Source organism: Malus domestica, chromosome 03 (assembly GCF_042453785.1).
Source record: "Malus domestica chromosome 03, GDT2T_hap1".
Taxonomy (NCBI): Eukaryota; Viridiplantae; Streptophyta; class Magnoliopsida; order Rosales; family Rosaceae; genus Malus; species Malus domestica.
In genome coordinates this window covers 21,046,794-21,118,882 of record NC_091663.1, presented here as the reverse complement: position 1 = coordinate 21,118,882, position 72,089 = coordinate 21,046,794, and the positions used below count along the sequence as shown (strand labels likewise).

The 72,089-nt window shown below is 36.4% G+C and overlaps 4 protein-coding genes across 14 annotated transcripts in view; 2 read left to right on the top strand and 2 right to left on the bottom strand.

Moving 5' to 3' along the window:
* The first annotated feature begins 22,085 nt into the window (after positions 1-22,085).
* LOC114823966 (hydroxyproline O-arabinosyltransferase NOD3-like) lies at positions 22,086-26,334 on the top strand. Of its 5 annotated transcripts, XM_070819141.1 has the most exons (11): positions 22,227-22,427; positions 22,529-22,569; positions 22,657-22,758; positions 22,943-23,411; positions 24,037-24,104; positions 24,200-24,401; positions 24,863-24,960; positions 25,049-25,118; positions 25,198-25,269; positions 25,432-25,545; positions 25,974-26,334. In XM_070819141.1, exons 4-11 carry the CDS (start codon positions 23,016-23,018, stop codon positions 26,031-26,033), a joined length of 1,080 nt encoding a protein of 359 aa, XP_070675242.1. In that variant the 5' UTR covers positions 22,227-22,427; positions 22,529-22,569; positions 22,657-22,758; positions 22,943-23,015; the 3' UTR covers positions 26,034-26,334. The 5 variants fall into 5 exon arrangements, with proteins under 5 accessions (XP_028955833.2, XP_028955831.2, XP_028955832.2 ...); XM_029100000.2 differs by lacking the exon at positions 22,657-22,758 and having other exon boundaries at positions 22,086-22,427; XM_029099998.2 differs by having other exon boundaries at positions 22,143-22,427; positions 22,657-23,411.
* A 323-nt stretch (positions 26,335-26,657) lies between these two features.
* Positions 26,658-34,626, bottom strand: LOC103418026 (non-specific phospholipase C2). The gene is made up of 4 exons (XM_029099997.2): positions 33,960-34,626; positions 31,847-32,451; positions 27,232-27,411; positions 26,658-27,109 (listed from the first exon to the last, which is right to left on the bottom strand). The coding sequence occupies exons 1-4, from the start codon at positions 34,430-34,432 to the stop codon at positions 26,799-26,801; spliced, it is 1,569 nt and encodes a 522-aa protein (XP_028955830.2). The 5' UTR covers positions 34,433-34,626; the 3' UTR covers positions 26,658-26,798.
* Positions 34,627-48,769: 14,143 nt separating this feature from the next.
* Positions 48,770-50,672, top strand: LOC103409511 (uncharacterized). Its single transcript, XM_070819619.1, has 3 exons — positions 48,770-49,844; positions 50,071-50,388; positions 50,470-50,672. Exons 1-3 carry the CDS (start codon positions 48,770-48,772, stop codon positions 50,670-50,672), a joined length of 1,596 nt encoding a protein of 531 aa, XP_070675720.1.
* Positions 50,673-65,477: 14,805 nt separating this feature from the next.
* LOC103427093 (nonsense-mediated mRNA decay factor SMG7-like) overlaps positions 65,478-72,089 on the bottom strand; it is a 7,029-nt gene continuing 417 nt past the window's right edge. Inside the window, exons 2-9 of one of the 7 annotated variants that reach the window (XR_011579338.1) lie at positions 72,007-72,061; positions 71,377-71,435; positions 71,016-71,126; positions 70,216-70,803; positions 70,006-70,128; positions 69,468-69,700; positions 67,029-69,269; positions 65,478-66,068 (exon numbers count right to left, since the gene is read on the bottom strand). Coding sequence is in view for 1 of the 7 variants with exons in the window: in XM_070819140.1 (XP_070675241.1) it covers positions 67,262-69,269; positions 69,468-69,700; positions 70,006-70,128; positions 70,216-70,803; positions 71,016-71,084 (3,021 nt within the window). In the remaining 6 variants the exon portion in view is untranslated. Of the gene's footprint in view, positions 66,069-67,028; positions 69,270-69,467; positions 69,701-70,005; positions 70,129-70,215; positions 70,804-71,015; positions 71,127-71,376; positions 71,436-72,006; positions 72,062-72,089 lie in introns of those variants that run through there. The other 6 variants (XR_011579334.1, XR_011579337.1, XR_011579336.1 and 3 more) reach the window with 6 other exon arrangements.

Sequence of the window (72,089 nt, the reverse complement as noted above, 5' to 3'; positions counted from 1 at the left end):
TGCTCTCTAATGATGGTGAGGGAGTCCCTTTTATAGAATAAGGACTCGCTCCTCAGTACATGAATAATGGGTTAGGAGTGATGCTCGTGATGAGGCGGTTGCTCAGCTGGCGGCAATGCTCTCTAATGATGGTGAGGCAGTCCCTTTTATAAAATAAGGGTTCGCTCCTCAGTACATGAATAATGGGTGCTCTCTAATGAAAGTGAGGGAGTCCCTTTTTATAGAATAAGGGCTCGCTCCTCAGTACATGAATAATGGGTGCTTCTAATGAAAGTGAGGGAGTTCCTTTTATAGAATAAGGGCTCGCTCCTCAGTACATGAATAATGGGTGCTCTCTAATGAAAGTGAAGGAGTCCCTTTTATAGAATAAGGGCTCGCTCCTCAATACATAAATAATGGGCTGAATCCCCCAAGTATTTTTCATGAGGCCCAGTTGAGGCCTAATATATGGTACCTAATGTAGTCCCCCAAGTCTTCGGTCAATAGAGTCTGTTGGCTGGAGACTTCAAATTGAATCCATGTATGGGCCGAAGTGACGGTTGTTCGGAGGCGGTATTTGTATACCCTGCACTGAAACTTTGTAGGTGAAGCTTTGCAAGTGAAGCTTTTAAAGCTGGAGCTTTGTAAATGAAGCTTTTGAAACTGGAGCTTTTGTAAATGAAGCTTTTGAAACTGGAGCTTTTGTAAATGAAGCTTTTTGAAGCTAGAGCTCTATAAATGAAGCTTTCGAAGCTAGAGCTCTGTAAATGAAGCTTTTGAAGCTAGAGCTCTGTAAATAAAGCTTTTGAAGCTAGAGTTTTTGTAAATGAAGCTTTTGAAGCTGATTGACATGAGTGATGCTCATGAATGTTTATGTTGATTGACATGAGTAATGCTAATGGATGTTAACATGAGTGATGCTCATGAATGTTGACATGAATGATGGTCATGAATGTTTATGTATGATTGACATGAGCGATGCTTATGAATGTTTATGTATGATTGATATGAGTAATGCTTATTTGTAATTTTGAAGTGCTGGACGTACTTTTGATCACCTAGTTGGTGATAATAGCGGCAGGTTACCGAATAATTTTAGAGTATTGGGCGTACTTTTGATCACCTGGTTGGTGGTAATAGAGGCAGGTTGCCGAATAATTTTGGAGTACTGGGCGTACTTTTAATCACCTGGTTGGTGGTAATAACGGCAGGTTGCCGAATAATTTTGGGGCCATAAGGCCTGGCTCTTTTGGGTATATGGGCCTTGGTCCTCCACATAACATTCCAGCCCATTATTTTGGGCTTGCTGTCTGTTTTTTTTTTTTTTAATTATTATTACCCTCTGATGGGGTTTATACAGATGTCTCCAAAAGATAAGAAAAATAAATTACATCACTTTAAAGTAAAGAACCCTTATCTTCCTCCTAGGTCTTCCCGTAGCTTTCTCAGAAAATAGGAACATGCATGATGAAAGTGTGGGCATCTTCTTTGGCTATAGTAAGATCTCCCTTTTTCTTTTTCTTTTGTGTTGTCCCCATGTGCTCTCGAGGAAAGCCTTCCTTTTTCTTTTCCTTTTTCTTTTTTCTGCTACACCTCTCTTTGTCTCTTTTCCACCTTTAAACCTACTTTTTCTTTTTATCTTCTTCCTTTAATGCTCTTTCTGAAATATTCTCTCAATCACATCATTCTTCAACCCACATTTAGCCCATCCTCCGGCCCGCCATTAACGAGATCGAGCGACACGGGGTCCACCACGGAGAGCACGGCATCAACGGCCATCAGCACGAGTAGAGTCGGGTACTGGCTCACCACCTTGCTATTAAGCGCTGTGCTTGCAGACTTTAGGGTTTAGGGATAACATTGCACTACGTTTAGCCCATCACCGCAATATGCATCCATCTCCCAATTTTCAAGTGCATTCGTTGCGGCAGAAACGGCAAGGATAAAACTCAAGGGGAATTTCTCAAGACACCTTACTCCCCCTGCACATGAAAGCCATGGCGAACAGAGACGGTGGTCAGGTCGAAGCGGAGAGCAGAGATGTTGAGGTTAAGGCATCGAGTGAGAAGTGTGTTTTAGCATGCTCCTGACGTTCCATGGGGGGGTTTGAGTCATCGCCTAGTTGCTACCGACCTTCTGGGATCTGTTGCATACGCTGAGGAGGGAGTTCCTGGAGTAACACGTGACGACAGAAGCGGAAGTCGTGAAGACACAATCAAAGGACTCTGCCTGATCTGAGTCGGAAGAGTTAACAACCGTTTCCTGGTTGTAGGGGCTTATCTGACCAATTCCCAAATACATCCCAGCACAATTTGTATCTACCATGGCTTCTTCATATGATTTGTCATCATTAGTATAAAAATTACTGCTTCTGATTGTGTCTTCTAGGAAGGGCAATACCATGTATTGCTCAGACACATAAAAAATTACTGCATCCGATGGTGGCGCGTTGCTGGCGATGGTGAGCAGCTGGAGTCATAGCACTTAGCGCGGATAGCGAAGCAGGTGCAGAAGCTGACGGGGGTGAAGAATGTGAGGATCAAGACGAAGATTGATCCGAGCCTGGTGGCGGGGTTCACGGTGAGGTGTGGGCAGTCAGGGTCGAAGCTTACTGACTTGAGCGTGAAAAAACAGTTGGAGGAGATTATGGCGGAGCTTGATTTGGGTGACATTAATCTTAATTTATAAGCTTCAGCAGAAATGAACCCAGATCCGGGTTGTCGAGCGAGGTCTCGTCAATGGGTAGCTTCTCTGAAGCTGAGATAGAGAAATGGGAAGATAATCCCATGGATACTAGAGGCATGAAGGCCAGCGACGCCGGCGGTGGCCACAGAGCCGACGTAGAGGGAAGCAACATCGAAGGCCTTGAAAGGCATGGTAAAGGAGTTGTCGATGCAGCCTTTCCGGGACGACATAAGGGCCCAACCCAGCTAAGCCGCACTGGCCCCGGCCCATCACAAGTGGGTGTGTGACCCACCTCTATCGCCGCTTCCATTCTCCAGAGTCTCCTCCTCCTGCATCTGTGTCTCTCTGGTCGATGACAATAAAACATCTTGTTTTGCTTCGTTCTGCAGAATTCGGTGTGTGTTGCGGTGTTGGACTGAAATGTTTAAGTGGGCTTGTTTTGGGTTTTTAGAGAAAAAGTCTTAGGATTTTTAGAGAGAGAGAGTGGTGTTCTTGGTTTTTGTGATTTTGCAAATTCACAGCAGAGGTGAAAAAATGAAAGAGAACCGATACAAGTCTTAGGATTTTTAGAGAGAGAGTGTGGTGTTCTTGGTTTTTGTGATTTTGCAGATTCACGGCGGAGGTGAAAAAATGAAAGAGAACCGATACAACTTTTTGTATCGTTTCCCACAGACAGCGCCAAATGTTGATGCACGAAACTAGAGGGGTCTTGGAACAACGTAAATCCGACCGTGAATCTGCAAGAAAGTAAATAACACAAAATGTATCGTGGTTCACCGCAATGTTTGGGCTATGTCCACACTGATATTGTATTTCTCTGGGATGTTGAAGAGGGAAAGAGAGAGAGCTTCTCTGTGAGGATGAGAGCTCTGTGAGGGTGAGGGTATGGCCTAAGAATTGGCCTCCCTTAATGAGGAGAGTGAGGAGTCCTTTTATAGAATAAGGGCTCCTCACTTATTACATATTTGCCCCTTCTTTTATTACATAATTACATTTGAGTCCCCCGAGTATTTATACAAGATCTAAATACCGAGGCCCTAAGTATGATACAAACTAAACTCATTATTTTAGTGTTGTTTACGTGTCGTGTTAACAGATCGTGTAAGAAATTGCCAGGTCTAGTTGCCATAACCGTTAACCCATAGCAAAAAAGGCATTCCACTTCTCAGATAGCCAAAACAATTCCCAACACATATATGTCCAAGTTCATACATGAAATTGAGGGTTTTAACGCTGAGTTCTACGCGTGGTACAACATGGAACCTCCTCCACTTCAAGGGTCACCCAAGACAAATCCTACGTTATCGTTTAGCTCTGTCAACTTGGAGACGCTGCTGAAAAATATAGATCAGGTTCATGGGAGACTTGTTTATAAGATGGACGTCGCCGAGTATTGGAACCACAAGCTAATGAAGGCAAAACTCATTCAATTTCTATTTGTTAGTAGTGAAGATAAATTGGAAAATGTGTTGGTAAATGTTGTAGGCGTTGAACAACTCACTTTGGACATCAAAGACATCTATGCACCATCCTGAGAGAAAGTGACACTGTGAGTTGCCCATTTTGTAATTAATTGTGATTAGTGAAATTTGTTTCCTATTAGGATTTAGTTCCTACTGTAGAAAGTTATGCTTTATCACCTCTATTTCTCTTTTGGTGTTTGAACACTATATATTGTCCCTCGGACGGAGAAGAATATATATAAGAAAGTTTCCACAAACTTAATTAGAATAGTCTCTAACTGGTTCCACAAACTTAATTAGAAAAGTCTCTAACTTTTCCTATTAAAAAAAAAAAAACTAATGAAAAAAACTTGAAAATTTTAAGTTTTAATGATAATGACAAAATAAAGATTACAATAAATAGTATCAGAATTGACTTTTTAGTGTAAAAATATAATTTTTCGTTAAAGTGCACAGTACGAAAGCTTTTCGTTAAAGTTCCCACAAAAAAATGCTTAATCACATCTATGTCCCTCAATTTTAACTCCAATCTCACTTAATCCTCTAAAACTAAAATTTTAACACTTAATCTCATGAAACTAAACTTGTGCCTCACTTCGTCCTTGCCGTCAAAATTCGGTAATAATTTTATCAAAACTATTTATATAAAAAATGGGACTCACTACTGTTTAGATGTTTGTCGCACGACTGTGGTTGAAAAAATAATTAAAAAACAGACTTTTTAATAAAACCTCTCTTTTCAAAATAAGAATAGACAAATCCATAAAAAAAAAAAATAAGAATAGACAAATTCATAAAAATAAAAAAAAATAGAATAAACAAAAAGTCAAAAGAAAAATTTTACACTGGAATGTATCAGAGTAACAATAGGTCATATTTGTTGCAGTCCTATTTAGAATAGGAATGTGATTGTGTAAATCCTAGGAAATATGGGAATGTATCTTATATTCTTATTAGGATTAGATTATCTATTAAATGTTGTAATCCTAAAGGGAAATATTTTACCCTTCCTACTACTATAAATAAAGGCACAATGGGGTGAGATAACACACACCTCACAATTACACATCTCTCTCTTTCTCTCTATCCATGCCGCACCCCTCTCTCTCTATGTCCTCCATAATTGTTCAGTAAATTATGTCTACAACACGTTATCAGCACGCTTTTGACGCTGCGCTAACAAGAGAGTTTGATTTTCAATCTGGGGAGTATTATGTCTTTAATCATTCTTTTCATGATTAATTTAATTATTTTATTGAATTGATCTACATGCTATTGATTCAATTTAATTTTTCTATGTTGAACGTGATACAACGAATTGGAGATGCAATTTCGACTTTCGGAGAAGGATCTTCTACAAATTCAAAGGCTTTTTCATTTTCTACTACTCAGGTACGCTTAAAATAAAGGAAGATATTTGAAGTGACCCATGAAGCATGAAAACATTCCCCATGATGCATGAACCCCCTACATTTATATTTACCTTCCGATATATATATTGTATATGTTTCATATATTTTTCCATGTTCTTGGATTCAAGTTTGGTGTATGTTTTACTTATGGATAATCTTATTGATATTGTCCTCAAATATGAGTTAATTGAATCATGTTTCTTGAATACATGTGACCAATTCAATTGACCACGTGATTAGGTGGGAATGTGGGAAAGTTAGTTGTCTGGATGAATGCGTACTACGCACACTAACTTTACACCTAAATCACATTTCTAACAACGACTTCAGGTCTATCCAACCTGATTAAGAGCATTGGCACGCTCCTCATTGTATGAATGATATTGAATTATCATTTAAGGGACCTTAAATTCTTCCTGACGTTGAGTTTTTAAGGATATTCGAGATGACAATGATCATAAATGAAACCACTGAAGAAAATAGAGTGAAATATCTTTGCACCACCTCTAAAAATGAGCCTGAAGCTTTGATTTGGGGCCACATGTGGCCGACCTATAGCTTGGTGATTGAGTAGTTTACTTGCTTTAGCACGACCTTTTGGGACACTTAGGTCGAACAATGATGGTACAACGCATCTCTTTATTTGAAGTAAGGATTTTGTGCCTACAAGCACACTTTGCCAATCCTGCTCATTAGGGAAATTGATTTTCTATATCATTTCTTGCAAAGATACGACACGACTCCATTTTTGCAGTGGATTCAAGGGAATATATATGGACTAATCCAACCAAAACGCGAACCATATAAATACTTATGGTTTTGGTTGATGAATCGACAAACTGGTCACATGTTTGTCCACACACATTGCTGCTAAACCTCCTGGCTGATTATGGGTTAACCACCCTACTTATCCCTTAAGGTCCCAGAGACTGGATAATGCCGGAGTGTTTACATCGACGGTTTTCGATAAAGTATTGCATGTATTTTGGGTTTCTAATTGAACATCGAATTCCCATGTTCACCCCAAATAGCCTCGCCTAGCGATCATAAAGCGCAATTTAAATGATCGCCCGAATTTTGGTAAACGTACCAAGTTTTCGGTCTTTGCCTAGGGCTATGCAATCTTGCACGCATCTATGTTGGTCCGCCTTGAGACCCATTGCCACCCAACCTATATGACGTTACAGTTGGTTACTGGGTACGAACCTAACGACTTTCGTATTTACGCATTTGGGTGCGCATTCCATGTGCCAAGTTGCGCCGCTGCAACGTACCACCATGGGTCCTCAAAGAAGGATGTGTATCTTTTGTCGATCATGATTCTCCTTCACACTAGCTCTCTTCGAGCCTTTGCACACGATCTCTTTACCGTTTATTTACGGGTTGTCACTTTAATGAGACCGTCTTCCCGCCATTAAGGGGAGATAAGAACATCAACGTTCCTGTAGAACGGCATAAATTTGCATGGACGTTGCCCACTATGTCTCATCTCGATCCCCATACCACACAAGTGTGATAAGCAAGTGCGACGAATTCTAGATTGGAGAATGTTGCTTCAGACGCATTCCTCTGATCTAGCTAAAGTGACGAGATTATATACCAGCTGCAAACATGCCTGCAAGGATAGATGTACTTAACGGACGTCGAGTCAACATACCTGGAGGGTGTGCTGCCCATGTTGGGCGGTTTGGACACCCCTGTTGGACGGTCCGGTACACCGGCGGATAGCCAATCAATATGTCTTGGCCTGGAGCACGACATATCATTCGATTCATAGGATTCACTTCCCTGGAAGAGGAAGACACAATACAACAATGAATTTAAACTCGATCGCTGTCTCAAATCATTTCCATCTCATGAGATTAATTCGGATTACTCCCGAGACTTGAAGTTCTTGGTCCAGTATACTAGTTTGGATGAGAAAATGGAATTGAAATGAGATTATCATCGATGATGTTTTCACTTTTATGGTAACTACCGACATAAATGAAAAGCGATAATATTGAATCGTGTTCCGTTGATTAAGTGACAACGTAGAACTGATTGGACAACTAAAGTTACAATCCAATTCAAATTCCTTACCAAAGTGTGTATTGGACCTGTCGTTCCTACACTGCCCAAGGTAACCCTGTTGAGGTACAAGTGGGAAAGGAAACGTTATGAGATGAATGAAATAGTGCGATATGATGCACGCCTTACGGGGCAAGGTTTCTCTCAAAACGTCCTGTGATTGATAGCAGCATTATGAAATGTGGTTAGTATTTCTCCATGGGGATATAAGTATGGAGATTTACGTGTAAGTTCCCAAAGAATTACATGGACCAGTTCAAATAGTTCCAAACCACGGAATACCCTCTTAACTCGTTTTGAGGCGTTCACTTATGGATTGAAAAATCCGACGGATGTGGTATACCCGTCTAAGTGATTATTTGATCAGTCAAGGATATGAATTATGACCTTGCGTGTTAAACTATGAAGTCTTATTCCAAATTGCTAGAGTTACAGTTTATGTCATTAACACGAATCTCACTAAGACTCTAGAAGAGCTTGAGAAAACTACCTCGCACCTGAAGATGGAATTTGAGATGAAGGATCTTGGGAAAACTCACTTATGCCTTGACCTGAAGTTAAAGCATTGTTCTGACGGTATTTTGGTCTACCAGTCGAACTACACCCCGAATGTGTCACTTTTGAGTATACCTTTGATCGTCCACACGTTATATGCAAATGAGACCCTTGAAGAGGTTATGGAATCTGAAATTCCTTATCTAAGTTCAACTTTGCGCTTCGTTGTACTTAGCTCATTGTATTTAGGCAGGACATCTCCTTCACTGTTGATCTTGGTAAAGATGCAACACCGCACCTACACACAACCACTGAATTGGTATTAAAGACATACCCTGAAGGTATTACATGGGCAAATCCCAACGCATCTCAGCGGATCCAAACCCCCTAATCCTCAGAATGATGCTTGCCTTGTTTGTTATGCTGACGCTGGTTATGTCTTTACCGTTAGGGATATCGCAATACCTTGGAGGTCCACGATATAACCCTAGTTGCGAAATCTTCAAATCATTCCAAGACTCACCTTACTTCACTATGTCACAAGTGAGACATGGTTAGGAGTTCTTGTTGAGCATATTCGAAGTACTTGCTATATTTTCATCCATCGTTAAGTCCCAACAACGATCCATGAAGATTATGCCACATGTATCAACCCAACCAAGCCATGATACATCAACAAAGTCAACACCAAGACATATTGCGTCTACATCTATATCAGCAAAGCATCAGGAGATTGAAGTCATGCAAATCGATCCCAGACAACCTTGCCGACCTCTACACGATGTCACTGCCGAAGTTAACCTTCCAGAAGCTTGTCCGAGGAATTGGTATGCCTAACTACTCATATGCAATGCTTGTAGTTCTCATTTGGAAGTTATGTCAAACTCAGGGGGAGTATCCAGAAGTATACTCACTTGATCTTAATGTACTCTTTTTCCCTACGATTAGGAGCATTTTTCCCATTGGGTTTTTGCTACCTAACTAGGTTTTAACGAGGCACCCATCCTGGGCTGATCATACCCTTGAGAGCTCTTCTACTTGCGTCCAAAAGACGTATAGTTTTGACTTAATGCAACTTCTCACTTTTCTCCTTAGACTATGGGTTTTTCTCCCATCTTAGGTTTTACCATAGCGAGGTTTTGTGAGTTTTACTTTTTATGCATTCTTCCGTTGATTTGAGACTCGCATTTGCCCATTGTGCTGACAACTTTATCAACTGTACTTACTTCATCAATGAAGACTTGATGCGCCATTTACTTGAGTATTTACACACTCAAGGGGGAGTGTTGCAGTCCTATTTAGAATAGGAATGTGATTGTATAAATCCTAGGAAATATGGGAATGTATCTTATATTCCTATTAGGATTAGATTACCTATTAAATGTTGTAATCCTAAAGGGAAAGGTTTTACCCTTCCTACTACTATAAATAAAGGCACAATGGGGTGAGATAACACACACCTCACAATTACACATCTCCCTTTTTCTCTCTATCCATGCCGCACCCTTCTCTCTCTATGACCTCCATAATTGTTCAGTAAATTATGCCTACAACAATATTTACGTAAAGTACAAAATTTTAGCGGATTTATAATGGAGTTTAACGATTATGGGCAAAATGTGACATGAATTGGATTTGGGTAATTTATTTAAATGCATTTAATTTTTCTTTACATCCATTTAATTTTTAATTGAACTATCAATATCTATTTAAATTCAAATTTATTATCTAAATTATCCTCACAGACTCAATTCGCATTTGTCGAGACTTGATAGTACTGGTCAATTTTCTCATTAGATTTGTTGAGAGGGAGTCTTTTGAATTGCTGCTTAATCATTCGTACACTGTAAGAGCCAGTTTTTAATCTGATTGCAGCACAATGCAAGTTCTTATTTGACTTATCCTGGGTAGAATTCAAAGACTTAAGTTGTTTAAGATGTTTTTGAAATTAGGCTCACGTGCATCATATGTGTTGCATACAAGTTTATGTTCCCATGTTTACAATTTGAGCTTGCATTAACTTTATTGCGATTTTTATTTGTTTCTTCCCTCAAATTTGTCCAATTTTTAAGGGGTTGAGTATGATGGGTTTGCATGCACACCACATCCCTCCACTCTTGCTCTGTACCAAAAAGGAAGAGAAAACTCCTTCCCTTTTCCGTCCACTCCACGCGTTTCCATCTCAGCCGAGTATAGGAGAAGGGGCAATTGCCTCAGTATAGATTGTCGATAGTTCAAAATTACTATCCATCCGTCAAAAAGAGCTTGTTTTTCTCCATGAGAGCGTTTTATGATTTTTTTTTCATAATAGAACGTCGGAGAATGATACGTGATGGTGATGGTTAGGTTTAATTATTGGGTGTGGGTTTATAATCTTTTTTTTATTATTAGTTTCATCTTGTACTTTATGGTAGTTACACAATAAGGTAATAAGGACATTTCACATTTACAATTTAAGTTGGGTGTAGAGAGAGGTTACATACCCTCAAATAAAATTTTCCATTAGATTTTATTACGCTTGGGCTATTTTGGAACTGTGATACTTTTAATTATTGAGTGATACTATTTGAGCCACTTAGACCATCTCCAACTTTTAGAGTAAAACTAAAACTTTTAGCCCAGAAAATTTAGGTTTTAATCCAAAAATAAATTTTCTGCTCCAACCTTTCTAGCCTAAATTTTTTAGCCCAAGGTTATTAAAGAATAAGTCTGGGCTTTTTTTATTTTTTTATTTTTTTTTATAAATTATGTACACTATCCTAATTTGATTTTATGACCTAAAAATATTTAAAATATGATAAATATTGAAAAATCACTAAATTTGGGTGAATTTTGAGTTAAATATTTTTTTTAATTATTTTAGCCGTTAGAATAAAATTTGGGTTGTTAGATCTTTTTTTTTATACCATTGGATTTGATCATATTAGATATCAGTTGTTGGATTCAATAAAATTATACATATAAAACAAAAATATTAACTAAATTAAATGTGAACCATTGGATAACCAATGGCCCGTTTGAATTTCAGTCATTGATCACCCAAAAGAGTCGTTGGCTCACTTTTCTTGGCCGACATTTACTCGACACACCCACGTGGGTGGGGCTGCCCTTTATAACAATGACAAATGCTGGAGCAATGCTGGAGCGCATCCTTCATGTGGTGCGAGTGGTTTTAGGCGCTAGCCATCCAACTCCCTCTCTTCCACTCTCACATGTGGGCTCCATCACTAACCTTGGCATAATCTTGGCCTAAATCTGACTCTTTTTTTTTTTAGTTTTAAGTCTTAACCCCATTTTAGAACAAGGGTTGGAATGACATTGGGGTGGGGGGAATAGAAGGGAAAATTTAGAACTTGGGAATATAAGGGAAAATTTAAAACTTACTCTAAGGGTTGGAGTTGGTCTTAGGGCTAGTTTGGAATTGCTGTGCTTTTTAAAAATGCATCTTAATTACTAAAAAAAATATGGAACATCAAATGTGTTTGATAAAACAAAAAAGTAGTTTTTTTAAAGACTGCTGTCATTGACAATAGAAAAGCGTAGAAAAGCAGAAGCAGTTCTGTCATGATTAAAATTTAAAAAAATGCTTTTTTTCTTTCAAAGTATAGTAATCAGTGCCATGGAATGAAATTTTCAAATAGCAAGTATACCCCCACATATTTTACAAAATTACAATCATTGCCCCTACATTATTCTCTTTGACAATTACTGTATCACATTATATACCATGTTCTTTTTAATCATTTAACATATTCACAACCACTTATATAAAAGTTTACCAAACACTTAGACACTATTTTTTTTTTTTTTTGTTAAAAGCACTTTTACAAAAAATTTAAAAAAAAATTATTTACCAAACACTCAACTGTTGGAAATGTGCCCTAAAACCAATCATATGATGATACTTTACGGACATTTCACATGTTAAACTAATATAGTTTAATTTAAAAGGCAAAGATTATTGTTTGAAGCCGTCTCATATAAATGTTATACGCTTAAACGATAAGTCCAAGGAATATGTAATTGGGAGAAAGCGATCTAAAGAAGTTAGATTCATGAGACCATTCTCTTTTATATACATATCCTAAACGTTCCTGATCATAGGATTGCTAATTGGGCATTAACAGTCCGTTAAGATCAGTACGTGCTATGTCTTCTCTTAGGGAGAGTGACTAGTCTCGAGTCATTAGTGTGACTGACACCAAGACAAGTACATAGGTGCTCAATAGAGAATGAGTTCACTGAACGCGATCAATAAAGAGTTCTCATACTCATGTCACATGAGAACTCATGGTTGGGATAATGCAAAGTAGTCCTTTGACCTGAGGCATCATAGTTGTCTTGTGGTTAGGTCCTTGATCTTTGACTATGTCAAAGTCACTCCATCCGAAGGTGTCCACGACATAGTTGGGGTTAAGCCACTTAGCCATAGAGGCAAGTGAATGCGCAACAAGGGATCTCTAACCTTCAAACTGTTTGAGGGAAAATACTCTATGATATGATTAAGAATCTCTGGCCAGAGTATGAATGAGATTTAGGAAGTCGTTCTAAATCACATTCAAGGTAATCATATAAATAAATGAATCACATTGGATAGTAAACATGAATAAACTATCAATCCAAACAATGTGGTCAAGAGTATTGTATTAGAGAAAGACTGTATTGCATTGTTATCCTAAACTGAATAGGTTATCCACCTCTTCTGATTAGCTTGGGTAACCATGACATACTGCTAAGTGTCACTCATGGTTTGTGGAAGCCCTAAACGTGTATAATCACTAAAGGGAGAATTGAAAGTAAGTTTCAATTCACAATTGATTTGAAAGTAAGTTTCAATTCACAATTGATTTGAAAGAGTTCTAATCGCCCACTGCCTCGCTAAAAGGAACCTAATGGATCGTACACCATGTAAGGTAGAGATTGAAGAAACAACGGAGATGAGTAAGGAAAATTAAATGGTTTAATTGTTTATTGCAAGAATTGATTAATATGTTAATTAATCAAATGAATAAGTTCGTTTTAAACTTTGAGTTAGTTTTGGGCCTTAGAGCCCAAATTTGGCTTCGAAACGTCAAGCCCATTAGCTTAAGTTGTATGACAACTTAACAAACAAAATTCAAGAAGCCCAAAATAGCCCAAAGGCTTGGGAAAACAAGCCATATAGAGAGGGGTAGTGAACTTGGCTTAATTGCAAGTTTGCCACTCCATTATGAGGTGGTATAAAGGCAACTTTATAGCCATTTCATCCTTAGGGTTTCTTTTGGAGAAAAGATGAGAACACAAGCTCCCTTTTCTCTCTAAGAGGCCGGCCACCCTAGAGGATTTTAGCTAGCAATCTTACTTCCTCTAGTTCACTCATCTCTTCTTCAAGTCCTTCCTTGGTGTAGAGACTTAGAGGTTCTCAACTTTGGGAACTTGGAGAATCCTTTCAACCATCTTCATCCAAGAAATCCATGGAGCTAAGAAGCATGGAATGAAGGTCCTCTCCTTGGGTGATTAGCCTTTGCTTATGCAAAGAGGAATCAACCAAGGTATAAAATTTCTCAACTCACTTTGTTTTTGAGTTGAGTCTTGGTTCACATAACTACTAGGCTTTGAATTTCATGGGTAATGTTTTGTTTTGAGTGCATACAAGCATGATTCCGCCTTTAATTGTTAATTGCATGCCATAGATGGTTCTCAAATGAACATGTTTCTCACAAAATTTCCTTCAAGTGGTATCAAGAGCCTAGGTCTAGTAGTTGGTGAATCCTTTTGGGTTTTGTATTTTCATAGTTTATGATTTGAATGTTGTAATTGTTACAAGCTTTATTCTTGCTTCTTTGAATGTAAATTTTGTTAGAAAATTTGCCATCTCAAATTTTGTAGATGTAGTTCATATGAGCATGAATTTTGGAGCTAAAATTTGGTGTCATATTTTTGGGGAAATTCGGCCAAACCCAAAGGGTGGATTTTTGGGTTCATGTTTGTCTTGTTAAAAGTGTTTTAAAGTGACATTAGGAACCCCTAAGTACCCTAGTATGGTAATATGTTTTTTCCCTTAAGTTTGAGAGTTTTTGGGGTGTCTTTGGGTGAAAAATGTTCATGGAGCTGTTATGGGTTTTCATGGATGTTCTTCATTGTTCTTGTTATGTTCTAACCAAGAACAAAAATGTTTAGTGTTTTGATTCAAAGTGTTTGATGTTTTTCATAAAGTTTTGTTTATGGTGGTTGGTGTGACTTTATTGTAATAAATGGTATGACATGATTTGTCCTTTTTCAATCAACATCATACCAATCACTTACACATTTTCCTTATTTCAATGAACTATGTTTTATGGAAATTACTTTTTCAAACTTACCCATCACCTTTCACTTTTGTTGAAAAATTCAAAAGTTTTATGACACCATCTCTCATCCAAAACCGGCCACCCTATTAAATAGGGTACTTTTGGAGCTTTTATGCAATTACATAAAGTTTTGATACTTTTGTGTATTTGTACTTTGACCCGAAAGTTTACGTTTTTACGTAAAAGCCCAAAATCACTAAAGGACAATTTGTTTTGCTCCTTTAATGAAGTTTTTGCATTTGTTGAAATTTTTGGGTTCTAGTTGTAATTACATGAAGTAGTAGACTTTTGTGTTTTTACAAAGGGACCTCAAAAGTTTATGTTTTGCAATATAGCCCAATGGTTGAGGTTATTGCTATTCGGGCCAAATTAGTTGAGAACAAAATAGTTTTGTATCTTTAAATGAGAATTGGATTTTCATTTCATTTAGCTTCATTTAAATCAATTCTATGGAAACAAAAACCAAATGAAAATGTTGCATTCAAGTTTAATTAGTTAAAGTGTTAATTAATTAAAGAATGGGTGATTATGAACCTAGGCCTACGATAATTGAGCTATGTGAAAGGCCGTCTCAAATTTGTTTGAACCATGGGAATGTGTAGATTAGATTTTGGTTGTAATTTGATATGATCAAATATTGTAAAATAGCATAAGCTCTTCTTTACTTTAAAGTAATTTGTTTTGATCAAATGTTGTAAAAGAGCGTAAGCTCTTCTTTACTTTGAAGTACTTTTTTCTTGCTTTATTTGATATGCATGAAAATGAAGTAGAGGGTCCAATTCCCAATAAGGAAACACGCCTTAATGTGATTAAACGCGTAACTAAAATCAATCACCATCCCTAGACCGAGATTCAACACTAGGCTTGTGTTGGATCGAATCAAAGGTTCATAGTTATCCTAAGGCCCTAAGGCAACTATATAGTCCATCAATGAATGCAAACCTTATGTTAGTAGTACCATACACTCTTGCTTTAAAAACCGTTTTACAAGCATAATGGGAGTATCATATACAACTAAATCAATCACATGGACCAATAGTTGTAATAGGACCAATTTGTTTTAATAAGATTAAAATGCATGCTTATATGTGATGAGACCTAAAAACCCTCAACTAAACCATTATTAAGTTGATAAGCGTGAGAGTGTTTTGAACACTCTTTCGTTGCCTTCCACCGTGGTAGGCTCCGATCGTTTGTGACTCATACACCGACTTCACCCTATCATGGGGGAGTACAAAGTGCGTGCTTACACTCAGGAGGAGTTCTATATGCATACATATGTTGTGAAGGTAGGCAACGAGAATGATCAACATCATATGATTGTGAGGTTGTTCTTGAACCCCTACTTGAACTTGCATGGTGGGAATGACTTAACTAAGTGCAATGGAGCCAACATCATATCATTGTGAGGCTTCATTCTCTAGAGGCCAAATAAGATGGGTACTTGCAAGAGATGCAAATGAGTAAGCGTACTCTCTCATTATTATTGATGCTAGCCAACATCATATCATTATGAGGTGGGCTTGGTAATGATGAGTCTCTCATACCCTACTAAGAGTTTCCTCCAAAACTCTTGAATTCCGATGAGGGATATGGAATTTGCCAAAAATAGTGGGTGGTGCTATTTGATTTAAAGACCCGGATTAAATGGCTTAAAATCAATCAATTTATATTCGTTATATATTTATTTACCAATATATTTGCAAACGCTATCCAAAACTTGATAAAGAAAAAGCCGAAAGCTTTAGTTTCGGGACTTGGTACTACAATCCCATAGATTGTCTTTAATGGCTTGTATATGTACCTAAGTAGTCTCATCCTCGCAATCTTCCTATTGATAATGGATCATTAGAAGAACATGTTAGATAAGTCTATCATAAAGAGGACAACACTTTTAATGTCATAATTCTTCAATTACAAATTGTTGTATGAAGAAGTAAGAGTTGCTTTGAACAACCCTTAGTTAACGCAAACATTAGTGCTCGTTTCTTTGTTACATGAATAAGGAACTTGAGAAGTAAGCACAAGGGCATGGACACTTTATGTGCCATGATTCTTCACTTACAAATTGTTGTATGAAGAAATGAGAGTTGCCTTGAACAACTCTTGAAAGTTTGCAATTGTGTTTAGAACATAATGGTTGGTTGACAAAAATAGTCCATCAACATGGACTTATGATGATTTTGAATCATTGAGTGTTGAAGTGTTAAACCACTTCTAGAGATGGAAACTAGGGAATGACTTCACTTTCATGTCCCTATCCAAATGGTTCACTAAGTTTATTGTAAACTATATAGTGAACAATAACCACACGCTCTCCAAATTGTTTAATGTATATAACACAATTGAAATCAGTTTCAAGAGAGATAGTGGGAGTTTAGGGACCATGACTATTGTAGTCAAAGGAGAAGTCAAATGAAGAAGGCGAAATAACTCCAAGGGAACAAACTTTCTTTATAAAAGGATGGACATTGGAAGGGGTATTTACAAGAAATGTCTTGCAAGTGTCAAGAACACATCTTTCGAAGGTGTTGTAAATTGTTCTTGAATAGTTCAAAACAGTTGGTTCTTCTACTTGAATGCTTGAATCCGTATTAGTAACTATGTTTTACAATCGTTGTAAAAGTGCGGCTAATAAGAAGAAGAAGATTAATGAGAGAAAAGAAAGTACTTCACATTCGGAACGTGAATCAAATGTAGATCTCTACGAAAGCAGGTAGTACTTACTTCCTCATATGAACTACCAAAGAAAATGGAACAACAAAGATTGTCTTTGCATTCCAATTTGAATAAAGGAACTTGATTCTGTATGAGAAATGGATGAATGTTTTGTATGACAAAACATTGTTCAATGATTAGATTATTGTAATCTAATTGATTATCTCTATAGTAGAGATGATATGGTAGTGTTAACTGTTTATAATATAACGATGCTTAAACCCCAAAAGGTTGCAAGGTAGTGACTAATCCCAACTGAGTTGTGATACCTCTAAAACATAAATTACGAGTTGGACATGGATGCTTTGGATCGTTAGATCAGGATCCAATGCCTTCTTGTTAAAATTGTATAGAGGCAAAATGTATGAATCTTTATTCTTTTGGAAAGGAAGAAACAATCACAAAGTTGTTGAGGTTAATTCACTTAGATGTTAGTGGCACTTGTCCACAACATAATACTACTCATGTTGTATGACATTCATCGAAGATCGCTCTCGGTTGGACTATCGTTTATTTTGAATAAACACAAGTCCGAATACTTTGCAAAAGGTTTCAAAGAATTCAAGAATGTAAGTTGATGAATAAGACGTCTAAAGTATTTACCTCCTTAGATTTGATCCAAGGAAAGGTAACACTTTAGAACAGTTTCCTTGAAAGATATCAAGGAAAGAAGCATCATAAGATAATGGATTTCTCCATTAAGAGAAGAACGAACTTGAATAAGATTTAGTTTGTTGGATGTTATCAATTACCCATATATAGGATATATACTTCTAAGACAATATGATTGTCAATTAGAAGATCTTCCAAAATTTTCATGACTCCATAGGATGTAGTTGGAAAAAAAGATAAGTCTTAATCGTGTTAAGATTTGGGGTTGTGTGCTAATAAGCAATATTTGTTTGAGAATTATCTTGTGGATATCCTTAAATTAACCTTTCCATATCACTTCTATAAACCAACTAACAAATGTTGTTTTGTTGGGTAGTTCATTGTAATCTTACAATATGATTTGCCTAACGCAAATGAACGAGAGATAGAACTCAAAGAATGGGTTCTTTGAGAGACAAGATAATCAACAAATATAACAACCTAGTTCCTACACCACAAGTTCCAAGGTAGTCGAGAATGATTTATAAATCGTCTCAGTTGAATGGTTTGAACTTTATGACTATGTCATAGAGTTACACCTCTTAATTCGAAAGAAATAAGAATGAAAATCCTTATGACTACATTGAGTGTACATACGACATATACTCAAGAAAATGGTAAAGTACCATTTGACCCGAAATAGTGAAACCTTTAATAGCTAATTGGTAGCTTAAGGTAACTGCAATCAAAGAGACTGGTTGACTTGGAAGAAACCATCTTTGGCGTAGTCTTGGTTTCAATTAATTCAAAGATTGCTAGCTACAACTAAATGATGATTCAATGTTTGGACATAATATGGGTTTCCGGAACCATTATTAAGATAGTCTTGATAATTTATGTCTAAAACTATGAATCACAAGACATGTAAGTTGTAGAGATCTATCCATCATGAATCTTAGCAAACTAGTGGGAGCTATAAGAGTCTTATGAGAGAAAGATCAAATCGTTTGATTTCTCATAAAGATGTAAATGAATCTTTTGTTTACTAGGTTTACAAAAGATTAGTGGGAGTCAATCATGTTCCTAAATTTGAATATATACATATATGATATATTAATTTTGGAAATGAAAAGAATACTTTTTCGTTAAAGTTATGATTTTAAACATTCTATAACGATAGAATGTATATGGGAGACATAGTCTATAAACATGGGATGGAAATCTATAATGATAGATTTCATGATATAATTGGATTATATTAAGCATTAATGATAGACAAAAGATGCTAGGAAGTTTCTCATATGATGATAAACTTCAATCAGAAGAACAACTCTAGTGAGACTAGGAGGTAGCTCTTCTTAAAGGAAACGTACCCTTTGACTTCCAAAGAAATAATGTATAAATAGAATCCTTTATGTATACGCAGAAAGGTGATTTATGTATTTCATATTGTATGAAAAACGTTGATATGAGTTGTACCAAGATCGATACAAGACGATATCAATGCAAGCCCAAGATCAAAACCATGGCAACTGTCAAGTGAATCCTTAAGTATTTGAGAAATAATAAAGGAAGGATTCCTCAAGAATGAGGAAGAATTAGAGTAACGTAATGGAAGCGTAAATGTATTAGATTATGAATCTAATCCATCATTGGATGTTTCTTCATTATGAATAAAGAGATAATCAAATATCTCTTTATTATGACTAAAGAGATATTTGGATGGAAACATTAAAAGTAATGATTTTAGTGTGTTCCATTGTGAATGCAAAATATATTGCCATATAGAAGCTTACAACAATGTTGTTTGGATGAGAAAGCTCATTCATGAACTCTCTATTCGGTTCTAACCAGAAAGTGTCTCTAGTGTACCGACACTATGACACTAATGAGGCACTAGCTCAAGCCAGTGAATCAAGGTCTCATCATGATCCGAACTCAAATGAAAGACTAAACCACATGATTAAGAATCATGTATAATGGTGACATCATTATTCTCAAGGTTGCTTCTATGGATAACATATAGATATCCATTGTCTAGGCCTACTACTCAGCCATTTTTTGAAATGACTACAGAAGAGGTATCATCATTGATGACCAAGCTGATTGGTTCTAATGCAACTGGGAGATTGTTGGAAATGTGCCCTAAAACCAATCATATGATGATACTTTATGGACATTTCACATGTTAAACTAATATAGTTTAATTTAAAGGGCAAAGATTATTGTTTGAAGCCGTCTCATATAAATGTTATACGCTTAAACGATAAGTCCAAGGAATATGTAATTGGGAGAATGCGATCTAAAGAAGTTAGATTCATGAGACCATTCTTTTTCGTATACATATCCTAAACGTTCCTGGTCATAGGATTGCCAATTAGGCATTGACAGTCCGTTAAGATCAGTACGTATTAATTCCTCTCTTAGGGAGAGTGACTAGTCTCGAGTCATTGGTGTGACTGACACCAAGACAAGTACGTAGGTGCTCAATAGAGAATGAGTTCACTGAACGCGATCAACAAGGAGTTCTCATACTCATGTCACATGAGAACTCATGGTTGGGATAATGCAAAGTAGTCCTTTGACCTGAGGCATCATAGTTGTCTTGTGGTTAGGTCCTTGATCTTTGACTATGTCAAAGTCACTCCATCCGAAGATGTCCACGACATAATTGGGGTTAAGCCACTTAGCCATGGACAAGTGAATGCGCAACAAGGGATCTCTAACCTTCAAACAGTTTGAAGGAGAATACTCTATGATATGATTAAGAATCTTTGTCCAGAGTATGAATGAGATTTAGGAAGTCGTTCCAAATCACATTCAAGGTAATCATATAAGTAAATGAATCACATTGGATAGTAGACATGAATAAACTATCAAACCAAACAATGTGGTCAAGAGTATTGTATTAGAGAAAAACCGTATTGCATTGTAATCCTAAACTGAATAGGTTTTCCACCTCTTCTGATTAGCTTGGGTAACCATGACATACTGCTAGGTGTCACTCATGGTTTGTGGAAGCCCTAAACGTGTATAATCACTAAAGGGAGAATTGAAAGTAAGTTTCAATTCACAATCGATTTGAAAGAGTTCTAATCACCCACTGCCTCGCTAAAAGGAACCTAATAGATCGTACACCGTGTAAGGTAGAGAATGAAGAAACAACGAAGATGAGTAAGGACAATTAAATGGTTTAATTGTTTATGGCAAGAATTAATTAATATGTTAATTAATCAAACGAATAAGTTTGTTTTAAACCTTGAGTTAGTTTTGGGCCTTAAAGCCCAAATTTGTTTTCGAATCGTCAAGCCCATTAGCTTAAGTTGTATGACAACTGAACAAACAAAATTCAAGAAGCCCAAAACAGCCCAAAGGCTTGGGAAAACCGGCCATATAGAGAGGGGTAGTGAACTTGGCTTAATTGCAAGTTTGCCACTCCATTATGAGGTGGTATAAAAGCAACTTTATAGCCATTTCATCCTTAGGGTTTCTTTTGGAGAAAAGATGAGAACACAAGCTCCCTTTTCTCTCTAAGAGGCCGGCCACCCTAGAGGATTTTAGCTAGCAATCTTACTTCCTCTAGGTCACTCATCTCTTCTTCAAGTCATTTCTTGGTGTGGAGACTTAGAGGTTCTCAACTTTGGAAACTTGGAGAATCCTTTCAACCATCTTCATCCAAGAAATCCATGGAGCTAAGAAGCAAGGAATGAAGGCCCTCTCCTTGGGTGATTAGCCTTTGCTTATGCAAAGAAGAATCAACAAAGGTATAAAATTTATCAACTCACTTTGTTCTTGAGTTGAGTCTTGGTTCACATAACTACTAGGCTTTGAATTTCATGGGTAATGTTTTGTTTTGAGTGCATACAAGCATGATTCCACCTTTAATTGTTAATTGCATGCCATAGATGTTGCTCAAATGAACATGTTTCTCACAAAATTTCCTTCATCAACAACATTGCAACTATTTATTATCACGGTACAATGGAAACAATTATTTTCTTTAAAAAAGCACAACAATACCAAGCTAGTTCTTAGTACTATGGTATAGTAGTACTCATTTTCACTTGTAAGTGAGAGGTCTTAGATTCGATTCTCGTCAAAGACGAAATCAAACCACATTATTATGGCTGACCCAGTGTGAAGCTTAACTCACTCCCTAATTCTTTTAGTGCAGATACTATCATTTATTTAAAAGAAAAAAGGTATACTATTTGAATTTTAGAGTGTTAAGTGAGACTCAAATTGAGTTTCAAGAAGCATTATCGTAAATAAAACTAAAAAAACAAAAAATTCTATGATATTACGAAGTATTCTATATTTTTAACTTTTAACCGTTAAATTTTAATTTTTGTCAAACATCTAGCAGTTACAAAATCAAGAGTTCGATACTAGGGACCATCGTAGAAAGAAAATCCCCAAAAAAACAACAAAGGATGGTTCAGTATCCTACTTTTTAAATGGGTCTTTATACAGACAGATTCAGTATCCGACTTTTCAGACCTCCCAGTCCCAAGTGCTGAGTTATGTCAGAAAAACCAATCCAAAAAAACCTCCGAGTTTTATAGGTGGCGTTGAAAAAAAAACCTCCGAGTCGCTGCTCTTTCATTTTCCAAGTCCCTCAGAAGAGAAGAGAAGAGAAGGGAAACCTTCATCTGTTAGAAACTCCCAACCTGCAATTTTAACAGGTCAATTGCTCTTTCCTTTCATAATCTTGCTCTTTTAAGTTGTTTCTTCGGTTATAAACTGTTTCCAGTTATCCTGCTTTATTTGCTTTCTCTCTCTGTAGATCTGCGTGTCCAGTTCACATTCCTCTGAATTGTAGCTCAAGTATGAATTTTCCCTTTTTGTTTTTGTTGCTCTGATTGTTTGATTTATTGGAAACTTTCCAACTTCTTGTTTGTTTTGTTTTTCTAGTTTTGGACTTAATATTTATGCTCGTTGGATTGCTTGGTGGCTGTGCTGCTCTTCGAACATCAAACCCGATGCATTGACTTGTTATTGTCTCTCTTGTAAATTGTAATCGTAATGCAGAAATGCCGGTTGCTTGTTTTTGGGTTTATGCTTGATTCAGTAGAACTTTGGGAAAGGATATTGTTTATTGTTTAATGGGTTTATTGTAATAAGAGTGGCTTTTTTATATCGTTGTAATTGAGCTCAGAAGTGGAGGAATCGATGGGATTAATGGGTTTGTTTTAAAAAGATTTTGTAGGTAAGTAATGAGTTGTGTTCTACATTGGGGATTTAAAGTCTGCATTTTGGATTGAGGCGGAAGAATGATTGGGAGAAAAAGCATGGGACGTGCATCGCCAGTACTTTTGGTGCTTTTAGCACTTGGTTTTTTCTTTGCAACTTATAATTTGTTAACCATTATAATACACAACAAGGCCTCCTACTCGGGCATTTTGGGGGAATACCGGTTGGAAGATCCTGTGATTCAGCGGCCCTCGAAGGCGGAGAATCCAAAATTTCATGTTGTTGTTACAGCCACTGATGCTCCGTATAGCCAGTGGCAGTGTCGGATCATGTATTACTGGTACAACAAGGTAAAAGATATGCCTGGATCAGATATGGGAAAGTTCACTCGAGTTTTGCATTCTGGAAATGCTGACAATTTGACGGAGGAGATTCCAACAGTTGTGGTTGATCCTCTTCCGGAGGGCTTGGATCGGGTGAGAATATTTTTTGCCACTTTGTCTCAGTTCTCTCTCTCTCTACTTGCTATTTAGTTGCCATTCTTTCTAAGTTGTAATCTTCTTCTGTGCTTATGCTGTTTGTATAACGTTTCAACTTATTTCATGAGCTAGTTCATTAAGGCATTATTGGTACAGGTTGTTTCATCGCAAGTATTTAACATAATGAACAAAACTAGTTGGGCAGAAATTTGATATTGAGAAAATCACATGTTAGAAATGTCCCTACATATTGTTAGTTATAGAAGAGCCATTTATCATTCCATTTTATGAGAGAGGGCTCCTATGTATGGAGAATGCAATGTATGTTGCTGGAGATTACTTGAACCATCAAATCCCAGCATATTTGTCAAATGGGTCTCTTCCTATATTGTTTCAGTAAATCGTAAATGCAACTATTTTGTTTTTAATTGGAAGATTTATGCTTTCCTAACCACAATGTTTAATCTTTGTAGGGACTTAGCAACTAACATATTTAAAGAATTTATTCCTTATTTTTAGTGTCCCTGAGAAGATTAAAGAACTTAATGTCTGTAGTGACTTAGCAACTAATGTTTAATCTCTGCTACCAATTATTCAGACTTCAATTCAATGTTGTATCCAGGGCTATATTGTCCTAAACAGACCATGGGCTTTTGTGCAATGGCTGGAGAAAGCAACAATCGAGGAAGAGTAAGGGCTTTTTTCTCTATCCTTCCCGTTTGAAGTTCTTGTAAAATTTTCCTCACTATGAATCAGAAAACTGGTGTCTGTCATGATCAATGCAGATACATTCTAATGGCTGAACCTGACCACATATTTGTAAATCCTTTGCCAAACTTAGCACGTGGAAACAATCCAGCAGGGTATCCATTTTTCTACATTAAACCAACCGAAAATGAGAAAATAATTAGAAAGTTTTATCCTGTGGAAAAAGGCCCTGTGACTGATGTTGATCCAATTGGCAATTCTCCTGTAATCATAAAGAAGGTAAAATAACGTAGTGTTAATATAGCTTTCAGTTTACGTGGTTATGGATTCTGAAACATTTATTGTCGTATAGTGTGGTAGTGTGCTGGTGCATGCCAGTTTGTAAATGATTTATCATTTCCTCACCGTAGCTCTGGCTGTCCTGCAATCAGGCAGACCATTTTACTTTTGCTACAAGGCATAATTCTGAAAATAATTTGGAAAATCAATGATATCCATCAGATTGGCAATTTACCTTTGAATCATAAAGAAAATATTTTATAACTAATGTGGTTTATGAATTGTTGTGATTTTAAATGATGGAACATTATTTATTATGTATAGATCGCTCTGCTGCATGTCTATACTTGTATTTATATCATCTCTGCGTCGTATTTATAGTTGTGCCATCAGGCTGACAGTTTCACATTCACTACAAACCGTACTTTTGAAATGCATGCTCACTTGGTTATCTATTTCAGTCCCTGCTGGAGGAAATCGCTCCCACATGGGTGAATGTGTCTTTGAAAATGAAAGATGACCTAGAGACTGATAAGGCTTTTGGATGGGTGCTTGAGATGTGAGTACTAAGCTTGAATTATAAGTTAGTTTTGGTCTGATGTGTTGTTTTTTATCTGATGTTGGTGTCATTTCTTTGCTGCACTAAGGTATGCATATGCTGTGGCATCTGCATTGCATGGTGTGCGGCATATTCTTCGTGAAGACTTTATGTTGCAGGTTTGAATGATTATTTTTTATTTTGTATGTATTAGTTATCCTTTTCTTCTAAGTAATTTGATTTTGTCCAATCTTGCAGCCTCCATGGGATTTGAAAGTTGGGAAGAGGTTCATCATCCATTATACTTACGGTTGCGACTATAATTTAAAAGTATCCCTCTTTCTCTATCTCTCTCCTTTTTTTTATTTATTTTTTTATTTTTTTAATGGATGGAACTGCAACTATTTCACTGTCGACCCTTTTGCATGTATTTTTACGATTGTTTCCTTAGTATTTATTTGTTTCTGAAAGAGTTTTTCTGTCAACATTTAGGGAGACCTGACTTATGGTAAGATTGGAGAATGGCGTTTTGACAAGAGAGCATATCTCAGTGGTCCTCCACCAAGAAACCTCTCTTTGCCCCCTCCAGGAGTTCCTGAAAGTGTGGTAAGTCTATTACTAATATGTTCAAAAGGCCTGTTTGAGAATATGTTTGCGGGATCTGGTGTGGTTGGTTAATGCTGTTATTAATTGGCAAGAAAGAAAAATTTCAACGAATATTTTGTCGGTTTAGTGCGTGCATTATTTGGCTGAATTAAATCTAAGGCATAATATTGTCGTCTGCTTTCATGCACTTTAACTTTTCTGCATTCTTTAGAAAGAAAATATACTGCTAGGGAAAAATCAGGCCAATGGAATTACTAATTAGCGAAAATAAAGGGAGAAGTCGTGCACCATGTATGGGATTTTCCATATGAAGTAATGTTTGTTTATCATTCTGATAACTGGAGTCCACATGCTTGTTATGTCATGAGATGATACGATATGAGTCATTCATCATTCAATCATCCAGTTAATAAATGTTTCGTATGCAGGTAAGGCTCGTGAAAATGGTTAACGAGGCTACTGCAAACATTCCTGGTTGGTACAGCTAAACCAGTGGTTGAGATGAAAAGTAAGATATAAGCCCATCAGTTCTTCTCTTGCTTACTGATATTTTAAACGCTGTCAGCTTGTCACCGTTGGGGAGGTTCTGTCGATACAAATTTATGTAACAAAAGAATATTTATAGTTAGATAAGGAATGTCTTTGGTGAGTAAAGAATGATCTTTTGTTGTTGATGCACATTGACAGAAGGCCATCAAGGCTAATTAATTCTTTTGTATACCATACATTCTCATGTTACAAATTTTTGCACTTTGACCTCACAATAAGATTTTGGATTGCGGTTTGTCTTCCCGGGATGTTTACGAGTTAACAGTTTAAGGTGTTTTCTGTTGAATCTTTATGCCTTTTTATTGTCCTATAAACTAAATACTAGGGTTGGGATTGATTAAAAGCGTCTTGCCAGACATAATGGGCGATAGGCAGAGTGAAGCTCGAGTAAGAACGGTATCAGATGCCGAATATGTTGCAGTTTGATTACTCGGAATTCTTTGAGCGTTATGATCAGCCTTCACTTCCTAACTTGAGTGCTTAAGAAGGGGCTTAAAGTATTCAAAAGAGGGAAATTTATCTTCCTGATACAAATATAAAGTTTATGAACTTGGAGATCGAGATGGGAGAAAAAATTCGATGTATAGAACATCATGAAATGCTTCATTAGATTATTTCATTTCATTTCTTTCCTTGGATTTGTATAACTACATAAATATATGACTGCTCTATACATATACACCTCAGGAACCACTGCTAGATTTCTATGGGTGTTCTGGTGAAGTTTTGGATGATCTCGAAGTAAGGGAGGGCCTCATCTGGACAATCTGTTCCTCGTTAACTCCCATTCTTTTAGCATAAAGCCCCGCTTCAAAGAATCGTTTAACTGCATCATCGGCGTATTTCTTCCCATCCTTGACAGTCATCTCCTTCCCCGTCTTTTCTGGGTAACTTGTAAATATGTTGTCTCCTTTCAGAACTGCTGCGAGTTGCATCATCTCCTGTTGAAATTCAGTAAGCTTGGCATCTTCATTAGGCTCACCCTTTCTGATGGCAACTGGCGTCGGTAGTTGCTCTAGTAAAAATTTCAGGCAATTGAGACATACATGTTAGTCAATGCTTTTGCTATGCAGGATTAACGCATCAACATTACAGGTAACCTTCTCCTGTTTTGATAGCTAGTAAAATAACACTAACCTGGGCAGTCAGTTCTGGGTTCTGTCCGCGTTTGGACAATGCTTTCGAAGGTGCCGGCCCATTCATCCCTCTTCGTGAGGAAGGGTGCGGTTAGGTTGAAGATCTTCTTAACTGTTGCTGGAATAGATGAATGTTCAAATTCCGAAGTTGGAGATGGTGATCCATTAGGCCCATGGATGACTGCATTCATCATCGTCAATGCAAACAATAAGCTGTTAATCATTAGTTTTTATTATTCTAAACATATTCTACTTTGCTAGAGATCAAAGCTTATGAGCATTAGTTCCAACGAAATCAAAGCTTACTAGCAGATGATATTAAGTAACAAATGTTCTCATCAATTAGTAAACTAAGTTTAACGCCACTCCACTTCTGTTAAACTAGCCTGTAATTGTCCCAAAGTTCAACTCATTTTGTACGTACAAAATTTGGATAAACGAGCAAAATAAGGAAATTTATTTAGATTACTGTATCGAGAGTGCATGTAAAGGTGAAAAATGGTGTGCAGAAGTCACCGTCCTGGGCATACTTTTGCCATCCTTCTTTCTTTCCAAGATATTTAAATTTATCTTACTTTTGTGCCGTGTGCTTGCTTATGTGCCTCTCGCAAGTTAACTAACAATCTCAACAAAGGAGGTGATTTTCACCTCTTTGTTTATTGTCAATTGGATTGAATTAAATCAACCAAAATAAGTGACACGATTAAACATGGGTGTTTGAGGGACTAAATAGGGTGTGTGTATCATTTCTCTCTCAACAAACCTGTTAACTGCCTCACATATATTAGCTGATTAAGGGCTTGTTTGGAAGTGCATTTAAAATAACTAAATGCAATTATGATGAATATGTTTTTTAAATCAATTCTTAGCAAAAATCCAAATGATTCTAGAAAAACACTAAATGTTTCATTTATGAAGCATATATCTGATGGTTTTTCCAAAAGGCACTTAAAATGCTTTTGGAACTCAAAATTAATTTCACAAAAAACGCCTTCAGATATTTTAAAAACACTTCCAAACGAACTCCAAGTTATCAACAAAAGTACATCGTTGTTGATTGACGATGTAGACAACCCATACAACACATACAATTGTAGGTGCTCTCCTAACTATGCCATGATCCATCTATCCACACATCTTTTAAAAAAAGGCAGTGTGAAATGGACACCAAGTTCTTTGTCAATTGCGTACAATTGGAAGCAATCCAAATAAGATTATGAAACAGATGTACCGACAAAGGGTGGTGGTACCATATGATCGATACTTTTTTTTTAACTTCTACGATTTTTCTTGTGTTACGCGACGACTAATTAATAGGCTGTGAAATCAGTAGCTTAAATATGGATACTCTTGATATAAACAGGATTGGATTGGCTTTAGACTAATTGTGGGGATTAGCGTGGAATCATGGATTGATATGGCGAAAAAGGTTGGTTTAGTATTGCTGTGAAAATAAGTAGTTGTGAAATAAAGTAGCAGAGTGTTTGGTAATTTTTTTTGTCAAAGTGCTTTTGAAAAAAAATAAAACAGTATTATAGTGTTTGGTAAACTTTTATGTAAAACAGCTGTGCCTTTGTGAAATGACCAAAAAATGTATAATATTAGATGTGTCATTAATTTAATTTTCTTAACAAATAAAAGTGAATTAGTAAATATACTTTATTCTTAAACATTGAATTATATGTTTAAAATAAAAGCAACTCAGTACCAAACCAGTACTAAATAGTTTAAAATAGGGTAAATTATACTTTACCACCTCATGTTTGAGGTCTATTACAACCTCATACAACATCTTCAAAACATTTCACTTTCATACCTCACGTACTATTTTATTTCAATATAATACATTTGTTACATTTTTCATCCATTGATCTGTTAAGAGCTGACGTGGCTGCCACATTTGTGCCACATGGCAAAAAAAAAAATTTTTTTTGCATTAAAAATAGGCATTTTATATTAGCACCCCACAAAATGTTGAATGTACCCCACATTAAAATTTAATATTAATAACTTATTTACCCTACTATGCAATTACAATTTTGACCTTATTAGGTTTTAAAAAAAATAAAAAATTTCTAAATACACTCAAAATCACTTTTAACGTATTATTTATCTACTTCAACTATCAAAACCCCTCCCACCCTCCATTGTTGAATAAAACCCTAAGCAATGAAACTACAAACATGTTGATTGAGAAAAAATATTTTTGACCGGAACATAAAATCGGTATTTCGAAAGCTTTACATGAGGTAAGACTTCATATTTTTCTTTGTTTTAATGATTTTGACGACATCAATAATTATTTAATCTCACTCAATCTAATAATTCAAGAATTAGCACTTATGAATCTCATAATTCAAAAACCATGGCATGCGAACTGATTGTAGATTGAGTCAATGGCATTCATAAGGTGCTTTCTTGCACTATTCTAAGATGTTTTCTTGCAGGTCGACTTGGTTTGACCAAAATATGCACAAGAAAATGGAAACAACATGGTAGCTTTGAAAGCATTATTGTTGTTATTGAAAAACGTTCAAATGAACCTAAACATTTTTTTTTCAAATCATTCAATTTCAAATCATTCGGCAAACTAACGTTCAGATGATTTGAAATCATTCGGCAAAATTAAAAATAAGTATTACAAGATTTGAGAAATGTGGGGGTGTATGTAGAAAATGTAAGATGTATATTAAGAATGTGGGGTGTGAGGGTATTATGGGGAAGGAAGTGGGGTGTATTAAGATAATTTTTAATTGAAAAAGTAAATGTGTGGTGTATTAAGTATGTGGGGTTTATTTAACAACTTGTGGGGTGCTAATATAATTAGCCATATAATATTTACCCTATTTCATAAAAAAAAAAAAAAAAACACCAAACCCATAAATCGTCTTCCCCACCCAGAATCCCATGTCTTCCCCTTCCCCATCCCTAGCCGCATTCACCCAAATTCCTCTCCTCTTTAATCTCATCATCCCCATCATCCTCATCTTCAAAATCCAAAATAAATTGGCTCTGATTATCAAACAATTCAAGAGGAACATCGACAAAAAAATGGTTGCATCATTCCTACCTACCATACTCGCACCGCGACCACAACCCACATCCATGCAACTGCTTTGCCCAGATCAGTTCTTGATCTGTTGCAAGCTTGAAGCCAAGAAACCTGCCCCTGGAGCCTAAAATATGACGATCCACGAAGCGCCAGAAGAAAAACAACAGAGAAAATAGGGAAAAAAAGGAAAAGGATACAGAGAGAGACAGAAGAGAGAAACTGTGAGACTATGAAACGTTTTAGAGAGAGAAAGTAGAGAAGAGCGAAGAAGGAACGAGATCTAATCGTAGAGAAAAGCAAACGAAGCTCAAAGCTCGAAGCTCTACCCCTTGTGGTTGTCGATGTTGTAAGCCTAACTCTCTCTAGCTGATTTGCTGTGAGGGAGCCCTAATTGGAGTTTTGTGTGTAAGATTTGGGGGGAAAATTAGGGTTTTGTTAATTTCTGTTTTATTTTGTCGGATATGGGAATAAACCCTAGGATTTTGTGTGAGATTTGGGGGAAAAATTAGGGTTTTGTAGGCTTTTAGATGAAGGGAGGGAGAAGAAATGAATGCGGCTGGGGATGGGGAAGGGGAAGACATGGGATTTTGTGTGGGGAAGACGATTTCTGGGTTTGGGTTTTTTTTTTTTTTTTTTTTTGAAATAGGATAAATTTTATAATATTTTTAATGCATAAATTTTTTTTTTTGCCACGTGGCACAAATATGGCAGCCATGTCAGCTCTTAACGGATTATTAGATGGAAAATGTAACGGATGTATTATATTGAAATAAAATAGTACATGAGGTATGAAAGTGAAATATTTTGAAAATGTTGTATGAGGTTGTAGATAAAGTGTAATTTACCCTTTAAAATAAGCCCACATAGGATAATCAACCAGAGCCCCACGTTTGGTCCATGGAAAAAAAAAATAAATAAATAAAAAAACATCCCCATTATGTATAGTGTTAATGCTATTTTCTAACTAAGGTTATCAACCAAGCAATCATTTTATACATTCTCTCCCAATCAAGACGAACCTATGCTAACATCATGGCATACAACTTCAAGTATATAGATCAACCTTATTTTAGGTAGTGGTGACGTAATTACTTAGTATTATGGTCTAGAATTTTCTTCTTCACTTTGTGATTGAGATCTTAGATTCAGTTCTCGCCAAAAGGCGAATTCGAATCAAATTATTATAGCTAGCATCGTAAAACTTACAGTCTCTAGTGTAGATAATATCGTATGTATTAAAAAAAACAAGGTAACGGTGACGTATGGTGGGCTAATGTGTTAGGGTAAGGTTTATGATAGGTATGGGTTTCAATTCCGTCCAAGTGTAATCCAAGAAGAAAAACACTTCAGATACTAAAAAGGCTCACTTTTTTTGAGCAATTTCATGTGTTGATATTTCGAACTATTTTATTGATTATCTTTCTTATTAATGGGAACTCTATATGCGTACTCGCCAGCCTCCAAACTTTAGAATAATATGAACATAGAAAAAGGGAGAGAATCATATGTCAATAATTTAATTAGCTGAAAATTTTGAAATTAATTAAGGAGCATTAGTACTCACCTGTACCCTTCTCTATCCATGGTGAGACCATGATCGTTGGAACCCTAACTCCCAAACGGTTGAACTGAAACAAGAAAGGCTCCGGCCCCACGATCCCGTCTGGGCTGGGGACCCCACGAACCGGCGTAGGGACGTGGTCATAGAAACCGCCATGTTCATCATACGTGATGATCATCAGCGTGTTGTTCCACTGAGGGCTTGCTCTCAGTGTCTCATACACCTCCTTCACAAACATCTGCCCGTGGTACACGTCATGGGAGGGATGATCATCATTTGCTGGTGCACTCTTGACATCGAAGTACCTCTGTTCTATGACGGTGTACCCGGGCAGTTTCCCTTCCTTTGCATGGCTCTTGAAGGTGTCGTACGAATGGAACTTACCTATGTACTTGAGCTTCCTCAGGTTCCTATAGAACAATGTCGATGGGATGTTTTGGTAGTATATTCCAAAGGATATTCCGGCGTCGTCGAGGTTCTCGAAGATGGTTCTTTGAGGGTACCCTTTGGCGAGAAGGGCTGGGATGTTGCTTGTTGCACCAGCTGATGTCCCTGAATGCACGTAGAGCCGATTTGGCTGGGTTGAGGATGGCACTGAGGCGAACCACCTTTACAACATTCTTAGGTTAATTAATTGCTTGGGACAGCCAACTATAGCATGCTACTTACATTTTTGTACTACATTAGTGGTTACATTAGTGTACTACGTAATATGATAAATAATAAATAAGGTTGATGAGATAAACTCGTTACATCATTTGGCACAACAAAAAACAAATAGTGCACCAATGGAGTGGAATAGGATTTTTTTACCTCCAAATCTCTCTCCCGTTCAGTTCTCTCCTAGTTGGACGATTACGATTAAACCATGTAACATCTGAAGTTGCCTGTTTATTTTAGGGAGTTTTAACAAAACACTCCCGGTACTATTCATTTTTAATGAAAAACCACATTTTTACCTTTAACTGACACTATTCATTATACTTTTAAAAATGACTTTTCGTTAAAAGATAAGTTTTTTTGGACTTTTCATTAATTTTTTTTTAATTTTTTTTTTTATAGAGAGTAAAAAAGAGGAAAGTAAGAGAAGAGGGGACTGAAGGAGAGGATTAGAGGGGACAAAATCCTACTACCAATTGAGAACCTAAAATCTTCTCTAGCATGACATTTTCGATCAATAAAATGTATGTGGTTAATTGCCTTTGCTAGTTAGAGAATTCCTTTAAAACCCACTGCCTCTCCGTTCAAAGTTAAATTAAAGTAGTAGTCTCTTGTATATTTTTTTTAACAAACAGTATTATTGAACTAAGGAAATTAAGGATGAGAGGTTAAGTTAAGCCTCATAATGATTTAGCAATAATGTAGTTCAAATTCGTTTTTGACAAGAAACAGACCTAAAAACCTAAGATTTTTCACTTGTTAGTAAAAGAAATATTACTGTAATACTAAATGACAAATAATAATCTCTTGTATTAAAATAAAAAAAAAATAAAAAGATAAAATAGTGAAAACAGCGTGCTCGATCGGATCGATCGGAAGTCATAATCTAAGAAACTACTAGTGCCAACCGCAATTATTGCATGGCAACCTACAAAAGTGGAACAAAATGAATTTGATTGACATTTCAGGACATGTTAGTTGTCTTGTTTTTATCGAAAATGTCATCACTTTACTACCACAGAAATTCATATTCTGGTAACAAAAATAGAATCCTGAATTTCACTGTTCTGAAAATATGAAAAAGTAAAGAAAATGAAAGCATTATCGTGAGGAGATTTTAATCTTAATACTCCTTTAGCTTAAACAATGAGACTAATTTGGTATTGTTGTGATTTAAAAAAAAAAAATTATTATTATATTATGAGGATAAAAAATTGTAAAATAAAGTTGTTAAATATTTGTAAATTTTTTTTTTGTTAAAAGTGTTTTTTTAGAAAAAAAAAATCAGAGATTTTAATCAAATGAAATTTCGTCTCATCTCTGTTTATTTTTACTTTTAGTCCTCTTTTTATTTATTCAATTTATATATACAAAATAAACATGAGAATGCAAAGAAAACGAAAATGTGAGAAAATCGCTTCCGGGATAAGAAAAGAATTGGTACGTAGTTACCTACCTGTCAAAGACAGCAAATTCAGAAACAAGAGTTTTGTAGACAGCAACCATGTCAGGGTTGAATCCATTCATAACATCCTGAGACAGGGCGGTGGTGTTGTCCATGGAGTAAGCCTGCTGAGCAAAGCCATTCATGGGTGGAGGGTCGGCCGACGTGTTATCCGACCCGAATATCTGCTCTCGGATGGCTTGGAAGGAGTGGCCAGGATCAGGGTCCACATAGTGAGACTCGTTGTTGAAGAAGAAGCGCTTGGAGTTGGGGTCGGTGGTGGAGAGAGGGTTGGCCTCGGAGCCATCCACGCCGTTGATTTCAGGGTTGATTTTCTTCATCCACCCCAGCATGTGGTCGAATGACCTGTTCTCCATCACCATAACAACTATGGTTTTGATGGGATTGGCATGGACTGGACTGTTGAGTCCTATGAGCAGCAGAAGGAGGATTGAAATGGTGGTTGTGGAAGCGGCGGCGGCCATTTCAGAATTATGGATTGGACTGGACCGGATTGGATTTGGTTTGAAGGACTTTATCTCTGTGCTTTGGTGAGTGATGTGATTAAATTAATCACTGTTGCATGGAGAGAGAGAGAGAGAGAGAGAGAGAGAGTTAGAAATGCGAGCCCGTGAGTAGCTGGTTTTATAGGGCAAGTGGTGATGGCAGGGGACGGTGCATTAAATAATTGACTAGATATGAATATATGATTTGAGACCACAAGCTTTTTCGTTTTTCTTGTTTTTTTTTGGGGTCGGGGCACCGGGACAAGATGTCACAGCCTCACTGTTTTTTTCTTTTACATTTTCGCTCCTCTTATTTGAACCATCACGATTAAAACACGTCAATATTTTATATTAATTTTTATAGTAAGAGAATGACAAAATAAAAGAATGTAAGAGAAGGGGATGGAAGGGGATGAAAAGAAGAGGGAATAGAATTCTAGTCTGCCTCACAGAGACTTTTAAAGATATTTACTCTTGAGATTTTATCTTTTCCTTTTTCTAATCTAAGGCGTGGTTCGGAGTATATAATTGAATTGAAATGAATGTGATACTATTTTAATGCATGTTAATGAATGAAAAGTTAATCAACTTAGAAGTAGTAGAGTGATTAGTGATTACTTAAGAAGAAAATTTATTTATTCAAATCGTCTCAAAATGGGAGAATTAGAAAAGAGCAATCAATATTCTTCATGATCCTCTTCTCAACTTCTCAAAATAAAAAATCAATCCAGTCTTTTCTACCAGACAATCTGTTTGGGCCTGATAATGATATTTTGGGCCGAGCTCAGATATTCTCGCCCTGATGGTGTTTATTTGGAATTTTGTTGTGGGCCTGCCCTGTCGAGGTTGGCCGAATCCTATTATGAAGAGGTTTGTTTGGGATAAAGGTGAAGTAATCGAGACCTGGTATATAAGGAGTCCCAGAAATACTGGGACTTGGGAAGTGAATTTGGCTTGTTTAAAAGGTGGGTTCAAAGTCCCAGTTGAATTAGGATTGGCCGAGTCCTAGTTAGATTAGGTTGAGGAATCCTAATCTAAGAATGGAGCTCAGCTATGAGAGATTGCTATAAATAGGAAAGAGGGTGAATCATTCCAAGCCCTCCAATTCATCACACAAAATTGCTCTGCGCAAATTCTCGCTCTACGCAAAACCTCTCAACAACCTTGAGATTTTTATTTTCCTTTTTCGCCAACACATCTTCAGTTTGGATAAACAGCACTGTGAAGGCAACTGGTGAACATCTTCAGTTTGGATAAACAACACTATAGTTGTAGAACCATTCGACTACGAAGCACCTTTAGTTTGGATAAACAGCATTGCTCTGAGACCAACTGGTTACCTATCCAAGAGGTCATCTCAGCAGCCTTCTCGGCGAAGTGAGGTGTTACCAAATTACTACATTCGGCACCCTGAGAGTCGAATTTGATATTCAACTTCGCAGAACTAGCAACCTTGTCTTCAGGCTCTAGAGCCCGAAGGTCGAGACGTGTTCCTTTCTCGGCCGCAATCGCAAGATTCAGAAGTCAACAGCGTGCCCAACGCAACATTAAATCATTTTACTCACCGGCAGAGCTCAGCCATCGAGTTGGCACGCCCCGCACACAACCGAATGACGTAGTTAGCTTTTTAATTACTCGGCCTGTGCGCCATGTAGGCTTGATAGTTTTTAGGGTCAACACAATCCCTGATAAATTACAACAACAAAAAAGATGATGTAAAGGTAAATGGAAGATTTTCAATTTATAAATTTAATTAATATTTATGGCCAAATTTCTTGACTAAAATTTTCCTAGGAAAAAATGAAACATGAATTTCACATAATTCTTTTTAGTTTTCTGCACCGTTCTAAAAATTTCCACTTAGCGCCACCTAGGCGTTAGGCGGCTGACCGTCACTCCGATTAATTCTTAGGAGTTCGAACATTAAGAAAAGACGCCTAGGCACCCGCCTATGCCCTTAAAGCCACTCATTTGATTTAATAACTTTTATAATACTTATTAGGTTAAACTCTTATTTGTTTAATGGAAGGGTAAAGCTTGTTTTTAATCCCTATTTATTGTATCATATGTTTAAGTAGTTACAGAATCTGAGGAATGTAATCAACTTGAGAGAAAGCATCCAAGGAGTTTGGAGAGAACTTGAAGGGCCTCCACTTGGAGAAAAACTTGTGCGGGGCTTGGCTCGCTACTGGACTTTGCTGAGTAGCACTATAATACACTCAAAACTTGACATATGGCAAGTATTAAATATAATCTTTTATCATTATTTTATACTTAATATACTCATAGTTATTTTTCTTACTAATTAATATACACCATGAGATCAATCTAATGGTTCATTTCTTTCTTCTTTTGCTCTCTCTCTCACCTTTTTTTCTTTCAAATTTTTATTTGCCATCTTCTCCGTCTCTACTTTGTCTCTCCTCTCTCTGAATACAACTTTTTATTTTCAAGAAAGTGAATCTCCACCAAATATAATTGAAAACTATAGATAATACTATTTGAAAATTAAACTTTGATCAAAACATAAGTTGTGAAACGACCTTAATATTCAAAGTGAATGTAAAAGTTATTTTGACAAATCATCAACAAGCCAAATTATATAAATAAGATAAAAAAATATAAAGAAACCAAATAACCGAACTCAAAACCAAAACCCCCCAAATAAGAATAAAGAATTAACCTTCATACGCCTATATGTGTGGGTTATTCATGTCAAGTTCACATGATCAAATCAACTATTGTATAAGAACGAAAAATTGGTTGCTTATTATGATAAAAGTTGGAGAAGATGGCTTTTTTTTTGTTGCAGAATGTGTTCTGAAGAAAGCAAGATAAGTGGGAGAGAGAAGTGGGAGAGAGAAGAAAGTGAAAGTCCTACCGCTAGAGGGGAATTTTGCTAAGAAAAAAAAGGGGGAAAAGAAGAAAGAAATGAACCATTAAATGGTGTATATTAGTTACGAGGAAAAATAACTATGAGAATTTTAATATAAAAAAATGTTAAAAAATTATATTTAATACTTGTCACATGGCAAGTTTTGAGTGGATTGTAGTGCTACTCAGCAAAGTCCAATGGTAAGCCAAGCCCCATACAAGTTTTTCTCCTCCATTTAGGTGATAACCTTGTGAATACAAGGATGAGCTTCAAGGGTAATGAAAGCTCTATATGTCCTCTCTTTAACTCGTAAAGAGTCATGATTTACCCTTCACTAGGCTTTGTAGTGTTAACACTACAACCCTTCACAGGAGGACCTCAACCTTTCTTCCTTCCAGTCCAAGGACCAATACAGCTACAATAACATGAACTCAGGTCCGAACCTTCATCTACGTAACAATAGACTGCTTCATTGCCACATCAAAGTGAAGTCTAAGTTCTTGAATCCTCATCTCTCTAAATTTCCATACTTTAAGCAACAAAGAGTCTACCCAAACCTGCTCAGGTGTCATCTAAAGCTAGCACTCATTTGTTGACAGCTCTAACTTGAGTTAAAGGGATGGCACAACCTTGGCTAGTGATTAGGCCCTCTCTAAACCATGTTACCCTTCTAGCGAATGTTAGCTGACTTTGAAATATGGACTTTGTCAAGCTCTACTTGGCGCCGTAATTGCCTTGGCATATTACATGAAAGTTCATACATTCTTTGAGGATGCTTTGATGCGATGTCATGAAAGCCTATACATGGTAATCCCTCTCTCTTTTTTATAAGACAACTTTAGTAAATTTGCTATTCTTATTCCCTTACTTGTGTTGATCAAGCTCACATCTCAACGAAGGCGACTCTTTTTTGTCAAACAAAGCTAATTCGTCAGCTTGAAAGGTCTTCTTTCCATGAATCGAAGGTCAAATCGCAACTTGAGCAATAGTTACAAGCTCATTCTGCTGAACTCAAGAGGGTTCAAGCAGAACTACATGCCATGAAAGAGGCTCATGAGGTGGAGGTGGAGAAACTAATAAACCAAGCCACATTTGAGGAGATTAAGGTGAATGATCGTCAAGCAGCTCTTACCAGGGTGTAGGGAGAACTGGAATTGGAGAGTAGAGCCAAAGTTGAGGTGGAATAAGCTTGGCATATCTTGAAGCTGAATTGAAAAAGGTGCTTTCCTTGGAACGGAGTGCTTGGGAAAAGGAGCGGACCAGTGTTCAGTCAGAATTGGATAAATTTCACCGCGAGGCTGAATAGAATGATGGCGTGCACTTTGCAACTCTTTAACAAATTAATAATAAGCATAAGTCAAAACTAGTATAATTGCATACATCCTTCAAGAAGACGTCCAGAATAGAATATGTGGAGGGGACATAACTTTGAGTATATCTCTGGTTACACGCGACGAGATCACCTCGAATGTTAGGATGTATATTGGATTCTAAAAGAAATATGAGAAGCTGAACTTCCTGATCCAGAAGACTTAAGGAATGAGATTTCGGATCTTGAGGCGTCCAAAGAAAAAGAATCTATCTTTAGTGGTGATCACCAACTGGGGCTTCGGTGAATCCTTTAACTGTTGCTAAGGTGAAAGTTATTGCCAAATAAGGTCATTGATAATGCCTTCATTAGTTATTTGATTTCCAAGATGAGGACCATATTTCATCCATAACTCGAACATCTTTGCCCTGATAATGGGACTCATGCTTTTCTTCTCTCGTTGTGCTTTGTTAATGAATGGGTGACCTTTATGAATGATATTTATGCTTGTGTTTGAGCAATTCTGTCCAAACAACTAAATGCTTGGAACTTTCGATCTTTTGCTACTATATTGCAAAATATAGTTTAATGTGTCAATCTTTCCAAAGTAAGCTAACTTCAAAGTAATGAGTAACATAACGGAACACGAGTAACCTTGTGGGCTTGATAGAGCTCGAAGCCCCCTTCGTAATCTTGATTGAAAAAAAATACTACCTCCCCAACTTAGTGCTCATACAGATTCCTATCGCAATAGCCGAAATACCATCTGACTCCGATATCAAGTATTAAACCCATGAAAAATCTTTTTCTTTGCACTTGCCTTAAACTTTTGCTCTGGACTTGCTTTAGTACATTGATCGAATTAAGAATGGGAAAGTGTCACCTTATGTCTGGAATGGCCTTCAGCCCTTGTCTCATTTTTGTCTGTTCTTCTTGCCCTATTTTAGGGTCGAGGGTTTTGGTGTTTACAATGTGACTCTAAGGTAGGATTTCCTCCTTAGTTCGAATTGCTTGTCCTTCTCCACTAAATCTTAAATGAAAGTTCTTTACAGACTTGGTTGCCTGCATGTGGGTCAGAAACACTTTTGGAATCCTTTTGTTAGACCCTATGTGTCAATCCTGAGCGTTTATGTAATGACCCAAAATTTATTTGGAAGCAAAATCCGGTGGTAGGCCAAAACAATAACATGGTTAACATTTACGCTATTAACCATAATAAATTTCCTTACTTGACAATTATTCAAAATTTATATCAGTTACTTTACAGCTGCATCTAACTTCTTTGTTAGATTGCATACGTACCCTCAAACAGGATCAAGCCATTCGTAGTTCACTGTCATATTTGAATCTTTTACTTTAATATTCAAGTGGCAGACATTTACAATTCTAAATTCAAACAATTGAATCACATAGAATGAATATCAAATATGAAATCAAGATATCGAATTTAACTAAAAAACATGCAACATCAGCTCGCTGACTACACGCCAACACAGGTGGCGGTTTTCAGCTAACAAAAACCTAATTTTCTGACTAACTCTAAAAATTACAAAATTTTACAGGCATGTAGAGCTCAATGAGAAAAACAATTTTCATACCAGGACCGAAGTCCAATTTGACCTGGAAGTGGTTTGAAAACATCATGATCTGTCGAAAAACCCTAAAAAGGGTGAGCTTTGATTCGTTTAACCGGTCGAACCGTCGCTCCCAAACTCGTTTGAGGTTTGTTCCTAGGATCAAGAGGAGGCCAAAGGTGGTGGTGGACAAAGGTAACACATTCAGAAATGGCAGATCGCTACCATGGAACCCTTGGCGCCCTCGACACTGTTCATCGCTAAGCGAGAGCCAACTCTCGTTGGGTCTGGGTAGAAATGAAAGAGGAAGGGTCGTGGAGTGTTTTCGAGGTGGTTGGTCAACGTGGTTCACTGAAAAACTGATGAAAAATCGTCAGAAAAGTATAAGGGAACTAGGTCGAGTCAGCAAGTCAAAAGGAATGGACCGAGTTGGTTGGTTTCCCCTTCCTCTCTTTTCTCTCATTTCCTTTCCCTCTAATTAGGCAGCCATTCTCTCATTTCCCTCATTTCTCCTCTCCTATCTCCATCATAGCCACACACGTGGCACCCAGATCACTGCTCCAGCAAAACTGGAGCCTTCCAGATTAATGGTTAATTGATCATTTTGCCCTTACCTTTACTCGTTTATATCTCTTTCTCTATAACTCCGTTTCATAAACGGTTTTCGCATATGCGCTCATAGGATCGACCTCTATCTAGATATGCCAAGAAGTATGGTAAAACATATAAGGATAAAATACATCCTTGTATAATTCTGTTTAGCCAACTACGGCATTTTTGTGTTTTTCACTTATCGAACAAATATACGCCGTAACCATAAATACGTCTTAACTCCGAATATGACTACAAAATACTTAATTAGCAATAAAATCCAGAAGTTGGATTTCACATTTCCGCTCATTTCAATTTCATAACTAAATCATATATTAAAAATAATCAAGGTATTACAATTTATGATCAACCTACCTTAATTGACTTCGCTAAAGAATTTTCTGAGTATCAGAGCTCATTTAGAATAAAATTCCTCTTGAGGATTGCCTAGTCTAGATGTCCCATTCGGACCTGCTTAACACATAGTGTTACATGACATACTTGACTTAGTTTGTTGCTCCGAGATAGAAGTAATCGTACTTAAGGTCAGATTTCAGAGCCACCTTTGGATGATTTTGAATGGCTTAGAACCCAGATATGAATGTTATTACCCATAACCCTTCTAGTTTGTATCAAAGGACTTTATCTCCGTATCTATAGGCCGCCAATCGTAACCACACTTATTATGGCTCGAGCCTCTTAAGTTGCTAACCGAACAATACAAAATGGGCTAAAAGAGACTCCTTTAACATTATTACTTTGAAATTTTATACTTGTGATTATGCTAAGTTCCCAAGTTGTGTGCTGCTCAAGTGATTAAGGTATTCCTAGCATTACCGAAAAAGAAAGAAAGAAGAGATTGATATTGATCATGAAACAAACTCAAAACTTTCTTTATAATTAAAGGAAATAAGGTTGTTATCAAGGGGTTGTTATTAAATCCGAGAAGGATTGCCTACACAACTCTGAAAATGAGAATTAAATCACTAGTGTAGTTTTAAGAAAAGATGATATAACATAAGTGGATCATCTTTGATGAACAACCTACGGTGGGGCGTTAAGGAGATGAGTTCTCCATGGATTTGTCTTCGCCTAGTGGCGTTGTGATTGAGTTCAGAATAGAAGACCTATATATCTCTGGAATCGCATGTAGTTCAGATTGCTGTTTCTCTAATTGATTTAAAGGCGCCTGCGGAGGGGTACACCTCAGGGTCTTGGGGACTTCCTTTCTTGACGTCAGGTTGCCAGCTTCCTTACCTTCTCAGATTCTCTGCCCTGTGTAAATACAATTGATGTTGAGAATAGGCATTTTTTTTGGGCGTCGATCTTCATCATCAGTATGCTTGTTGGACTGGTCTCTGTGATTTCGTTCAGTTGAATCCTCTTTTCTTGGAATGCCCTTGACGAACTCGTAACAATGTCCCTAATTCAGCAGTTCTTCAATGTGGCTTCCTAATCTTCGGCAATTACGAGTAACATGACCGGTACTTAGGTGGAAAAAGCAACACTCATTCTGATTTTTCTTAGCTAAGTGTTCTTGAAATGGTTTTAGATGTCGGAGATATGGTTTGTCCTTGATGTTGTGGATGATGTTCTTGATGGTGGTGCTCAGAGTAGTATATTTCTTTGGTTTGGGTAAAGGTTGCCTACCTCGGGGTTCCCTTCTATCTGCCTGACGTGGAGAAAAGGGCGAGGTGTCCCGGTCGCTCTTCATTCGATCAGTCATTTTGGTATAGTCCTAATCAGTAGTTGTCTTCTAGGTTTTATCGTTCCAGTCGATGAGGTCATTTGCTATATCAAAACATTCCACCAGAGTGGCGTTGTTATATGTTCTTTTGTTAAGTTTCTGGGAGAGAAGCAAGTGAACATAAAGACCTTGCTTAAACGCCATAGTGGCCAGCTGTCATCTGGCTTTTCCACCTCAGCCAGCTGCATGTGAAAACACTTCAATTAGGTCTTAAAACTTTCATCATTTAGACTGGGAACATTGCCTCATGACACTTGCGAACATCACGGTACATTGAGTAAGTGTTGGTGGAAAAGTCAACCAGGTTCTCGAAGCAATCGATGAATCTTGCAAGCAACTCTGAGAACCGTCCCATTGTAAGTCCTTCCAGCATGGACAAGAACATCTTGCACATCCAGGCATTATTGTTATTATATAACGCCATGGTTTTTCGGTAGTGCATGACGTAGTAATTTGAATTAAAGTATCTACGAAATAATTTAAACCGAGGCTGAGTGAACTTCTCAGGTGGTAGCATGGGTTCAATTTTTAAGGAGATGAGGCTTTTGATTTAGAATGATGGCTTAATAGGGATACAAGGATGATCCTCTTTTGTTATGCCACTAGAGTTTTCTCTATCTAAGAGACGTCGTCATTCTTATTCCTTAAAGGACTCAGGTTCATCGAACCTCAGACGATAGGGTTCTGCTCTTGGTGCCTTTGCAGCGTCCTGGGGCTAGGGGTCTTGTGGAACTTAGAGCTTGGTTGCAGAGGTGATGTTAATGATTTGCTAATCATGCGAAGTGTCTCTACTCGGATTAGCGACGTCTACTGGGGTTGGAATAGTTATTGATACGATGGGCTGCCCCTCAAGGGTTACGATACTTATGTTCCCATAGTTGAAAACAGGAATCTAAGTTTAGAGGTGGAGGGTGAGGTAGTCCCATTGGAGTTTTCTAAATTCTTCATTTGCCTTTTGATGTGCACGAAGTTGGCGCGACTCTCAGCCTAAGAGGCCACTGAGTTTTTTGTAACTTATCAATAAAAGGGTTGATTTTCATCAAAGTCTCCCAAATCTAGTCCATGGTAAGAGGGGGCCTGTCGATTGGGACCTCATTGTTTTTTTTGGGAGGCCGTCTCAAGAGGGTTGTTGTTTGCTCCAAGAGAAGTGGGTTTAACCCTATTAGGACAACAGATACGTCAGAAAGCGATTATTTCCCATGGTTGGATTAACATTAGCGTTAACAGAACTTTTCTCAGCAGTTATGGTTATGGTAGAGTGATTTGATCGAGAGAAATATGAGTTCACTCTCAATGAAAGCACCAATTGTTAAAACCAAATTTGCGTATCGTCACAAGTGGTGGACATGCACAAATCCAAGTAACATGTAAAAGAGTAACAAGCTTAAGTAAGCCAAAGACCATGGGTTTGCCGATCAAATGCTCTCCGACAGTCAAGTTAGTAAGCAATAATAAAACTTAAGCAATAGGTAAAAAAGATATAGTGCAATGTTGCGTTACCAAATATGAACTTTAGAATGGTGTATTTATACCAATCGGGAGAAAGGTTTTTTTAAGATAGAATCTATATTAAATTGGGAGAATGCCAAAAGATATCTGGGAGTACATATTGTATCCCCTTTGGAGTGTAATTACTTGCGGCGAACGCCAATTCTTAGATTGTAGGAACTCTAATAATATAGGAACCAGTTTGTTTTCCTGTTGGATCAGGTTCCGTATCTTGCAAAACAAGCATGGTTAATCTCAGCAAAGTCGTTCGGACTTCGCCCATTCCTCCGAAACAAGATGATGGTGGCATCATTGCTTAATCTAGCTTTGCTTGGAGCTGCTGAGTCAATGTCTGGACTTCTGAGCAATGTTCTAAAAATCCTCTCCTAGCACTGCCTAGGCGCTAGGCGGCTGACCACCACCCCGATTAATGCCTAAGCGTTTGAAAATTAAGAAAGGGTGCCTATACCTGATGAGGTGCCCGCCTAGGTTGCGACTCACTTAGACAGAAAATAGATAACTTTCATTTTGCATTTTATTTTTTCAATAAATTTTAAGAGACTTGTTGAATACATAAATGAACGTACATTATATGCTTGTTCCCCCATGTTTTCATTATGTTCCAATACTTCATAATATATATATGTCATTCTATTTTGTAGTTTATGATGAAATTATATATATTTTAAGTATAAACAGACACTTATTTGCACAAAATATAATAGATTTACTTAAATCCGCCAAGTCCGCCTAGGTCCCGCCTAGCTACCTAGGCGCTAGACCCCAGCCCGCCGTTTGACTATCGCTTAGCGTCTTTTAGAACCTTGCTTTTGAGGTACTTGTATTCCGATCCACCTTACTTTGCCCATAGAAAATCATGGTCTCACAATCCACATAAATGTATGTGGACCTATGTACACTACAACATGATGAGGTTTCTCCTACCATATCACATTCATCGATGATCACATTCAGTTTGGCTATATGTATCTTATAAAGTACAAGACAATCCTTTGAAAGGTTTAAAGATTTTAAGAATGAAATAGAGAGAAAATTAGGAAACAGATAAATATCCTAACATAGGGTGAGGAATAGTATCACAGTGGACTCCACCAGGAACTCCTCAGCATAACGGAGTTTCTGAAAGGAGAAATCGAACCTTAATGAACATAGTTTGTTCTTTGATGAGTTTCGCTAATCGATCAGTTTCATTATGGAGATTCACTACATACATCAGTTTATGTGCTAAATAGAGTGCCTTCCAAGTCAATTCCACAGGTGCCATATGAGATCCAGCATTGCAAAAACAAATCTAAGATTTGGGGTTGTCCACCTTACGTTAAGAAGCTTAAGGCTAACTAGCTTAAACCAAGGCCAGTTAAGTGCTACTTTGTGGGGGTATTCCAAACAGATTTTGGGATAAGAATTGGTCACCCTAATGACCATAAATTCTTTGTCTCAAGAAATGCTATGTTCCTTGAGGACGAATTTTTTTTTGTCAATAAAACTGGCAAAAGAACGGTAGAGTTAAAGGAAATTCTTTAGTAACTACAAACAAGAAATCAATATATAGAAAGTCATGTTCTGAACCCTTTGCTCCACGTAGATTTAAAAGGGTCACCTAGCCACCTCAAAAGTATGGCATGGATAACGACTTTGGAGAATTTCACCTTCTAGGTGACAATGACACAAAAGATGACCCTTGAGACTACAATAAAGCAATGTCTGACATTGATTCAAAGAAATGGCAAAAGGCCATGAAATCCGAGATGGATTTCATGTATCAAAATCAAGTCTAGACTTTTGTAGATCCTTTAGAAGACATAGTACCTATTGGAAACAAATGGGTCATCAAGAGGAAGATAGGCACTAATGGGAACATGAAGACTTATAAAGCTAGATTAGTAGCCAAAGGCTATAGACAATGGGAAAGGATTGATTATAAGGAAACCTTCTATTCTAAGATTAATTACATTTGGATTTTACTTGCTATAGTTGCATACTATAATTATGAGATATGGCAGATAAACGTGAAGACAACCTTTCTTAATGGCTACCTAGAGGAAGAGCTCTATATAACTCAACTCGAAGGCTTCATGTCCAAGTCTGAAAAGAGTAAGGTATGGACTTAAGCAAGCTTCTGAATGGCAAGCTTCAGATGTCCATTTATGGACTTAAGCAAGCTTTAAGGAGCTGGAACGTTCATTTTAACACTGAAATCAAATTGTTTAGTTTCACACAAAATGAAGACGACAATTGTGTTGATCAAAAGTTCGTTGGAGACGCAGTTGTATTCTTTATGTTATATGTAGATGACATATTACTATTTTGGAATGATATTGCAGTGCCTTCTTTTGTTAAAGTGTGGTTGTCTAAAACCTTCCGCACGAAAGATTTAGGATATATATCTTATGTACTCGGGATCAAGCTCTATCGTGATAGATCCAAAAAATTAATTGGATTATCTCAATCTATGTACATAGATAAGGTGTTAAGTAGGTTTTAGATTGAGCAATTTAAGAAAAGCCTTCTTCCTATGAGACACGAAACTCACATTTCTAAGTCTATAGGACCTAAGATTCCTAAATTGATATAACATATGAGTAGAATTCTTTATACTTCTGAATAGGAAGTCTCATGTATGCCATGATATGCACAAGGCCTGATATCACTTATGTTGTGAGCATTACTAGCCGATATAAATCCAACCTAGGATCAGAACACTGGCGGATGGCTATCGCCTCAATTAATTCCTAGGCGTTTGAAAATTAAGGAAGGGTACCTAGACCTGCCTAGGCGTCTGCCTACCCCTAATTAGGTGTCCGCCTAGCCCATGTAGACCCGGTTAGGTCGTAACTCTTACTTAGACGGAAAATGGATAATTTTTACATTTTATTTTTCAATAAATTGTAAGAGACTTGTTAAATACTTAGATAAAGATTTTTTAACAAACGATATTATCTATACTAAGGGAGAGGGGGATGAACACTTACTCTATGCTTGTTCCCAATATTTCATAGTTTATATATCCCAATACAATTATTATTATATTTTTTTTAACAAATGATATTATCTACACTATTTTAAGTATAAGTAGATATTTATTTGTATATTATATAACAAATTTAATTAAAATTTAAAAAAACAGCTTAAGCCCCGCTTAAACGCTTAGGCCCTAAGCTCTTACCCATCGTCAGGGGCGGAGCCACAGTGGGGTCAATGGGGTCGCACGACCTCTTGGAAGCCATGGAAATAACCTTAGAGGTCCCTTGGAGTTGCTGGTGCGACCTCTTGGAGCCTCTGGTGCCACTCCCCTCGCGCGCGCCTCGCCGGAAAACCTGGTTCAGTCCTCTGTTTTTTCTAGGCAATCTGCAATCTGTAGATTGCTGTTATAATTTTTTTTTAAACCAGGCCAAAACGACGTCGTTTTGGGCCTGGTAAAAAAAATGTAAAAATTATAAAACAAACGGCGCCGTTTCATCCTTTTTGAAAAAATATATATATGTTGCGGGGGGGGACCGTGTGTCCCCCATACAACCTTCTTTACTCTCTCTCAGCCTCACGGCCAATTACAGACAGAGAGAGCAGCAAAGTTGCTCCCCCAAATCCCAGCAAGAGCAGCAACGGACGAAGCCAGCCAAGCCAGCCACTGAGCCGTTTCCTCTCACTCTCACTGTCTCACAATCTCACTCCAGTCCTCCAGCCACTGAGCCGAGCCTCAGCCAACCTTCAAACTTCAAAGGTAAATTTAAAATCCCTACCTAACCCTAAATAATTATGTAATACAAATTTTATTTAATTGCTATAGAAATAGAATCATATTCATATGGAAATGCACTAAGTTGATTATTGGTTGTTGATTATTGATATGAAATTAATTTTTAGGGTGAAAATTAAAATTTGAATTCTTACATAATTTGTATCATATTCATATGGTAATGCACTAAGTTGGTTATTGGTTGTTGATTATCATATTCAATTAATTAATTGAATTATTACATAATGTATACAATTATTCATATGATTAGTTGAATTGAATTTTTATTTATTGAATAATGTGTATGCTAATTGGTATTGATTAATTGAATTGTTGGCTTGGTTGGATTAGTTATTATGCATATTAGTATAGTTTACTTAATGGAACGATACTCTAAATTTTTTTTCTTTCCATTTTACAGTTTAATTTAATTGAAATCCAATTCATATTTATTTTGATTATGTTGATGGTTTGTTTTATTGTGAGTATTTATTTTGAATATTTTGTATATGTAGAATTATTATGGAACGGTTTTTTAAGAGAAAGTCATCATCAGGTTCGGGTAGTTCGAATAATGTTGATAGTTCAAATACTGTTGGTAGTTCAAGAACTCCAAGTTCAAGACAAAGTCAGTTAGATGGTGTTTTGGGTAATCTTCAAGCGGATCCTAGATTAAGAACTCGAATAATAGATTATGATGCTAATATGAGAGATGAGGTCCGAAGATCATATCTACAAAAAGGACCTTGTCAACCTAGAGGTCATAATTTCCCAATAACTAATATGTCGGGAATTAATCGACGCTTCATTCCCCAATGGTTTGATGAGTTTGATTGGTTGGAGTATAGTATGTCTAAAGATGCGGCATTTTGTCTCTATTGCTATCTATTTAAAACCAATTTTGAACAAGTAGGTAGTGAAGCTTTCACTAGAGATGGATTTAAGACTTGGAAGAAAGGGAGAGAAAGATTTAAGATGCATGTTGGACCGGTTGGGAGTGTTCATAATAAGGCTAGAGAAGCTGCTACAAATTTGATGAATCAAGCTACACATATTGAAACGGCAGTGAGCAAACACTCCGACCAAGCTCGTAAGGCTTATCGCACATGCTTGAATGCATCAATCAAGTGCACTAAGTTTTTATTACTAAAAGGTCTTGCTTTTCGTGGCCATGATGAAAGTGCCACTTCAAGCAATAGGGGAAATTACTTGGAGCTATTACAATTCCTTGCAGATAATGATGATAAAGTTAGAGAAGTTGTGATGGAAAATGCTCCGGGGAATCTCAAATTACTAGCTCCTTGCATTCAAAAAGAAATTGTGAATTCATGTGCCCTTGAAACACTTGATGTTATCATGGATGGTCTAAAAGATAGATTCTTTTCAATATTGGTGGATGAAGCACGTGATGTGTCGGTGAAAGAGCAAATGGCTATGGTGTTGCGTTATGTAGATGACAACGGGCATGTAATTGAAAGATTTGTGGGTATCCAACATGTTACCGACACTACTTCAAGTTCACTAAAGGATGCTATTGACACATTCTTTTCTTGCAACAGTTTGAGCATTTCCAAGCTACGGGGACAAGGTTATGATGGTGCTAGCAATATGAGAGGTGAGTTGAATGGCCTTAAAACAAAGATATTGAGAGAACAACCTTGTGCATATTATGTTCATTGCTTTGCTCATCAACTTCAACTAGCTCTTGTTGCCGTAGCAAAGAAGAATATAGACATTGCCTCTTTTTTTGCAACGGCTAATAGTGTGGTTAATCATGTTGGAGCATCTTGTAAGCGGCGTGATTTACTTAGACAACAACTTCAAGAAGAGCTTGTGATAGCTTTTGAAAATGATTGTCTTATAACGGGGCAAGGCTTAAATCAAGAAACAAGTCTCAAACGTGCCGGTGACACACGATGGAACTCACACTATGGTACCTTGATTAGCATCATTTCCATGTTTTCGTCTGTGGTTCATGTGCTTCAAATGGTTATTGATGATAATCCCAATGAAAGTGCGGGTGAAGCAAATAAGTTAATGAGAGACATATGTACTTTTGAGTTTGTGTTTCACCTTTTCTTGATGAAAGTCATATTGGGACTCACAAATGAAAGATCAAGAAATTGTGAATGCAATGACTTTAGTGAAATCATGTAAGGAAAAACTACATTGGATGAAGAATAATGGGTTCGATGCATTGGTTGATGAAGTATCTTCTTTTTGTGAAAAACATCATATTGATGTTCCTAACATGGAATAGGCATTTATACTTCCAGGGAGGTCAAGGCGTAATGCTCCAATAAAGACAAATCGTCATCATTATCGTGTGGAGCTCTTTATTTATGTCATTGATGAGCAAATTACGGAGTTAGAGGATCGCTTTAATGAGGTAAATACCGAGTTGCTTATTTGTTTGGCATGTGTGAGTCCGAAAGATTCATTTGTAGCTTTTGATAAACCAAAGTTACTTTGTCTTGCTCAATTTTATCCTCAAGACTTTTCGGATGAGGATCATTTTGCACTTGAAGATCAACTTGAGATTTATGTTCATTATGTGCGTTCCAGTAGTGATTTCTCTCAATTGGAAGGGATTGGTAATCTTGCAAAAAAAATGGTGGAGACAATGATGCATCGAGTATTCAATTATGTATATTTACTCATTACATTGTCTTTAGTTTTACCAGTTGCAACTGCTTCAGTGGAGAGAGCATTTTTTGTCATGAATATTGTTAAGGGTCCACTTAGGAACAAAATGGGAGATCAATGGTTGAGTGATAGCTTGCTTGTTTATATTGAGAGAGATATTTTTGCTTGTATTGAAAATGAAGCTATAATGCTTCGTTTTCAAAATATGAAACCTCGTCATGGACAATTATAGCTTGTAATATTGTTTCCGTTATGAATTATGAATGAAAGTACTATGATTTCATTTTCAATATGTTTTTCCATCCTAAATTTTTATTTGGACTTTTACACTAAAACCCCTTGTGGTAAGATTCCTGGCTCCGCCACTGCCCACCGTCCAACTAGAGTTTGGCGCCTAGCGCCTTTTAGAGCCTTAGTTTGTTGTGAATGAAATTCAAATGATACAGTGTATTATATGGTTCATTGTATTCTGCTCATTTCTGCAAAAGGGTTTTTTAACCTAATAATGATAAACGTAAAAATAAATTATCGTGGGACCTTAAAACCAGAAATATCTAGATTTAACCTAATGAAAAGTTTACAGCCGAACAATTAGTAATTTCCCCTAACTTTGCAAATTCTTAGGTTGTGGTATTACTTTATCAATAATGTGATGGATAGAAAAAGGAAGAAGATGAAGATAAATAACTTAAAAGCATATTTTAAAATGGGATAGATTTGGATATACACGTTTTTTACACATATTTTGAAGGGTCTACTTTGTAATGTATTGCAACGATCCAAATCATTTATATTTTAGTACATCATTCATAGATCATTATTACAAAAAATAAGAGAAATCCAAAGTCATTTAGACATTCATTTATAATAAAAAAAATGGACATATACGATTCTACAAAGAAGCACTAAGTTTAATACAACGGTCATATGATTTTGAATTTGGGAGATATTTGGTAGACATAATCTTTGAGGGAGTCAAAAAGACGATACGGATTGTTGAAATGTATTACGAAATGAGCTCTACAAAAACGTGTGTCAAAATGTATGTCAAAAGCGTGTGTTTTTAAATCATAACCTTTAAACTAGTCTGCCCGCTTACGTGTGCCATTGAACTTTCATATGGTTTATGTGTTAAATTATGATTAATGTATCTTGTTGACATTGAACCATCGTAGTTGGAAGCAAGGTCTAAAATATCGCTGATATCGGAAATATCGGTAGTCCAAAAACACGGAAATTTCGATGGAAATATCGGGATATTATCGATATCGATAAAAATTGAATAAAAACCAAGGAAATTGTAAGAAAAACTTGGAAATTTTTATTGAAACTTTGCAAGATGTTTATTTAGTCAATTATCTATTAGTTTATCACAAAAAATTGGAAGAAAATGCATTGCATGATGGATTTAACTAATTTAAGTTGATTATATAGCGAGCTAGCAAACATTGTGAGTGTAGAAAATATGTAGTAATTAATGAAAGAAGTTTAAACACACCATAATCATTTATATACAATGAATTAGTACAATATTTTACACTTTATACATTGCATGGTAAGATACATGAGTGACTTAGTACCACATAGAGTCCCTATCAAGGTCTAAAATATCGGTAGTCCAAAAATACGGAAATTTCGATGGAAATATCGGGATAATATCAATATTTTTGCAGGTATGAGATAATCCAAAAAAGAAAAATTCCCACTATAGTTGGGTTACTTGGGCATGTCAACTTTCATATGGTTTATGTGCTTGTCAACTTTTTGCCCCCTTTTCTTCCAATTTTGCCCTCAATTTTGAATACATAATGTTGACATGAGGAGGGCAAAATAGTAATTTTATATCTTTCAAAATTTTCCCTTTTTTCTTGTTTTGCCCTCACTTTTGATACAACAATATTTACATAAAGAGGGCAAAATAGTAATTTATATCAAAATATTTACATAAGATAAACAAATATGCACTTATTAAGAGAAATTGTCCCACCACTTTTTTTTCATACACGTAAGTGAAATCATGATGTGTTTTGCATAGTTTGAATGAACTGAAGCAGTTGAGCTTGAGGAGAACATGGGAGGAGGTGGACGGTTGAAGAGGCTTTAATTTTGTATCTTTTGACAAAATGACAATCATATCCATATTTCCTATTTTACCCTCAATTTTATAGAAAATGACAATCATATACCTATTTTGTTCACACACACAAAGTGTGTGCTCTCTACTAGTATTTTATAAAGATAATCTTTAAATGCATGATTAATAAATTGAACAGTTTTAATTGTACAAATTGTAATAAAAATATATTATTTCATAATCATTGTATGAAGATGCCAAGGAATATTTCATTTCTTGAGGATGCTGTTAATAGACTATTGTAGTGAAACCACTAGCTATATAGTCCCGTTAAAAAAAATTAAAAAAAAAACCAACACAAATGTGGAAATGAAATATTTTTTTGTGCTTAGGATTTACCCCTCTTTCTTTCTAGAACACACTATTTACATATCTTGGATTTACCGTCGTTTTTCAAATGGGGTGTGCTATCCACACACTCACCCTTTTAATTTTCGACTATCAGATTGAATGAATTGAAGAAGATCAAATGACAGAAATTAACTAAGGGTGTATGAGAAGTAAAAAGAGGTGTGTGGATAGTTTGCAGTTCAATCATTCAAAACTATTAAGGTAGAAAATTAGTTTCTCTCTTCTTTTTCATTTTTTTAATATGAAATAATTATTATAGGAATATTCTCTGCTGATACCATTACCAGAAGCTTGGGATCAGACGACACTTATTTTTTAGCATATATTTTATAGGATCCACTACATCATGTATTTCAACAATCCAATTGTCTATCATTTTGGTCTTTTTTCAACGATCATGTATATCGAAAATCATCCAAACCAAAACTATATGACCGTTGAATTAAATGGTAGTCACTTTCATTTTCTTTGTATAAGTGTATTTGATAAGTCCATATTATACCATTTATTTTACCCTATTCTTAGTATTAATTTATTAGTTATTTTGGTAGAACTTTGATACTTTGTTATGTATTTTCAATGTAGGATATTCAACTTCCTCTAGAGCAAAAAGTGATCAAACGGATGAATTTTGGAGTGATTCCAATTGGAGGATGTTCGTGAGTCTTTCAAGATGATTGTATCAAAGTACCAAATTTTTCTACCAAGCCATTTGACCGTGGCGATGAAATAAAGGTCTAGCGCCTAGCTTTCCCAGATTGACATTTCTAGACGTTTTGGGCATTTTGGAGGTCAATATGGCATATTTTAAGGAAGATTCCTTTAGAATATTGTAAGGGATGTCTTCAGCTTTCAAAAGAGACCTTTTGGGACCAAATTGGAGTTGATTTGGTAGGTCAAAATACTGATTTTATGAGAAGTCTGAATTTTAGTTCAAATAGGAAACCTTTTATTTTCTATTTTATTATTTTATTATGTTTCCTAGTTTTATTCTAAGACCTTTTAGGGTTTTATTTTGTAGTAGTATAAATAAAGATATTCAAATTTATTTTTAAAGTGTTTTCTATCCATATGTTCTTAATAATATTTTGCTTATGATATTATGCATGCAAGTTTTGAATTATTAATCACCGTGTTTGAAACTATCTAATTGTCTTGATGATTGGCCACCATTAGGATATTTAGAAAAGTAATTTGATGCAATTATGGCAGAGGGTTGTCCCTGGAATTGGCGTTGGCTTCTTGTGGTTAATACGTGTAACTTCTTAGGATGGACGACACGCCTTAAGGGTTATATGGTTTTTCAAAAGGTTTTCACAAAACTTAATGAGTCCTGCATGTTCACATTCAATCTCGACACCACGGACAGGTTGCATGTTAGATATACGTTCTTTGTTGGAGGTTCCTAGTAGGGCATACTTTAGGAAAACCTAACCTTCACAATATGCATGTGTAATTCACAAGTAATTGGAAGAACTACGGAGGATTGTTAAGATGACGGCGGAACCCTAGTGCCCAAATTTATTTTCAAAACTATTTTCTTTTGTTTCCTTTACTTTGCCAATTTATTTAATTTTTTTTAATTAAATTCGTTTTTAATATTTTAGGTCATAAAATTACCTTCTTCCAAACTTTGTTTTCAAATAATTAATTAAAATTTGGTATTTACATAAATTACTCATTCAATCCCTGTGGAAAACGACCTTGCTTGAGTTGCTATACTACGATAACTTTGTACTCTTGCAAGTATTTAAAGTGTTTTTATCCCTACTTTTGCAAATGGTAAAAATCCCTATCAGTATTCATTCATTTTCTTAACTACAAATGAATGTTTTAATAGTTTTGAAGTTGCCTAACTTTTTACAGGGATGATCTACGAACGATAAATTGAAATATATACGGTTTGGATTGTTGAAAAAAGTTATAGAGTAGGCTCTATAAAGTATGTGCCACAATATGAGTAAAAAAAATAGGTGTCCCCTAATAATAACACACCAAATAAGTTAAGGCTTTTTATATTAGCACCCCACAAAATGTTGAATGCACCCCACATTAAAATTTAATATTAATGATATGCAATGACAATTTTGACCTTATTAGGTTTAAAAAAGATAAAAAAAAATTCTAAATACACCCCAAATCACTTTTAATGTATTACTTATCTTCTTCCACCCTCCATTGTTGAATAAAACCCTAACCAATGAAACTACAAACATGTTGATTGAGAAAAATTATTTTTGACGAATAGAATACGAAATTGGTGTTCGAAAGCTTCACATGAGGTAAGACTTCATATTTTTCATTGTTTTAGTGATTTCGACGATATCGATAATTATTTAATCTTGGTTTTACTGCATTATTTAAGCTTCTATGTTCGTATTCATCTTTTAGCGATCATAGGGGTTACATGAAGAATTAAACACCTAAAATTACCACCTAATATTAAAAATAGACGATATGGGTTTTAATGGTGGAATTGAAAACAAACCCACATATGCTTAAATCCTAGGCAACATCTTTTGTCAAAAATCCAGTCAGCATTTTTTGTCCAAATAAGAAGCTTTATTGATTATTTACATAAGACTAACAGAGCATAAGACTACGCCCCCTTTACCGATTAAAGTATTAGATTAATATTGATATTGAGTTGTACGATGATTCTTAGCAAATAATTGAGGTGTATTGATTATTTTCAAATCATTTAATTTGAAATCATTCTGCAAACTAACGTTCAGATGGTTTAAAATCATTCGGCAAAATTACAAATGAGTGTTATAAGATTTGAGAAATGTGGGGTGTATGTAGAAAATGTAAGGTGTATATTAAAAATGTGGGGTGTGAGGGTATTCTAGGGAAGGAAGTGGTGTGTATTAAGATAATTTTTAATTGAAAAAACAAATGTGGGGTGTATTAAATATGTTTGATTTATTCAACAATTTATGAGGTGTTAATATAATAACTTGGGCATCTTTTGATAATCATTTCATTTCACTTTTCGTTTTTCTTTAAAATTGAAATTTTGTTTGATAACTATTTTTAATTTAAAAAAAATAAAAAATAAAAACTACTTTGTTGAGTTTTTAAAATTTGACTTTAAATTGATGTGTGTTTTGATGGGTGTGCTACTTCTTTGCGTAAAATAATAACTCACTCGAGTAATCTCTTGACGAAAAAAAGGGACAAAAAAACTGAAAATCATGGTGTTTGTATAGCAATATTTTATCGATGCACTTCAAGAGAACATTTTATAATTTATGTTTTATACCAGCATAAAATAAAAGTTAGGACATCAACAAAAAGGACCGTGTAAGGCGCGATGAGATTGACCATTGTTAATCCAACCAGTTAGCACTCAGCCAAGAAAATGGTTTCGGACTATAAATCACAATATACGGTTAATTATTATATATTTATTTTGTTTTTTAACCAAGCAATATTATTTATACTAAGACAAAAGGGTGGGGTGAGTTAAGTTTAACAATAAATTAGTAATATTGTAGTTTAAATTCGCCATTGGTTATAATCGAACTTAAGACCTCTCACTTACAAGTGAAGTGAAGAGGAATACTAGACACTATTAATATGTTTTTCCCCATTTCCGTCCACAAAGTTTGGGTCTCACAGTCATAAATTCGCATAAGGAAGTGATTTTTACCCCCCATTTTTAGCTTCGTATATTTATGATAATTAGATTGAATAAATCAAATGGAATCAAACAACCAAAATAAACAAGAGTCTCTAAGAGGCTAAAAACAGTGTGCTTATCATTTTCCTTGGCATATTCCATGTTCTTTTTTCTTTACGTGTCACAACTGCTTATCCAACTCATCAACTTAATAATTTGCTTGCTGTCTAGATTGCATAAGGTTGAATTGGATTGAATAATCATACTTCTCCAGGTAGACTGAAACAAGAAGCAAACACTATCCTACCATTTAAGGATATGTTTCATTAATAAATAATTCATCTCATACATTCAAGCTAGACATATTTTTTAAATTTTTTTTTCAACATACCTCGAATAGGATATCCAATTCAATCAAATCTTAGACACCAAACAAGGTGATGCAGGGAACAAATGTGGTGGGAAATAAGAGTGAAAATAAAATGAATAGGATATGGTAGATAAGTAGGATGCACTATCCCCATGTGCAAAGAGAGACCTCAAAAATTCAAGTACTTCGCATTGAGTACCAATCTACAACGCATACAACTAGAACATATACAATTAGAAGAAAAAAAACAAAAACCTCTTAAATAAGAGCAAGGCACTTAAAAAATGAGTTTACAATTCAAATTTCAATATGATATTTCAAACAACTCCTACTAATATTTTCTGCCTTACAAAAACATGTATTTATAAGCTTACAATTTAAAGTGAAAAATATGAAGAAGAAAATATGAAAAGACAACTCAAATGATGACTTACAATATAACTCCCAAAAAACTAAAAGATTTAAATAATCATAAGTCACAAACTTAAAGCAGTATAAATGCATTATAGCTTCAAAAGGAATGTATTTTATTATAATACTTAAATTCCATGATCTGCATCATTCTCCCCTCATAGAAGAAAACTTGTCCTCGAGTTTTGTTTGGTCTTCCTCGATCTTTTGGATGTCCAATAATATTTTCCAGTTCATCCAATTTAACATCAATAAATTTGAATTCCTTGAAAATTTCCAAGAAGCAAAATAGTCAAAAGAACTTTTGATTTTCGATTTTCCACATCCTCATAGACCATGCACGTACGCATTAATCTTTTCTTCTTAAAAACCATCACCTTAGGATAATGCTTCCTAAACGCTTCAGTGGGAACGAGTATAAATAATTCAAATCATTTTGAAAAGTTATATCCAAGTATTTCCTTCTCATATCCCGAGCCATGAAATCTTCCCAAAAAGGATCATGAATTTTGCGGATGTCAACAACTTTTGCCTCAATATTTAGTTATCCCTGGTACTCTTCAACCATTGTAATTATATCTTCATCACTACTGTAATAAATACAAATTGGCAGAGGATTCGAATCAAAGAAACTCTTACCACCAAACAGCAGAAAAACTTCTTGATCAACCACATCAATTGTACGCTCATCATCACCCTCATCATAGACAAAACTATAATGATATATACCACAACAAATTTCACAAGAACCATCTGGATAACAATCAAACAATGGAAGAAGTTCAAGATTTAGGAATTTGTCACATGAAAAAGCTGAAACAACTATTTCTTCAACTTCCATTCTTATAACATACCCAGCCTCAATTACTGACAGTTGCGACATACTCTAGTGTCACGCCCGAACCTAAGGCCGGCAAAAAAATAATCTCGCGCCTGGTGTGCGAGTAAAAGTAAAAATATAAACGAAAAATGAAAGACAAACTTCTCTTTACAAATAAAGTCCAAAATCCTTTCAAGGTGTACAAAAATAAATTAACCTTTTAAATCCATCGTCTAACACGCCCTTAGCTCATCTACCCTTCGTTAATTTTGTACCGAACCTGCAAGGTCTAAAATGTATAGGGTGAGCGAAACCACAACTCAGTAAAGGCATAAGTCTTATGAAGGATAATTTTCAAGGCTAAACCGTGCAACACATAATCAATTATAACATGTTATCGACATATATTATATTTTATGAATGCAGCTTAACTTCAATTACCCAACCCATTAATCTACATGATAAAACATGCGAACCTGCATGTTCCATACCATGCATTTTATCACTGTAGCAGTGTCCAAATGCTCTATTATACAAACTAACCCCCATAACTCAATCATCCCAAATATCCCTTTTGTTAGTCCTTGTTCTTCTCTCGCTCGCTAGAGTCCCCACTACTTTGTACCATCTTCTCAAATAAACTAATAGAATCCATCCGCTCCAAATGAAATGATATGGATTTAACCAACATTATTTTGATATCCACATTATCGACAATAACAGCAATATGAATATCATATTCCAAAATACACACTTATATCAATTATAAAGATATATCAAGTATAACACATATTTAACAAAGTTTAAACAAGACAAATACCCCAATGGTGATAAGTTCCCCAAAAAACCCTACCTCAATTCCAAAGCTAAAATGAAGGCTCACATCACTACCGCAATAACTAAGCTCCACGTACTTGAACAAGCTCCTTAATCACTCTTGTTGATGCACAAAATCGGAGGTCTTGGAACAACGTAAATCCGATCGTGAATCTACAAGAAATGTAAATAGCACAAGATGTATCGTGGTTCACCCCAAGGTTTGGGCTACGTCCACACTGATTATTGTATTTCTCTGAGAGGTGAGGGAGAGAACCTCTGAATATGAGAGGGGATGTGAGAGGGGTGAGAAGGCCTAGGAATTGGCCTCCCCTAATTGTGAGGGTGAGGAGTCCTTTTATAGAATAAGGGCTCCTCACTTATTACATATTTGCCCTTTCCTTTATTACATAATTATATTTAAGTCCTCCGAGTATTTATACGAGATCTAAATACGGAGACCTTAAGTATGGTATAAACAACTCCTAATACCAAATCTTCCATTCTCCTTTATTTCTAACCTCTCTCTGCCCCCCCACACACACATATTTATGTATGTATACACACTACGTGAGCTCCAGAGAATGCATTGCATGCTAGCTCGTGGAGGAAAACAAATGGAGTTGATCTCCTATTTATAGGACTAGGAGGCGGCTACAAATGTAGTGGCCAAGTAAGTAAATACTAATAAAATACTATGTGAGATATACTTGGATTGTGAGGCTACAACTCCTGCTAATTGCATGCAAACGTGTTTAAGTCAAGGTGGAGGTGTCTAGATCATAAAGTTGATAAATGTAACTTTACAATTAGCAGGATGTGGCAAAGTAGATAGGATTTAGAAAAGTAGATAGGATTTAGAAAAGGCAAACATATAAAAATAATAAATTACCTTATTGAGCAAGAAAACCAAACAATATTTCATGCAATTAAAAATGACATGACATTTTAAAACATAAATGTAACATATTAATAAACAAATTATAGAGATTAAAACACATACACTCACACACACACACACACACATATATATATATATATATTCTAAAATACAGGTTCCCAGATTGAGTAAAATGCAAATACCGTATTTGTAGAAGTAACGGATTGGAGAACCACTTGAAGATTTGGAAACCAGACTGGAAGGGCTTTCAATTAATATATAGCGTAAAGTTTGAGTATTGCTTAATTAACTCTTAATTTTTCCCGCCACAGAGACGGTGCGCTGGTTTTGCGCAGCACCGACGCTCTATGGTGTTTTGCCGATATATGTTCATACAAAATTTCTCTTGCCACATGGTTTGTTGCTTTCAAAATTAGACTCCCAGAGCTTTTTAATGACGTATAGGTTGTGTCGATTCTCTGTCTCGAGAATTACAGTTTGCTAACGAACTGGAATTTTGTTATAAGAACTCGAGCTGATGTCTTGACCCTTGATATGTCAGTCCGTCACCCTTGAATCCAATTGATAGCTCTAATGCCAAAAGGGCTAAATAACCAAAATGGTCCCTGAGATTTGCATAACTTATCACTTTGGTCCCTAACATTTCAAATCGATAAAAGTGGTCCCTGAGATTGTCCACCATCCATCATTTTGGTCATTCCGTTAAAAACTCCATTAGTGTTCCGGAGCTCTTGGCCGGAAGTTTGGGCAATTTTCAAAGCTTCGTAACTTAATCGTTTCTTAACCAAAATTGACCCATAATATATCAAAATGAAGATAGGAAAGTGTAGAATAAGATTATACCTATTTGAAAGACCAATGGCTGCCGAAGATGGCTGGAAAATAGACTCAAAGTTGACTGGTTCGAGGGAAAACTGGAAAACTCGCCGGAAACTGGGTAACATTTAAACGCTCATAACTTCTTCAATATTCAACGAAATCAAGTGATTCAAAAACAAAAATTATACTTCTCGACGAGATGAAGAGAATGGTACATTTTTAGATGGCTAAATAATTGTGGTTTGGCCGGAAAACGGCTCAAAAGTAGCTAACTTGAGACCAAGATAGCTACTTTCGAGCAGTTTTCCGGCCAAACCACAGCGATTTAGCCATCAAAAAAGATATCATTCTCTTCGTCTCATTAATAAGTATGATTTTAGTTTTTAAATCACTTGATTTCGTTGAGTATTGAAGAAGTTATGAACGTTTAAAGTTTACCCAGTTTCCGGTTAGTTTTCCAGTTTTCCTTCGGACCAGTCAACTTTGAGGCTATTTTCCGGCTATCTCCGGCAGCCATTGGGCTTCCAAATAAGTATAATCTTATTATACACTTTCCTATCTTCATTTTGATATATTATGAGCAGGGCCGGCCCAGGCCCAGTGCCACAGGGGCAACTGTCCAGGGCCCCAAATTGAAGGGGGCACCAAAAAAAAACCCAAATAACTAAGTGTATATATATATAAAGTCCAAAGCCCAAATAGGGGTTGGAGGGCAAGAGCCCAAGAAAGTTTTAAAAAAGGGCACAGGTTTTGGGACCACTCGGTCCGTGTGTTGGGATTTGGGGACTCGGTCCAAGTTTTGGGAATTACAGCCCAAAAAAGAAAAAAATCAAACATTAGACTATTAGAGGGACCACTCGGTCCCCATTTTACAACCCTTTCCCATTTTACAACCCTTTCCCAATTACAGCCAATTACAACTCTTTCCCATTTTACAACCCATTTTACAACCCTTTCCCACTCGGTCCCCATTACAGCCAAAAGATCAACAGCAAGCTGTTGCACGCAGGCAGACAGCAATCACAGAACATTGGGCATTGGCTGCTCAAGTGCAAGAGCATTCACTCACCACCAACCCCTTTGAGTTTTGAGGTAAATTAACTTTTAAAATTTGAATTATCAATTCATAATCTAATATAAAATTTTGCAAGTGATATAGAATTATATGATAATTGATGTATAGAATTGTTGTTGATGAATTGAATTCTTGACTAATTTAATTATTTGATTTCATTTCAAACCCAATTTTTAGGTTCAATTTTTATAATATGTTAAACTTTGTGTTAATGTTTTTATAATATATAATATGTGTTGGAATGATAATTTTGATAGGATATTTTTGTTATATCATGTGTAGGTAATTTTTGCAAACAAATTATCGAAGCCATGTCTTTTAGGAAATAACTCTCTGGTAATATGAAAAGGAAAAAAAAGGCAAAGGATAACGAAATTGCCGAAAGTTTAAGAGGATCTCTTAATAAATTTTTCTCTACAAATAATGAGTCAGTTAAAAATTTGAGAGAAAATGATGTTGGTGAAGAGTCACAAAATGTTGTTGGGGAGTCTCATGATCATGAAAATTGTAGTGATTTAGAAGAAAATGTTGGTGATGAGTCTCAAGACCATGAAAATGGTGGTGATGTGGATTTAAATGTTGATGATGATTATATTGGTTGTATATGATTGTATTTTTTATTGTCGGGATTTAGGTACTATGTCCCCCCGTTGTATATTTTCTCAAGTAATATAATTTGGGCGTGAGGGCCTAGCCCCCTAGCTTCAACTGGGTTCTAGCACTCGTTAAATTTTTTTTTTTTAACATATGTTTCCGTATTAAAAAACGGCACATTTTGAGCTTTTGCACTGGGCACCCAAAAACTCAGGACCGGCCCTGATTATGAGTCGAATTTGGTTAAGAAACGATTGAGTTACGAAACTTTGAAAATTGTCCAAACTTCCGGTCAAGAGTTCCGGGACACTTAACGGAGTTTTGAACGGAATGACCAAAATAATAGATAGTCGACAATCTCAATGACCACTTTTATCGATTTGAAATATTAGGGATCAAAGTGATGAGTTATGCAAATCTCATGGGTCATTTTGGCTATTTAGCCATCTAAAAAGGGTCCACTATCTCCAGTTAGAATTTTGATAAGTATTTGAAAAGACAAATTTGTTGTACCCGTTTCCTTTCCTCCCATTTACTATGCAATATTATTGTTTTTTTATTTGATATTATTGCATAGCTGCTTCATCACTTATAGCCTCATTTGTTACTAGCCAACTCATTTAATTCATATTATAACTAAGAGTTAAATGAGGGAGTTATACATTGTGAAGTGTCATATTGATTAACGCATTAATTGGGCAATTACATAGTCTAACGGCTCTACAGCCTTTTGTTTTCAGGGAGCATTTTTGCTCATTATCATTTAGTGTGGTGTATGCTCACCACCCTATTTATCACCGTTATATGAGTTTGAATTTCGAGATTCATGTAATAGATAGGCACAAATCTCAAAAATTCAAATTCATCTAATGGTGATAAATAAGGTGGTGAGTATACACCACACTAAATGGTGGTGAGCAAAAATGCACTCTTTGTTTTCATATAAATCTTCTCTATTCTTTTTCTCAGAAGCTCTTAAGTTGCCCTTTTATCCATTATAATTCTTCATTCTTAAAAGTGATATCCTTCAGCCACTCAGTACTACGGTCTGGTGGTATTCCTCTTCACTTGGAAGTGGGAGGTCTTAGGTTCGAATCTCATGGATGGCGATTTCGATACCAAATTAGGTTATCCATTGTGTGGATTAACCAAACTCCCTCTTCCCTTAGTGTAAAGATATCGTTGAATTAAAAATAAATAATAAATAAAAAAGTGATATCCTTCAAGTTTTATATGCCAAAGGAAAATCGAGTTGTCTACCCAATTCAAGTATTACAAGTGTACACTTACGATGATCAAAGATTGTTGTATCCTTAAGGGTGTGCCAGTCAAAGGCTGTTTGACGATCGAGTTACTTTATGAGACTCAAGTAGTATGGAAGAGAATAAGTGCGAGATAATTACGTTACTAAAGATGAACCTTAGAATGGAGTATTTATACCAGTCGAGATAAAGACCTTTTCGGATATGGAATCCATATTAAACCAGGAGAATACAGAGGGTATCTAGAAATAGATATTGCATGCCAATCCTTAGATTGTAAGGATTTCAAGAATATATGAAACTAGCTAATTCCCTCCTCAATTAGGTTTCCATGTCGTACTGGACAAGCATGGTCAATCTCAGCGGAGTCATCAGAGTTCTCCCGTTGCTCTGGAATAGAATGATGGTGGCATCGCTACTCCGTTTGTGCAACTCCGCTTGGAAAATTGTTAAGTCCATGACCGATCTTATGAGGTGTTTGTATTCCGATTCACCTTACTCCGACCTTGGAAAATCATGGACCCACAAATTTAGATATGATTTTATTTTAAGACATACCTTTTTGTCTTCTGGAACCTGCTTGAAATCAAAGGTGTCCTATACCGCAATCTAAGAGCTCCTTCGGTAGCATCCCATCATGAAACTCAGGGATTTCAGTTTTGAATCCAGGATCTCAACGATTATTGTTGTTTTGAATCACCCGAGCAACTAGTCTGTGGGGAATATGTGGTATCTTTCGTGCCTCAACCAGCAAATGGATTAACATTTTCATGTTCTTTGTCATAATCTTCCTTGTAACCCCTTGGTAGTGGTGGATTTTCAGAAACCGAAGCCTTATTTCCTCCATCATCCCCTTCATCTCCGCAAACTGATTGTCATGTCGAGCCAACGATTGATTGATGTCTGTCATCTCATCTCCTTGGGAATGAACATTTCTTTTAGGACTGCATCACAATACTTACATCCCGTTGCCACTAATTTAATTATTGGACTGCATCACAATACTAACATCTTTATTTAGTAAATCAAAAATCTATTTCGCATCTCACGTAGCGCATTTCTAATCCCCTCTTATTTACATTTTGCGGTCGATTCCTTAGACTCAATCCCTTGAGATTTGAAAGTCCCTCTTTCTACATATAGCCTACAAGCTTGATTCTACCCACAACAAGCGTCACCAACAAACAGTAGATCGTCCGAAATGAACACCAAAATAAAAGGTAAGCCTGGAAACAGCTGTGTTTTCGTTCTTCAAGTCAGCTGCATCAGCAACGCAATAAGCGTAGGGATGCCAACAGACACAAGGCATCCCAATCCCATACATGATCGATCAATAACGCCATATCTAACCGAAAGAGCTAAACATAGCCCCATTCAGAATTATAGTCATGCAAAAAGTTATTTTTAAATGAACAGCGTTATGCCATATTCGTATATCATTTCTAACCGAATAGACTAAACATAGCCTCCTAAATAATTTATTAGTTTTAAATTTGTACTTTAAATTTATTGATTAATTTAGTTAAACTACCGTTAAATGTTTTTAAATCTAATCGTTGAATTTGAATCAATTATTGCAATTAAAAAGCTTGACCCAAAAACGGACTAAGAGAGGGGGACTACATTTGGCCAGGTGATATCCCTTTGGCCAAATAATACCCTGGTGGACTCTTATGGAATTATATCCTAACAATTGGTTGGGGATGAGTTTTTGAGCAAATCAGACTATTTTTCAGCTTTTAAACATTTAGCTCCACTCCATCGGAGATGACCTAACAGTCCATATCTGCGACCAGCAAACAAAATATAGGAAATGAACCGAAGAAAACTTAAAACCACCGGACATTCAACACTTACAATTTGTTCACATAATTTATTTTATTTCAAATATTATGAAGTTCAAGTAAGCCCAGACTTCATAGAGGGCAGAATATTCCACTCACCATAGTTAGTTATACTAAAAAAGCTCAATAAAAAACATCGAGTACCAAATTGGGAAACCATGACACCATTCACCACATTACGACTGACTCGCGACACGACTCCTCACACTGACAGCGCAAATATGTTATATGTATGCATCTACCACATCCCATTTCACATACATGTCCATTATTAGTATCATCCATTCCCATTAACCTGTGCACAACTCAGAGCTCTCCGAAAGCAAGGTCATGTTACATACTATCATCTCCCACCTGATGATTACTGATATCCAACAACAATATACGCTTCAACACTTCAGTAGAGAGCACGCAAGCGAGTAAACCGTTTTTATTCCACCAGCTGCCGGATGCATACATATCCCCCAAAACCAACATATCATCTTATTAACACCTTCTATCCATCCCCAAGTTACCAGACAAGGCAGTTACTTCTTATGAACTCCGCAACACGAAACACGAATCCATCTCTCATCCTCCGAGCTGGAAAGCTTTGGCAAAATCTGCCTTGAACAAAACACAAACACAAAATCAATACCCGAATAAGTAAATGGAAAAAACCAGCTCAACCTTCATAGTTAATGATTGGAAGGTTCATTTAAGAATTAAAAAAATCACATTCATTACTTCTGGACGAGTTAAAGATTTATTTACTTCCAAAAGGCTATAAACCACCATTTCAAGGTTAGTATGGTGAAGCCGCTGATATATGTTCCCCGCGGAGTGCAAGCGAAGTGCAGGGTACCACAATATGAACATTCATCATTTTCTTTGAGAAGATGAGTTAATCAACAACCACCAAGTTAACAACAATTTTAGCCCATATATATCAGTGGTTTGGGAGTGAGGTGCTTAAAAAAAAATGCACCTATGAAAAAAAACTGTGAGAGTTTTAGGCGTTTGGTAAACTAAAAAAAAAAGGCTTATTTTGGAAGCTGCTGTGAGAATAAGCTGAAATCAAAGGAAAAGCTGAAGCATCTATTTGCAGCTTTAGAAAACTGGTTTTTTTTTCAAAGCACACGGAGCTACAGTGCTCCTTTAATGAAAAGACCCACTATCAAACTGCTTTTTTTTCCAAAAGCACTTTTACAAAAAAGTTACCAAACACTCTGCTGATTTATTTCACAACCACTTATTCTCACAGCAGAGCCGCTTATTCTCACAGCAGCTTTTTTTCATAACACAGCAATACCAAACCAGCCCATAGTCTATGGAATGGAAAAGGTTGCCACTATAAGGAGACAAGATGTATTAACGACAATTCATAGACAGAATCTCCTCGCATATTATATAAGCAAGAGATGGGAAATATCTGCACGTATGGGTTTCTTAATTAATATAGGCTTTAGAATGTTAGAGACCGAACTACCTATTTGTATTACACTTTGACCGACACAAACCATAAGATAAAACAGATCAGTTCGGAAAGAAAAGTGATTTATGAACAATAACATTTCACAAACATACCTGTGTAGTTGTAACTGCCAGCAAGAAGCCAAGGTCACCAATGCTCCAACAAAAATTTAACATTGACAAAGCTTCAAAGTTGGAGTTTGTGTTCAGTAGCAAAGGGCGATGCAGACATTCACCAGGATCATCCTCAGGAACCTTAACAACAATAAGGGAACTCTACATGAAGAACAGATAGGCAACAGGTGTAATGCCATCATGAAGAGAAGAACATTATAACCATACTGACTTCACACAAAATGGCGGCCCGTCCAGAGAGACTGTCCTTGATATTGCTCAGGCTGTGGATTCAAGTGCTGATTTCCATTTACAAGTTGTTGCTGTTGCTGCAGCTGCATTTCATGGTGTAGCTTGAGGTCATCAAGCCTCTGGATATCTTGCCAGCTTTTCTGGTTTTCCCCTGGTAGTTGCATGGGTGGACCCTGTTTACCAGGAAAGGGGAAGTTCACTGTTCCACTTAAGCCGTTGCTGTTTGTGAAGCGATGGGGATTGTATTGAGATGAATAACTAACATAATCATTGAGCCCATTTACTTTTGTTGAAGATGGCATCTGATATCCATCCAACCAGCTGTAATCATCCATCACTAGACTCTCACTCATTGAATCTGAACTACAAATTGATTCATTCGCATTTTTGGGAGGAACACGGCTAAAACCGGGTGGTGGACCAAGGTGCCTAACAGGTCGACTTACTGGACTTTTTCGGATACCTGTAGGCAGAGCTGATGATGTCTTTACAGTCAACCCGTCAGCGATTGCTCCATAAGTTGCATCAACTTTATAAGACAAAGGATTTTCTGGAGCTTTTGTGTGGCTGTAAAACATACCACTAGTACTACCATTCACTGGGTGTTGGTATGGAACAGGAACTGCTACAGGCTCAGATTTTAGTGCATGCCCATTCCCCATAAATCCCATACTCTTTAAGCTATTAGCAAGAGACATTTCTTCCTCCATTGCAAGATTCAAGGAATTTGATTGAACTGGTTGCAAATTCAGGGGTACTGTATTGGTAATTGATGCAGGTAGTTGTGAACCAACACCAAAACCAGTATCCACTGAAAACTTGGAACCATGTGACTGGATTGGTTGCAAGTGTTGGGGTATACCATTTGCAAAAGTTACAGGTATTTGTAAATCAGCCCTAAAGGCATTTTGATGGTGTAGATTATCCAAAGCGGCAGAACCATAGGTTACATTAACTGTTTGATCACCTGGAGAAGCATTTTTACCAGGCTCTAGGCCATCATAGGCTCTCCATGCGGTGCTTACTGCATCAGGTCGCTTCTCAGCCACTATTGGTTTAAAGACTATAACTTCATCTTCCTCATCCCCTTCCATGGATAACTCAGGCTTTGGATATGCAGCTCCCAAACTGATTGTGCCCACTACTTGATTTTCTTGCAGATTATCATTTCCATTAGCCATATGTAGATAGGTGGTAGGAACAATATCATTTTGCACTTGAGGCTCAAAACCGATGACAAATTTCTTTAACTTCGAATCAAAATATACTGCTTCCTGGTCAACCTTAACCACATTTGCAAGAGCTTTGCCTGCTGCCAGAATCCTCTTAACACGGGCCCCTTTTTCCTTATGGCCATCACTTCCAAAAGAATGCTTCCTCGAGAAGTCCAATATTGTTTGTGCTGGAATTAGTGGAGTAAATCCTCTCAACTCAAAATCCTCCCACAGAGCAAGACGGTTTTCAGTTTCACCTTCTTCGTATCTGCTCATGTTATTAAAGCAAGTCTCATCTTCATCATCATCTATCGACATTGGCCCAGTAGACGAGAGACTATTGAAGAAGGATATACATACATTCCAGAATTTGGATCTAACAGACGACTGTTTTTCATCTGCATCACTTCCAGCTGCAACATCAGGACAGCATGCCAACCATTCAACAAAAACCAAAATACCTGGTAACAGGAAACTTGAAGAAGGATCACACAACTGCACACATCTCTCTAAGATGTGTCCCATCAACTCAAAAACAGCAGTAAATGCATTCTGCAGCAGGACAGCACGTTGTACAATTTCTGCATATGTCTGACCTTCGCTTTCCTTTTTCACAATATGAACTGTGAATATCAATATGGAGATGAGTCTAACAATAACAAGTCCATTTTCAACAGCATCTGCACCAAAATTCAGCACCTCTTCTCCTCCAGAAGACAGAAGCTCACATAAGCCACTGCTTACCACAGTTAGAACTTCTGCAAATGTCTCCAGGCTACAGAAAAAGAATCATAATAAGGAGGTTAATCTTCCAAACATTTTGTAATGAGAGAGATGCAGGCAGGATATACATATATATATAGAGAGAGATAGAGAGAGAGAGAGAGAGAGAGAGAGAGAGAGAGAGAGAATGCCATTCAGATTGATATACTTCAACAAAACTCCAAACTAATAAACTTCAACAAAAACATACCTAGTACGAGTGAAAAGAATGCCATTCAGACGGACAAAACGGATGCAAAAAGCCTTATAAGTCTCCTGGGTACTGGATGCTCTTTCCTTAACCAGGCTCACTTCAGTACTGTTATCTTTAGATGTGGGTATTGTTTCCCCTTTCCCTCTACCTTTGCCTGCCAACCGTGCAGGCAACTCTTTGACTGCAGAAGCATTAGTATTCCCAGACAGTTGAGAGTAACTCTGACGATTCTACAAAAAAAATAAACAAATAACAGGTTTTAAATATATAGCATGTCAGACAATAGAACAGAAAATCGCGTGTAAAATTTATACTGGGAAAGAATTAGAACTAAAACATAATAACCATTAGTAACCTCCATCATTCTCGGTGCACAAAAATTTAGAACGAATGCTTGATACTTCTAAGTATGGCTTAAACATTTGAAAGAATTATATTGGAGGATCCAGATAAATAAAAATTTATCCGAAATTTCAAGACAAGATCAATACAAATAGTTACAAAATTTAATGAGGTCATGTTAAATACAAAATACCTTCTCAAATGCAACAATCAAGTTATCTCTCGCAGTTGAAAAGGGACAATCCACCGCCAGGCTACGAAAATATCGATAAACAGCCACCAACTCATCCCCCGAATAGGAAGCCAATATAGCAAGCTGAAGCATTTCAGAGCAAACCATCACAATAATGATAAACAGACATCCAGATAAGAATATATATAGAAAAATATATAAAGTAAATACCTGATGATGGGGGTTCCCACTGGATGGCCAGAGAGATGCAGCTTGCATATAGTAACTTGAGGCTGCAGCATACTCACGAGTTTTTGAGTCCCCTTCCCCATACAGTCCTTTGTAGCGTGCAAGGTCACCCAAATATATCAAGCATCTGTGGCATGAAATTAGACCTTTCTTTCCATCCTTGTCTATAACGGTCCGGTTTTCAGAATCTTCAGAGAAATAACCCAGAGGAAGCCCATACTTTGCTCTGATCTTCACTATTAAATCATGATAAAATCCAGTTGCTTCTGAAAGGAATGTTTTAAACTGCAGTCTTATTTTTGTAACCCGATCAGGCCTAATTGGCCCTTTCACACCCTGAGATGTGTTTGAACCTGTAGAAGCCATAGCAGCACTGAAGTGTGCTCGCAATTCCTCAATACGCTTGTAATGTAACTGCCACAAAGCATATTCGATATTGTTCTGCTCAGAAAAAGCATGATCCTCAAGAATTATTGCTTCATAATTCTCACGCATCTGTTGCCAGGCATTGGGATCTGATGGAATTCGTGCTTGGGCAGACCTTCGACGCCTATTCTCCAACTCAAGAATCTGAAAGGTAAAAATATGAATGTAAAATAGCATCAAATATGGAGAAAAATCGACAGAAAAATTCAGATACAACACACACACACAGGTTCCTGCTGTTAGTCTAACAGAACTCACATTTAACATTTTATATCATGCATGTTAGAGTTGCAGTTTAAACATATAGGAAGAAACAGCATAATTTTTCCAAAAAGGGCAAGGGCAAAAGGATATACCTTGTCATACAGGCGTTGGGCACGCTCCCTTGATGAAGGAGCAGACATGTTATCCATCTGTGGAATCATCGTCCATCAAATATGTTTGATTAACTGAGTGTGGCAATAAATCTGCATAAAATTTAAGCTGCATCAGTTGTTGAGAAACAAATCAACCAAATTTTGCTCCTCAACCGAATGAAATCAAGGCCATTGAAAGAGGATGAATAGCATAACATAAATTCCTATTGTTAGACCAACATATTTAGCTCATTGTGGACACCATCCCTTATCGCCAGCAAATGTATCATGATCTACATTTTATTGACAACGTCTCAATTGATATTACAACTAGATATCCACTCAGTTTAACCAAACATACCTTCATGGAATAGACATGCCTTAATATGTCAAAACTAAGTAGCAAGCTTGATTCACCGTCTACACCCCATGAATAATGCCACCAAAAACACTTACGTAAGAATAATAGAAAGCGTCTTTCGTGAATTATTTTTGAAAAACATAGTGATCACATTCACGACAGAATATATATTTATTGTCGAAACCAACTACCTTACAAACCCAATAATAGCACTAACAGTTCCTAAAGCTCCTCTGAAAGACTACCAACCCATTCAACGCATAGTATAACTCATTAAAGACCACAACCGCATTATAACTAGGTTCCTTGTAACCATGAGAAAGGATTCCATGCTCCCATAGAAACTCTTGTTTCTTGTCGGACCGCTAACCCACATCACAAAATCATTCTCGCATTTATTATTCGTATAACCGGGTGTACAGATTTAAGCATCCCAACAACATTCTCAAACAACAGTTAGAAATTTAGGACATGAAACACTAAATCCATACAACCCCCTAATATTCATCAACAACTCAGAAATAAAAAAACCCAACAGTATAAAAATGATGTCTGGTTTCTGGAAAATTTTGGGAGAAAAAGAACACAAACCAAATCCTAGAAGAAAAAAAAAGGTTTCAAAACCAATACCTGCGTATCATACCCCTTCGATTTCGATTTCGATTTCTATTTCCTTATTCCTTTCCTGAATACAGCAAAAATTAAATTTAGAA

What these genes read in the sequence shown, in the direction of transcription:
- LOC114823966 (XM_029100000.2), top strand. Translation starts at nt 23,016, where the DNA reads ATGATTGGGAGAAAAAGCATGGGACGTGCATCGCCAGTACTTTTGGTG. An exon ending in AAAGCAACAATCGAGGAAGA is followed by an intron (nt 24,105 to 24,199) that starts GTAAGGGCTTTT and finishes TGATCAATGCAG; the next exon opens with ATACATTCTAATGGCTGAAC. An exon ending in CTCCTGTAATCATAAAGAAG is followed by an intron (nt 24,402 to 24,862) that starts GTAAAATAACGT and finishes TATCTATTTCAG; the next exon opens with TCCCTGCTGGAGGAAATCGC.
- LOC103418026 (XM_029099997.2), bottom strand. Translation starts at nt 34,432, where the DNA reads ATGGCCGCCGCCGCTTCCACAACCACCATTTCAATCCTCCTTCTGCTG. An exon ending in GAATTTGCTGTCTTTGACAG is followed by an intron (nt 32,452 to 33,959) that starts GTAGGTAACTAC and finishes AATGTTGTAAAG; the next exon opens with GTGGTTCGCCTCAGTGCCAT. An exon ending in ATGGATAGAGAAGGGTACAG is followed by an intron (nt 27,412 to 31,846) that starts GTGAGTACTAAT and finishes TGATGAATGCAG; the next exon opens with TCATCCATGGGCCTAATGGA.
- LOC103409511 (XM_070819619.1), top strand. Translation starts at nt 48,770, where the DNA reads ATGCATGTTGGACCGGTTGGGAGTGTTCATAATAAGGCTAGAGAAGCT. An exon ending in TAAGTTAATGAGAGACATAT is followed by an intron (nt 49,845 to 50,070) that starts GTACTTTTGAGT and finishes TTATACTTCCAG; the next exon opens with GGAGGTCAAGGCGTAATGCT. An exon ending in CTCTCAATTGGAAGGGATTG is followed by an intron (nt 50,389 to 50,469) that starts GTAATCTTGCAA and finishes CATTGTCTTTAG; the next exon opens with TTTTACCAGTTGCAACTGCT.